This window comes from Procambarus clarkii, chromosome 46 (assembly GCF_040958095.1).
Source record: "Procambarus clarkii isolate CNS0578487 chromosome 46, FALCON_Pclarkii_2.0, whole genome shotgun sequence".
NCBI classification, from domain to species: Eukaryota; Metazoa; Arthropoda; class Malacostraca; order Decapoda; family Cambaridae; genus Procambarus; species Procambarus clarkii.
In genome coordinates, this window is record NC_091195.1 from 1,488,208 (window position 1) to 1,560,296 (window position 72,089).

Genomic DNA, 72,089 nt, shown 5'->3' on the forward strand with positions numbered 1-72,089 from the left:
AAAACATTGTTTTACTTCGAAATATACTAATTTTATAAGAAAATTCGACGTAAATAGGAGGCAGTAGAGCTCCTATTAGCCAGCGCTAAATCTTCAATATGAAGAATGTTGCTGCTCTCTGATTGGCCAAACGAAACACAGTAGTGACCTCTATCGGCACGCAGGTGAACCAACAATTTTCTTCCTAAGTATACCTTATTGAATCGCACCTAAGCATCTTCTTAGGGCGCACTTAGGAACCTTCGTAGCAAACCCACTTACGAAGAAATACACAGAGTTTCCTGAATCTAGGTCCAGGAGCTCCCGCCATCTACAGGGACGTCCGCGCCTTGGCCCCGCCCACCTCTCTCAGGATTGGTGCGCCAGCCAGCCAATCACAGCCGGCCGGCCGCCCAGTAGCCAGACTTACTCTCAGTCAGCTACAAGTTCTCTCGTCGCCAAGTCGCGCCGTTGAGGCCTTGGCAATTGAACTGTGACCCAACCAGCTCTACAGATGCTTACAGCAGAATGATGTCCAAATAAACCCATCCCACCCATCCTCATCCTTCCCCCCCCCCCCAAACTCCACCCCTCATCCTCCTCATTCTCTCCCTGCCTGTACAACAACACTCCACACACACACACACACAATACACAATGCACAACCTACTAGTCATAGAATTAAGATGTGAATAAGGCTGTCTTTCTAAACTGTTTCTACCTCTTGTATTTCGCCATTCCAAACGATCATTCCCGAGCGGTAGCCAAAACTGGGTTCTTGAAATTCTCGCGAAGGTTTGATCGGGCAACTAACAGCCTTGTAGCAGGCTTAGGCTATCGATAGGTTCAATTACCAACTGTTCAAGTAGCTCTAGTTGCCTAACAACCAGAAGTTAGCGGCCTCGGCCGAACTAACACCCACCAGCCACTTAGTCTACCAAGACACAACACAAACATCCACCTTAGTATAGATTAGACTAGGCTTCCTGGCCCCAACAAGGTCATGGCGGCCAAAGTCAGCTTCACTGACGAATCTGGCCAGATTCGTTCTCCAGCCCAACTACTTGAAGTAATTCATGAGATCACCCAGACTACCTACAAAAAATATGTTCAAAATAACAACTGGAGCCATCTTGTTGGTACACAATGCAGACCTTCCAGAACTCCTTTCGACCGACAGTCTGAACAAACTATTAGAGAAGGTGGATCACAGTCTACCCCCCGGCCAACTTCCAAGCCAAACGCACTATCTTTGTACATAGGATCCATGACATCATCATGGATAACTCAGTTGACGAGATATCTGCAGAAATCTTTAGAAAAAACAGTGATATTAAAATAATTCAGGCCCACAGGTTCACAACTCAATCCCACAACAACCAAGTACTGAAGCTAACTCTGCCTTCACCAGAGCAAGCAGCACAAGTCTGCAACCTTGGCTTTTCTGCATTTGGGATCAAGTCTGGCCCCTGACCAAATCACCGTACAGAGGTTTCACAAGCTCAAACAATGCTTCCAGTATGACCACTATTCCAGTGCATGCAACATTGAGATCCCCAAGTGCAGCAGGTGGGCAGGGGAACACAACTATAGGGAATGCATAAGCCGAACACCCAAATGTGCACTATGCAATGGTGCACACATTGCAATCTCTCATTTGTGTCCTCATAGACAGGATCCAATCAAGCAACTACAAGAAACGGTGACAACAGCCCGTCAACAAGCAGCAATCACCATTCCTGCCCTTCCTCCACCAGTAAACGCCTGGGGTAACCCCAACCCACAACAGGCCCAATTCCCAGGGTTGCAGGCCCAGTTGGTCGATCAACGGGGACACCAAAGCAACCAATACCTCAATGACCCCACGGTTATAATACGGCAATTCCAGAACCATCCACAACAGGCCTCAACATCTAACCTTCTCGCACCAAACCCCGATCCTAAGCCCAGCTTAGGAGCTGAACTCTTAACATTTGCCCAAATCACATTTCCAAACAACCCAGTGAAGCTCCTGGATTTCTGGAACTCACTCAGGATGGACAATGGCCTGTCCCCTGTCCACATGTCCGAGGGCTCGCTGGCCTACCTGTCTCCTAACAACACAACAGCCGCCGGCCAGGCCTAAGCGCAACCCGACAACTCCAACCCAAGTACTCTCCGCCCCCAGGCTTCATTTCAACGCTCAAGAGACACCAAACTCCCAGAATCACCCCGGACCCTCCACCCCGACAAACTAGCAAGCACCCAGGTCCACCATTCCTACAGTAGTCCCAGACAGGATTATACTCAAAGCCCCCACAAGCACCCTTGCCATAAGAAACCCTAGACGCAATCAGCGCCTCACACACCGCAGTTCCACACACCATTGTTCTAAGAGGCTCAGGGCCAACACTAGCAGCCGAAGCTCATCCCCTGAGGACAGGGTAAGGGCAAGCAACCCCCCTAATACTCCATCTGTGAGTGACTCTAGCACTACAGACGTGGACATCGAGAACAGTAGCGACAACAAAGACCCCTCAATTGTACAGCAACGTGTGGAAAACCTCATCCAACCTCCTGCCGGAACCAGGAACATGATAGCTGGCCCAAAATACCTATCCTCCACCTACACACACATCAGAAGCCAAACCGAAGTTAACAACATTGACACTCGAGCCAAACACATACGACTCACAACCAATAATGAGGATCACCATTCTTCAAGTGAATATCAGACACTACTTCAACAACAGATACCTCCTCACCCTGGAGGTAGCCAGACTTAACCCAGATATTATCTTACTCAATGAATCAGCGGCTAGACAGGACCAGCACACCTCACTTTGGGGATATTCTACTATGGAGGTCAACAGGGGGATGCACAGCGGGGTGGCAATCCTAATAAAGAGAAGGCTTTCCTACCGCCCAATCCTCATAGAAGATGACCACTTCCTTGCAATAGAATTCACCACCTCACACGGCCCCCCTAATCGTCTGCATCGCATACCTACCCCCAAGACTCGCTTACCTCCCCTCTATCCCACTCAAGAGGCTGCTCGACAGGACACTCCCAACTATAATTGCCGGAGACCTGAATGCCCACCACCACCAGGCCCTATTTAATGCTCCTACCAGAACAGACCTAAAGGGCAGACAGCTCTTCAGTTTAATGCAAAACAGAGACCTCTCCTCCGAATGCCCCCACTTCAAGACATTCTTTACTGGCACTGTGAGGGGGCTCCCCTGACATAGTACTCACCAACAGAGACTGTGACCTGTTCCACAGCAGAGTGACCCCCAGGCAAGAACGTGGGGTCGGATCACATACATGTGGTCACCACCCTCTAAGCTACCCCCCTTCCAGTTTGTGACACCTCCCAGGTGACTATGACACCTTCCTCACTGACGACCCCATCATCGAGTTTGACAACCTACCCACCCAAACAATAGACCAAGCAGTAAATACCATCCACAAAAGCATCCAGCTTGCAACTAAGTGGCCAAGACTTTGGTGTCATAAAAGTTGTTCTAGTGCAATGAAAATTTATTGACGTGCTACATTTAAAGAGGGTTGCAAGTGGTCCAAGTTTCAGCATCGCAGCCTAAATAGAGAGGGAGAAAAAAAAACATTTTTTTATCATTTTTTAACATGTTTTTAAGTTCATATAACAAATACAAATATCAACTGAAATCATTTCTATGATACTCAGCTATCACATTACTATATAATAAAGGTTGTCTAGTGGTATTACTATCCCAAATGTATTTAGTGCAATAATACAAATTTTCAAAGTTCACTCAAAAAATTATGCAACAAAATGAGGTTTATAAATATTTATAAAATCAATAAATGATCTTAGGGGAAATATATCACTCGCGTTTTTAGAGGCATAGACTCTACATATAATGTGCAAGTTTCATGTAAATTGAATAATAAATAAAAAAGTTATTCAATCATGTAGTTGCAAATTACTTACCTGTAGAAAATCAAGGTCAAAGTTCAGCAACCTGTGGCTGAGGTTGATGAACGACCAATTTCAATCAATATTACCACCCTTGTAGATTGGCATTCCTTCAGTAAGGTGTGTAAGTTTCATGAAGATCGCCTGATAAAAAAAAAAAAAAAAATATTAAAAAAATTAAATTATTAAAAAAAAATAAAAAAAAAGGACAGCAGCTTTATATTTACAATTATTTATGATGTAATATCAAGATATAAAAAATAAAACATACTAACCTAATATAATTGGTCTGAAATATGCAACATCTTGCAACATCAAGAGGGAGAACGTCTTGAGTTGCAAGTCTAAGATCTTGAGTGGCAAGTGGTGTGGCAGGTGCCGCAGGTGGTGTGGCAGGTGCAGCAGGAGGTGTGGGTGCCTGGGAGTGTGAGGGAGTGAGGCGAGGTAGTGTGTGTTGTGGGGCGGGAGGCTGCGACACATCTGCAGCGAGCTGCCCTCTCTCTTCACTCAAGAGAACTCTTGTTTTGCCTCAGTGTGGCTTTACGCTCCTTCTTTACTTGGCTAACGCGTAGAGCTCTTGCCTTTAGAGCTTTCTTCTTGTCCGATACTATAACCATTGTGCAGTATATGCAACAAAATACGATCTGTGAGAGCGCGTCAGGCATACGACCACCTGCACAGACACAGAGGGGGTGACTGTGCCAGTAATCGGCTTATCGTCCCTCCCTCTCACACAAGACTGTTGCCAATGAGTGAGTTTATAATTTGTATATGCATAACAAGATATTTTCCACTCTATTACGAAATACTAGACGCTTACAACATATGACGCATCACCCTACGGCGCACCCGAGCCGCGAGGACCAGATTTGGGATAATTGCAGCTGGAAAATTTACTCTAATTACGTTATTTATTATCATAACATTAAACGGTTTGCACCACGGTGTTGCCAGAACGTTGTAGTATTTTTATAAATTTTTCAGAAAAATTCGTGTTTGGCCGAATTTTTTCGGCTATTGCCCCCTAAGGCCATCTGTGAAAGATCCACCACCAATATAAACCGACCCAAGAAATCAGAGGTAAAATGAAGGAGTACCAACGAGCCTGTCAAAGCCACTACCAAACTGGCCAGCCACCAGTGTTGTCCCTACAAACACTCAGAAGGGGAACCATAGACCTAATGCTAACTCATAAGAGCCACATATGGGGAACCCTTGTGAGACAGGCCAACCAGTACAAAAAGGAGCCAGGAGCCTTCTGGTGTAAGATCAGACAGCTCTTGGGATCGGCTAACCCCAGCCTCACCTTCCTCATACACACATTCCTGGATTAAGATGTCGAGGAACAACAGGGAAAAATAGAAGACCCACAAGAACAGGCTGACCTCATCAGTGCAGTATGGAAAAGACACCCACGGCTTCAAACAGCAGAGCTTTCAACAACATTCACTTCATCCGTGTCAACCAATGGACAACAGAAAATGCCGCCTCCCTTCCCAGCACCCCCTTGATTGACCTGACAACCCTCTTTTATTATTTTATTTTTGCCACATATTTCTTATTTGATAGTTGTGATGTGCAATGATATGCCGCATATGCATGGTATTTGCATTTTTCGAAATTAAAGAGCATTTGTCAATCGTCCGATACTTGTGGAGTTCATGTAGATCGCTGTGTAAGGCCTCAATATTATGTTCACTCCCTACTTTACCATAAATCTTAGCGTCATCTTCAATTTTGATGATATGGTTCAATTGGTGGAAATTGTTCATCATATCCAACCAACTATTTTACATCTGTATCTTCACCTCTATATTTCCTGGACCTTCTAGTCAGGTCAGGCTTGATAGAATAATTCTCAAAGGGGAGACTCGTTTTTCGGCTACCTGGGATCCTAACACTACCCTATCACATATCTACCTTATGTGTATGAATGGGTGTGTGTGTGTGTGTGTGGAAGCAAGCTAGTGGAGACATCTGGGACGCCAGAATGTCGGTACCGTCTAAGAATCATCCACCAGTTATGGCTGCAATAAGGAAGGCGGTACTTCAAGGACACAGGGTGGCCGGAAACGCACAAGGGCTGGTTGTGTGGAGGGCCACAGGACATATGTGCCAGATGTGGATTTGGGAGTTGACATTTGGCTGGAGCAAGTGACAGAAGGTCCTGCACGTCAGACTGGGCGGTGATCCAATGGAAGCCGAGGGTACATCAACAGAGTAAGTGAGGACATCAGTTGGTGGACATGTCCCAGTCTGGTTGCCTCCACACCTCAGTGTAGCAGTGTAGACCTCTTTGTGAGGTCTGCATCTTAAGTAGCATATTATGATGCTACTGATGTAAGCATCATACTGATGAGATGTTAGGGGGTGGGTGCTAGAGCTCCTAGTTAGAGTTCCAACTTCCCGGGTGTTAAGGGCGCGACACAAATATTAAGTGGCAGACTAAAGCATAACTAACGAACCTGTGACACAGCAACAAAATATCATCAGAAATCAACCTGCTCTCGCACAAGACAGCACCTATATGACTTATTGCTTATAGTCACTATTTCGCTTATAAATAAATACATGTGATATATTCCAAGCCATATTTTTTCCTTTCAAGGGACTAACTTTATCTCAGTTTTATTGAACAATAGAGATTTTATAAAAAAAAAAAATTGACTATATCCGAGGTTACTTTAAAATTTATTTAAATATTTCAATTTTGTTTTATTATTTTTATAAAACTGTAATATCAATATGGGTATAGGTTCAGTACTAATTGTATATCTTAACATACTAAGAAGGTTAGGTTAGGTTGTGGTTTTATATTCAGCTTTTCAAGGTAAACTCAATTATTCACAATAAATTAGTATGTCACATATGCACTTATTCATAAGCAAGATATTGACTATAAGCAAATGCGAGAACGGGTTGCAGAAGTGATATACGAGTGATAGAAGGAGGCCTACGTTTTGGAATTCAAGTGTGGTGTTAACCATAGCTGGCGGCTATCTTGAGGTTAACTTGAGATGGTTTCGGGGCTTAGCGTCATCACGGCCCGGTCCTCGACCAGGCCTCCTTTATGTTATAATCCCCTAGGAAGCAACCCATAGCAGCTGTCTAACTCTCAGGTACGTATTTACTGCTGGGTAAAGGGCATCAGGGTGTAAGAAACTCTGTCCATTTGTTTCCGCCTCCACCGGGGATCGAACCCCGAACCTTAAGACTACTAATCCGAAGCACTGACCACCCAGCTGTTAGGCCCTATTCAGGGGCATTCAAAGAGTTAAAGGAGGAATAGAAGGCTATACTACAGGCTCAAGGCCTTTCCCAGTATTTATAGCTAAGTGGATTAGTGTGCTGGGCAACATGAATATTATCGTGTACTAATATTATTAATCAACAAACAATAAAGAAAATATATATATAAACAGAGAAGTAAGATATATTCTTTTGGGTGAGTATCCTCCCAGAGCGCCTGCTATGTAGCAGAGATGGCAGGAAGTTATGATAAATGTGACCAGTGTAATTGTGCTGTGGGGCCCAGGTCCAAACATCCAACCACATGCGAGGGTTGCAAGTTTGTATATGACGGCTTGTGTCTCATGATCTCGGTCCCCTTGTGTGAGACATACACCAACGGTGGCCTTGTGTGAGACATACACCAACGGTGGCCTTGTGTGAGACATACACCAACGGTCCCCTTGTGTGAGACATACACCAACGGTCCCCTTGTGTGAGACATACACCAACGGTCACCTTGTGTGAGACATACACCAACGGTGGCCTTGTGTGAGACATACACCAACGGTGGCCTTGTGTGAGACATACACCAACGGTGGCCTTGTGTGAGACATACACCAACGGTCCCCTTGTGTGAGACATACACCAACGGTCCCCTTGTGTGAGACATACACCAACGGTGGCCTTGTGTGAGACATACACCAACGGTGGCCTTGTGTGAGACATACACCAACGGTGGCCTTGTGTGAGACATACGCCAACGGTGGCCTTGTGTGAGACATACACCAACGGTCACCTTGTGTGAGACATACACCAACGGTGGCCTTGTGTGAGACATACACCAACGGTGGCCTTGTGTGAGACATACACCAACGGTCACCTTGTGTGAGACATACACCAACGGTGGCCTTGTGTGAGACATACACCAACGGTGGCCTTCTGTGAGACATACACCAACGATCACCTTGTGTGAGACATACACCAACGATCACCTTGTGTGAGACATACACCAACGGTCCCCTTGTGTGAGACATACACCAACGATCACCTTGTGTGAGACATACACCAACGATCACCTTGTGTGAGACATACACCAACGGTGGCCTTGTGTGAGACATACACCAACGGTCACCTTGTGTGAGACATACACCAACGGTGGCCTTCTGTGAGACATACACCAACGATCACCTTGTGTGAGACATACACCAACGATCACCTTGTGTGAGACATACACCAACGGTCCCCTTGTGTGAGACATACACCAACGATCACCTTGTGTGAGACATACACCAACGATCACCTTGTGTGAGACATACACCAACGGTGGCCTTGTGTGAGACATACACCAACGGTCACCTTGTGTGAGACATACACCAACGGTCACCTTGTGTGAAACATACACCAACGGTCACCTTGTGTGAGACATACACCAACGGTGGCCTTCTGTGAGACATACACCAACGATCACCTTGTGTGAGACATACACCAACGATCACCTTGTGTGAGACATACACCAACGGTCCCCTTGTGTGAGACATACACCAACGATCACCTTGTGTGAGACATACACCAACGGTGGCCTTGTGTGAGACATACACCAACGGTGGCCTTGTGTGAGACATACACCAACGGTCACCTTGTGTGAGACATACACCAACGGTCACCTTGTGTGAAACATACACCAACGGTCACCTTGTGTGAGACATATCCAACGGTCACCTTGTGTGAGACATACACCAACGGTCACCTTGTGTGAGACATACACCAACGGTGGCCTTGTGTGAGACATACACCAACGGTGGCCTTGTGTGAGACATACACCAACGGTCACCTTGTGTGAGACATACACCAACGGTGGCCTTGTGTGACACATACACCAACGGTCACCTTGTGTGAGACATACACCAACGGTCACCTTGTGTGAGACATACATCAACGGTCACCTTGTGTGAGACATACACCAACGGTCACCTTGTGTGAGACATACACCAACGGGAACTGTAGGTAAGCACTGAGAGGTAAGCACTCTCAGGTAAGCACTGTCCGGTAAACACTGACAGGTAAGCACTGACAGGTAAGCACTGACAGGTAAGCACTGACAGGTAAGCACTCTCAGGTATGCATTGACAGTTAAGCACTTACAGGTAAGCACTGACAGGTAAGCACTGACAGGTAAGCACTGTCAGGTAAGCACTGACAGTTAAGCACTGACAGGTAAGCACTGACAGGTAAGCACTGTCAGGAGAGCACTGACAGGTAAACACTGACAGGTAAGCACTGACAGGTAAGCACTGACAGGTAAGCATTGACAGGTAAGCACTCATGTAAGCACTCTCAGGTATGCATTGACAGTTAAGCACTGACAGGTAAGCACTGTCAGGAAAGCACTGACAGGTAAGCACTGTCAGGAAAGCACTGACAGGTAAGCACTGACAGGTAAGCACTCTCAGGTAAGCATTGACAGGTAAGCACTGTCAAGTAAGCACTGACAGGTAAGGACTGACAGGTAAGCACTCTCAGGTAAGCACTGATAAGTAAACACTTACAGGTAAGCACTGACAGGTAAGCACTGACAGGTAAGCACTGACAGGTAAGCACTGACAGGTAAGCACTGACAAGTAAGCACTGACAAGTAAGGACTGACAGGTAAGCACTCTCAGGTAAGCATTGACAGGTAAGCACTGTCAAATAAGCACTGACAGGTAAGGACTGACAGGTAAGCACTCTCAGGTAAGCACTGATAAGTAAGCACTTACAGGTAAACACTGACAGGTAAGCACTGTCAGGAAAGCACTGACAGGTAAGCACTGACAGGTAAGCACTGTCAGGAAAGCACTGATAGGTAAGCACTGACAGGTAAGCACTCTCAGGTAAGCATTGACAGGTAAGCACTGTCAAGTAAGGACTGACAGGTAAGCACTCTCAGGTAAGCACTGATAAGTAAGCACTGACAGGTAAGCACTGACAGGTAAGCACTGACAGGTAAGCACTGTCAAGTAAGCACTGACAGGTAAGGACTGACAGGTAAGCACTCTCAGGTAAGCACTGATAAGTAAGCACTTACAGGTAAGCACTGACAGGTAAGCACTGACAGGTAAACACTGACAGGTAAACACTGACAGGTAAACACTGACAGGTAAGCACCTGTGTGGTCTGTGTCAGGAACTTTATATTATATATATATGTCGTACCTAGTAGCCAGAACTCACTTCTCAGCCTACTATGCAAGGTCGAATTTGCCTAATAAGCCAAGTTTTCATGAATTAATTGTTTTTTGACTACCTAACCTACCTAACCTAACCTAACCTATCTTTTTTGGCTACCTAACCTAACCTAACCTATAAAGATAGGTTAGGTTAGGTTAGGTAGGGTTGGTTAGGTTCGGTCATATATCTACGTTAATTTTAACTTCAATAAAAAAAAATTGACCTCATATATAAAGAAATGGGTAGCTTTATCATTTCATAGGAAAAAAATTAGAGAAAATATATTAATTCAGGAAAACTTGGCTTATTAGGCAAATCGGGCCTTGAATAGTAGGCCAAAAAGTGAGTTCTGGCTACTAGGTACGACATATATATATATATATATATATATATATATATATATATATATATATATATATATATATATATATATATATATATATATATATATATATATATTAGAAAATGTACATTGGGTTTATGAAAGTAAATAGTATTGATGTTTCTTCATTGTTGTAAAGTCACTAACGCGGAGAGCGTTTCGGGCAGATCTTTAATCTTAAAGATTATTAAGTTTGTATTTGTCGCAAAGTTTTAAGAATATTATTATACACATTGTAAAAAACATAACTATGATATAAGTTATGTTCAACCTAACAACTATGATATAAGTTATGTTCAACCTAACAACTATGATATAAGTTATGTTCAACCTAACAACTATGATATAAGTTATGTTCAACCTAACAACAATGATATAAGTTATGTTCAGCCTAACTACTATGAAATAAGTTATGTTCAACCTAACAACTATGATATAAGTTATTAGCAGTGATTACAATGGTGAAGGTGAATGTCTTAAGCATTGGTGGAGGTGGGTAGCACAAGATACAGGGCGAGTTTAAAGCTCTAGGTATGAAACTACGAGGATGAAACTAAGTACTTTTTGCTTTTACTTTTGAATAAGGCACAGGCTGGACAGCTCTTATTTCGTTGGGGAGTGAGTTCCATAGACTAGGTGTTACGGCCTCTTTGGGTCGTAACCGGGTTCTTGATGGATGAACCTAAGTGATAGTATCCGGCCCCAAGTCGGTAGTCGCTTTCATGAAGTAGACTAGGTAATGCAATAAATAAAAAAGGGGGGATTAACACAACTGATTCCTTTATCAATATATTCCCATCACCTTTAATAAAAACATTAAAATAAAATATTACTACACATAGATGTATATACAGGTGTCTCACACTGAGCACTCAACGACGCTAACACAATGCAGCCTTCGTCAATATTCGTGTTTCCACAACACACTGTACCATTCCCAACCTTACTGGCCACAGTACTGGGAAACACTAACGAGTCTACCTTTTGCCGTGGCCCAGCCTACCGGCAGTCTCACGAGCGGCCTCTCTGCCCACAACCACTTTCCAGCTAAGTGCTGGCAGAGAACCTCAGCCAATCGCTGATTGGGGCCTCTACACAGACAAATACAGGGTTATCGCACACATTGCAGAAGCCTCTAGCGACGGGCTAGTAATGCTCCTCGACAGGCACCTCACTGTCGGTCGTCTCTTCCCGGTAGCCAATCCCAGGATACGCTGAATTCTTCCGCTACTACTCCCCTAGCAGAAACTACACTATTCCTGATCGGCGGCGGCTCACTTAGCCTTCAGGCGGGACTAAGTTGGGAGAGTTTAGGCTACCCAGGGCCATCCTCAGTACCACTGCTGCCCCACGTCACCTCTGTGGATACTGACACGTCATCGGTTATAGGGACTGGAGAAACCAGGAAGCAACATACACACTCGGGCATTGACATTGATCTTGTAGCTCCAACAGATGGCACTGGTCATGAATCGCCAAATCACCAGAGGTCACTCACTACTACCTCACTTGTTAACAAAGGCAGGAATCTTGAGCCATTTGCAGGAATCAGACTGTCTCCACTAGAAGGCGTCGTCCATATGACAGCAGATACTGTGGGGTTAGAGAGCTGACTCACAGATGGAGCTGACGTCGCTACTCTATACTCCGACGATGTAGTCGGGTTCATAACACTAGGTCTCTTTATTTGCATAGAGTGTTTACACAGGTTTAGTTATGTTCTATTATTTGTATTAATACTAAGCATTAATACTCTGCGTATATCAATGAGATATTTATTTCTGGTATGGTGATTATGGGTTCTATTACATCTGTCCAGGAAGAGTTTCAGAACAGGGTTTGCATTTAAGAACAAGGTTTTGTACATGTAAATAGGACAAGAGAATGTGTGGATTGAATCCCTAAACATGCTGAACATGTTCAGCATGTTTAGGGATTTAAAAAGAGGGGTTGTGTGTTGTCTGAAAATAGAGTTAGATATTGTTCTGATAGCAGTATTTTTTGCTGGGTGATGATGGGCTTGAGGTAATTTGCAGTAGTTTAACTCCATGCACAGATACCGTATGTAAGATAGGGATAGATTATCGAGTAGTATAATTAAAGGAGAACAGAGTGGGAAACATAATATTTTATTTTGGAGATTAAAGTTTTTGAGCCTTTTTTGGCTATGTGTTGTATGTGGGTGCTGAAGTTGAGTCTCTTATCTATGTATAGGCCAAGGAACTTTCCATAATTTTTATTGCTGATGTTAACTTTGTCTATCTGAAGTTGAATTAGTTTTAATGATTTGCTTCCAAATAAAATGTAGTAAGTATTTTTCAAGTTCAGTGCGAGTTAGTTAACATCCATGAGTGGACTTTTTTCATTCGTTATTTACAACATTATCTAGTGTGTTTGGGTTGTGGTCTGAGTTGAAAAAGATTGTATCGTCAGCAAATAGCATAGGTTTAAGAATGTTAGAGACATTAGGCAAATCATTGGTGTATATAAGAAGTAGGAGAGGCCCTAGAATGCTGCCCTGTGGCACTCCGACAGATAATGATTGAGTGGGGGAGGTTATATCATTGATGGCAACATATTGGTGTCTGTCTCCAAGATAGGAGAATATAGTTCAGGGCAAGACCTCGGATTCCATAATGGAGAAGTTTAAGTAAGAGGTAGTTATAGTTAACAGTACCAAAGGCCTTTCTCAGGTCAATGAAGAACCCAACTGGGAACTCATTTTTGTCAAGGGCTGTGTAGATTATATCAAGCAAATATAATTACTCGTGTAGATTATATCAAGTAGATATAATTCCTCTTGTAGATTATATCAAGCAAATATAATTACAGATATAGAGTTACTCGTGCTTTTTTAGGGATATCAGGTAAAGTATGACATTCTAGAGATTTGTTGAATATCAGAGCTATGGGTGGGGCAAGTGCATGAACGGCACTCGTGTAAACCATAGATGGTATTTCACTAGTGTTCCCAGCTTTGATTTTAGTGAGTAAATGATAGACATAACATCTGCCGAGATGACTGGTAAAAGGAAAAGAGAGTTAGGATAGCTAACGGTAAGATATGTAGTAACATGTGTCTGAGGGATTTTTTTGGCGAGGTGAGCACCAACAGATGGAAAGAAGCTATTAAATTCAGTTGTCATTTCTAAGTCTGTTGCAGGTGTGTAACGATCCTTGGAGAGTTTTATCTGCGTGTTATGTGATTGTTGTTTAGATCCTTGATTGACTTAATATGCTTTTCATGTTTCCTTTTGCTTCTTTGAATCTACGCCCATAATAGGAATGTTTCGTTCTTCCTGTTATACTGGTAAGCATTAATGAGTATCTCTTAATTAATTAATTTTATTAACTATGTATTTTATAACTAGGCCAATACTATGTTTTTTTCATATTCATGTTTCATGATGATTGCTTTGAGTATGCCACTCGTGAGCATGGGGTTGTTTAATCTTTTGGCAGTTATTTGCTTGGTGAGGAGAGGACAATGAATGTTGTAGAGGCTATACAGTTTTGGAAAAGAAGGTGTTGACTAATGAATTTATATCCTGTGTATTATTGAATTCAGATTCCAAGTTTACATTGTGAAGTGCATTTGTGAGATTGACTATTGCTGCTTTGCTGTGTAATCTGAAGGTAAGTTTCTTGGTATCCAATGGTGTTATGTTGTGAGAGAGTGTCTCTCAAGATTCTCCCACAGCTGACTTGAATGGCTCATTGCTGTGCACAGTGCACCGATCTTGTGCACAAGGTCCTATTTCTGTTAACCCTGGATAGTGACCCGGCATGTTGGGTATCTCCAGAATGCCCACTTAACCAGGAACACTTTCATAATATGGAGGCCGCCGTATGTCCAGGCAGGAAGTAGATACAGGGAGTTAAGCATGCTTGCCACCAAAGGGTCAGTGAGTACATGGCTGGTGCCCGCGTGAGAGAGGGGAGACGCTAGCAGCGTCTGACCTCTGGGGTCAACCGGCGCGATGGACAATAACAGCTATGACGTGGTCGTGACGTGTTCATGACGTCACTCCTGCTACTGCTCATCAAACGAGCTAATATGATTGGTTCCCGCTCATTTGCTGCAATGCCATTGGTCAAATTGTAATCCCCTTGTGTATGCCACAAGACGCCCTGAGCTTCAGGCATTCTTGTGAGGGATCTCTAGCAAAGTGGACGTGTTCTGTTCTACCGGTCAATAGACTGAACACCGTCTATTCCTCACCGTCAAGTTAACTCAGCATCTGAAGATTATACGATACACTCGCCCAGAATCACGAGTGTGAATATATCGTTCAAAAGCCTAAAGTGACAAATCTCCAGAGCGAAACAGACTGGTATCAGGTAACCCCTGGTGACAAAGATCGTTGTGAGTGACTTAAGAGTGAACTAAGGCAGTGCCGCCGCCTAGTAACCTGTGTGTGACTTTACCACAAGTGTACCTGCATGGTACCACAGCCGCCACTCGTCCCGAGCGTGCACCTCAGTACCCAGTACCCCAGTACCTCCGTACTTCTGTGCCTCGAGCGCCCGCCGCCGCCCTCACACTACTACGTGACGTCACCACCTTGCTCATCGCCAGTGCCAGTGGGTGCGCGTGTGTCTGTCTGTTAAGCATACAGCCCGCCCTACTGCAAGTACCCTCCGTGTCTACGAGCGAAACCAGCTGTCAGGCCACCTACGAGTGCTTGTATAAATGTGCCTGAGTGAGTGAGTAAGGAAAAGGTACCTATCTGTAAGTACAAGATTTTGTCATTGTTTTATTGTGTCCGTGTTGATCTGAGGGATCAAACACAGTTCTCACCTTCTCATACCTGTCACAGGTCATAGGTGAGTCGACGGTGAATGCGTGTTTATCTGTGTGGTATCACGGCATTTCACTAGTCTGTGAATGTGAGCTTCACATACACCACACATTTAGTTATTGTGTGATAATATTATTTTGCATGTTGTTGCCTGTCCCATTGACAGTGTAGTTGTTGATTTATTGCATATCATCATTACCGAGTATCTGGTTGTAACTTTTGTGATCCCTTTGCATACCGGCAGTTAGGTTGCCGTGTTAATGATTGGCTGTCAACTGTGTTAAGTTAGGTGTTTCTCCACGAGTGGATACGAGTCGTTTAGCCAGACGTCAAGAGTCTCACTAATATAACCATAGCTTTGCTGACGCCAATCTAAAGTAAATCAAGCACCCTGTGTATTAGTGGTTAAGTTAGTAAATAAACTACTGTTAAGCTTTATGCGGTGTTTCCGTTGAACCACTTCTGAATACTGCCAATAGTACACAAGCCTTCAGCTCTAAGTGTCTTCAACACCGAGTTGCCTATAAGTCACAAACTATAAATGTGATGAGGACCCTAGGAGTCCCTTAAAGTGTTAAATCATTGAGGAGATTCCAACGATCAACGTGGAGCAGGACCAGGTGAGACTAGTCTGAGAAGAGACCCTCAAGGACTCTAGCTCGACCTTGCTCCCAGGCCCAGTACGGTTGCTCTCGTATTTTCTATTCTGCTAATTCCGACAGCTTCGTGAAGCGTCTGCCACATGTACATTGGCGACGTACGCATTGCAGTCGTGAAAGCAAAAAAGAAACACCCCACATATGTCCATGTTTACTAAGAAGATGGTTGGATAGTGGTCAGTTGTTCTGTCAGTGATAATAACAGATGCAAGGGGGGTTATGTTATTCCATAAGTGATCCAAGGTTGTTGCGGATGTTTGAGTGATTCGGGTGGGCCTGGTGATTGTGGGGGTTAGCAATCAGGAGTTCATGCTGTTTAGGAAATTGTCAACATGAGGTCTATATCGTTGACACGCGTCAATATTGAAGTCACTTACTAGAATAACGTGATTTTTGTTGAGCTTGTTGTTTATGATTAGATTTCTTAGGTGATCTGAGAATGCAGTTGTATTAGTATTGGGAAATCTATTGATAGCTCCAATTGTTAGGGAGGATTTGAGGGATTAAATCGAGAATTGAGCAAAGGTAGATTCACAATAGTCGTCTCTATCACTAATAACACTAGTGAAAATGAAGGTGTTATAGTAATAGATAGCTGTGCCACCTTTTTTATTTAGTCAACAATTGTGAATGGCTTTATAACTGGGTAAGTTGTAAAGTTGGGTATGGTCCTTACTTAGCCATGTGCAGGCGATGAGTCACAATAACGGGGATAAAGTATGTTGACCAGTCCACACACTAGAAGGTGAAAGGACGACGACGTTTCGGTCCGTCCTGGACCATTCTGAAGTCGATTCGAAACGTCGTCGTCCCTTCACCTTCTAGTGTGTGATCTGGTCAACTTACTTAGCCATGTTTCTGATAAAATAATGAATGATAGTTTAGTAACTAATGCTGAGAGCAGTGCATTTATGTCATCAAAATGTTTATCTAGTGATCTGACATTTTGGTTGAATACTAATAGGTTTGTGTTATTTTGGAGTTTGTTTTTTGCAAGAATCCCTGTGTAGTAGCTGCAGCAGTGATGATCAATATGATGGTTATTGTAGATTTGTGACAGCAGATTTAGTTCAGGGTCAATATCAGCTTGCATGTAGATACACTGGAGTCAAGATACAATCAACTAATCTATTACAGAACAGTAAAGTACTAAATCTGCTTTAAATTTACTTTCTATCATTTTTACAAGATACAGTAAAAATTTAGATTTATAAAAAAGCAATATTAAAAATTCAAATCTATGTTAATAGAATAAAAGTAAGAGCAAAAAACAATACTGTAATTGACAAATGAAGAAATGAACAATATATAACGGTGGGATAAACAAGATAAAAAATATGTAAAATTAATGTGCTTATGATGTACTCACATAGTTGTGCTTGTTGGGGTTGAGCTCTGGCTCTTTGGTCCCGCTTAGATTTACCTACATTTATCTATGATTTTAAAATATTACAACTGTCAAATTCAGAACAAGAAACTATTTCCGTAACGACTTACACAAATGGTTTCAATAATGAATGAACTAAACAGGAGTACATTAGTCTAAATCAGACCTTACATCTTGGCTAATAGTGAGTAACATTTAGCTTACAGTTTGAGAGGTGATATATGTTGGGAAAATAAAGCGTAGTTTACCATTAGAGCAGTGAGAAATATTGCCACATTTTATATTACAAAAGTAGACGATGAGAATACAATCAGATTCTAGGGCTAACCCAGAGCAAAATCTCTCCCAACACTGTAACATAGATCTGACTTCCATAGCACTCAAGATGCCTGTCAGTTGGTCGTCTCTTTACGACGGAAGTTCCTTCAAAATCTCTGTTATCCAGCTGGGGCCTTCCTGTTTTCTCTGCTGACCAGTCAGTTGCTTTATTCTATAATGTATATCTGCTGCACCATTATATACATCACTTATTCTTAAGTTGTGTTTCCTGGCAATGAAGTTTATATTTCTGGAAAAGTTGGAGTGGCCAGTGACAAGTGAGTGCCTGAAAAAAGAATTGATTGAGTTTGCTGGATTAGTGATTCCCTTCACTCAAAGTATATAATTCTTTGTAAACAACTTCTCCATTTGCAGACGATGAATCACAGTAACGGTGCTGAATATATGATGACCAAACCACACATCAGAAGATGGGAAAACGACGACATTTGGGTTCGTCTTGGACCATTATCAAGTCGTGTGTATCAAACACATGACTTGATAATGGTCCAGGACGGACCGAAACGTCGTCGTTTCTTCATCTTCTGATGTGTGGTTTCGTTAACGTAATTTCTTTACGTGTGGGTGTGCACATCATGCCTGATATGAGATTACAATGAGTGCGAGGATGGACACCCAAGATTCGCCTTGAACATTTCCTCCATTCACAATTAAGCATACCAAGATCAGCCTTTTGTTGGTCCTATAGTTCACTTCTATACAGGCTTAAATATTGAGTGCTAAATAACCTTACGTTTGAAAGATATTAAGATGACCGAATTTACTCCTAATGACATTTGTTCTAACTTTAGGTCTCTAATAGCATAACAAAATTTGAAAAGTTGCCCCTTTGAGGATATAATATGCCACAGATATTTGTCAGTATACTTTACAGAAATCTCTGCTTAGTAAATATAATTTGGGATCAATATAAATTGAATCCAGTGAGTTAAAACAAGCTATGGCACACTTGGCAGGATTCAACGTTAGGTTGTATTCTGCACTATATCTTTCACATATTCCTATCAAGGCGTCCATAGCATCTTTGGTGGGTGCGAGTAGAACTAGATCATCAGCATAACAGAAACATTGGCCGTAATACTGCCTGTGTGACAGCCAGCTTATGGCTCTTTGGATCAAGATAGACAACAAATGATATAGGACTAAACACTGCACCTTGTTTGACTCCATTTTTAGGAAGAAATATTCATAGAGGACAATACTCCAATTCACAGCTAATATACATACCTCATAAGAAATATATAAATAATCTAGTAATGACAGGGCATACTTCTCTGTTAAGCAATTCTCTAAAAATTTGATGCATGCAACTTTTTCAAAAGCTTTGGAAGCATCTGGAAATAAAGAGAGAACAGAACTACCTTACGAGTTGTAGAACTGAATCGTTTCCGCCACCATGAAACTACAGAGCGTTGTTGAGTCAACCTGTTCTCGCGAGCGTTCCCAACGTCAAGAACTGTCGTACTGAAGTGCCTTATCCTAACCTACCAGACGACTCACAAACAGAAAAAGGCTTATGATATCAATTGCGTGAGCTGCTACCATTTTCTAATGCGACAATTTTTGGCTTTAGGTAAAGTATACGTTAAAATGCGACGTGCTATTAGGAGGACGCGAGACTGAGCAACCATTTCTGTATGCAAACTGAAGGTCAGAGGCGTCCAGTTGGTCAGCTGGAACGTCAGTAAGTAATCAAATTCTTTGTTTAATTTAGTGTTATTAGTGTTTAGTGGGGGAGTAAAGTGATATCACTTTACTCCCCTGCGGGCACAAAATTGAGACAACTATTTTTCTCTTGAATCTGAGTGAGCGACAAATTTTTATGTCTGATGAACAAATATTTCTATAAAATTCAATTCTTATCCGATCGACTTGTGGATAGTATGAAGATGTTTGCCATGAAATTTACCTTTTCTTTAATAGCCACATAGCCTATTTGAGAGAACGGAATTGTCTTGTATCTTCGTGGTAGAACTATTGTATTGTTGACATGGCGAGAGTAAGCAACGAAGTTTCTTTATATGGTGCCGGTCTAACGCATCCTTATGTGACATTTTATACATATGTTCTTCTAGAACATTCTATTGCGAACACATTGGTACAAAAATGAAATACGTACGTAGAAAATTAAGGTCAGGACAGTGAAAAGAATATTCACTTTTCAATACTGGTTTCACTAATATGTGGTAACAGGTAACACTTCTCCCACTTCCCACACTCTTGCGGGTGGGCCGCTACCATGATTCTACATTTATATGCATATGTCCGTGTAGAGAATTTTATTGTAATCTCAGAGATACCAAATTTAACGCTATAGGACAAGTGTGGAGTTGACAACCCTGAAAAGAATGGAAACATCTCGTCGCTGTTTGGAATTCACGGCTAGTGATCGACGAAGATTCTTTATTTGGTGCCGGTCTAACGCATCCTTGTGTGACATTTTATACATATGTTCTTCTAGAACATTCTATTGCGAACACATTGGTACAAAAATGAAATACGTACGTAGAAAATTAAGGTCAGGACAGTGAAAAGAGTTTACACTTTTCCGGGTTGCCGCTCGATCACCCAAAACACCAAGAGCACTGCACTATTTTTGTTGTTGTTTGCCGGGCGCGCTAAGGTGCGTTCATAGTCCGTTTAGGTCAATAGTTCTGTAGTTGTCAGTGGAGGACACAGAAGCTTGACAGTTCTTAGGTATGGTAACAAGTACAGTGTTTATTACAGGTGGTGCTGTACCTGAAGTGTTTATTACAGGTGGTGCTGTACCTGGAAGTGTTTATTACAGGTGGTGCTGTACCTGAAGTGTTTATTACAGGTGGTGCTGTACCTGGAGTGTTTATTACAGGTGGTGCTGTACCTGAAGTGTTTATTACAGATGGTGCTGTACCTGAAGTGTTTATTACAGATGGTGCTGTACCTGAAGTGTTTATTACAGGTGGTGTTGTACCAGGAAGTGTTTATTACAGGTGGTGCTGTACCTGGAGTGTTTATTACAGGTGTTGCTGTACCTGGAAGTGTTTATTACAAGTGGTGCTGTACCTGGAGTGTTTATTACAGGTGGTGCTGTACCTGAAGTGTTTATTACAGATGGTGCTGTACCTGAAGTGTTTATTACAGATGGTGCTGTACCTGAAGTGTTTATTACAGGTGGTGTTGTACCAGGAAGTGTTTATTACAGGTGGTGCTGTACCTGGAGTGTTTATTACAGGTGTTGCTGTACCTGGAAGTGTTTATTACAGGTGGTGCTGTACCTGGAGTGTTTATTACAGGTGGTGCTGTACCTGGAGTGTTTATTACAGGTGGTGCTGTACCAGGAAGTGTTTATTACAGGTGGTGCTGTACCTGAAGTGTTTATTACAGGTGGTGCTGTACCTGGAGTGTTTATTACAGGTGGTGCTGTACCTGAAGTGTTTATTACAGGTGGTGCTGTACCTGAAGTGTTTATTACAGATGGTGCTGTACCTGGAGTGTTTATTACAGGTGGTGCTGTACCTGGAGTGTTTATTACAGGTGGTGCTGTACCTGGAGTGTTTATTACAGGTGGTGCTGTACCTGGAGTGTTTATTACAGGTGGTGCTGTACCTGGAAGCGTTTATTACAGGTGGTGCTGTACCTGGAAGTGTTTATTACAGGTGGTGCTGTGCCTGAAGTGTTTATTACAGATGGTGCTGTACCTGGAGTGTTTATTACAGGTGGTGCTGTACCTGGAGTGTTTATTACAGGTGGTGCTGTACCTGGAAGTGTTTATTACAGGTGGTGCTGTACCTGAAGTGTTTATTACAGGTGGTGCTGTACCTGAAGTGTTTATTACAGATGGTGCTGTACTTGGAGTGTTTATTACAGGTGGTGCTGTACCTGGAGTGTTTATTACAGGTGGTGCTGTACCTGAAGTGTTTATTACAGGTGGTGCTGTACCTGAAGTGTTTATTACAGATGGTGCTGTACCTGGAGTGTTTATTACAGGTGGTGCTGTACCTGGAGTGTTTATTACAGATGGTGCTGTACCTGGAGTGTTTATTACAGATGGTGCTGTACCTGGAGTGTTTATTACAGGTGGTGCTGTACCTGAAGTGTTTATTACAGATGGTGCTGTACCTGAAGTGTTTATTACAGGTGGTGTTGTACCAGGAAGTGTTTATTACAGGTGGTGCTGTACCTGGAGTGTTTATTACAGGTGTTGCTGTACCTGGAAGTGTTTATTACAGGTGGTGCTGTACCTGGAGTGTTTATTACAGGTGGTGCTGTACCTGAAGTGTTTATTACAGATGGTGCTGTACCTGAAGTGTTTATTACAGATGGTGCTGTACCTGAAGTGTTTATTACAGGTGGTGTTGTACCAGGAAGTGTTTATTACAGGTGGTGCTGTACCTGGAGTGTTTATTACAGGTGTTGCTGTTCCTGGAAGTGTTTATTACAGGTGGTGCTGTACCTGGAGTGTTTATTACAGGTGGTGCTGTACCTGGAGTGTTTATTACAGGTGGTGCTGTACCAGGAAGTGTTTATTACAGGTGGTGCTGTACCTGAAGTGTTTATTACAGGTGGTGCTGTACCTGGAGTGTTTATTACAGGTGGTGCTGTACCTGAAGTGTTTATTACAGGTGGTGCTGTACCTGAAGTGTTTATTACAGATGGTGCTGTACCTGGAGTGTTTATTACAGGTGGTGCTGTACCTGGAGTGTTTATTACAGGTGGTGCTGTACCTGGAGTGTTTATTACAGGTGGTGCTGTACCTGGAGTGTTTATTACAGGTGGTGCTGTACCTGGAAGCGTTTATTACAGGTGGTGCTGTACCTGGAAGTGTTTATTACAGGTGGTGCTGTGCCTGAAGTGTTTATTACAGATGGTGCTGTACCTGGAGTGTTTATTACAGGTGGTGTTGTACCTGGAGTGTTTATTACAGGTGGTGCTGTACCTGGAAGTGTTTATTACAGGTGGTGCTGTACCTGAAGTGTTTATTACAGGTGGTGCTGTACCTGAAGTGTTTATTACAGATGGTGCTGTACCTGGAGTGTTTATTACAGGTGGTGCTGTACCTGGAGTGTTTATTACAGGTGGTGCTGTACCTGGAGTGTTTATTACAGGTGGTGCTGTACCTGAAGTGTTTATTACAGATGGTGCTGTACCTGGAGTGTTTATTACAGGTGGTGCTGTACCTGGAGTGTTTATTACAGATGGTGCTGTACCTGGAGTGTTTATTACAGATGGTGCTGTACCTGGAGTGTTTATTACAGGTGGTGCTGTACCTGAAGTGTTTATTACAGATGGTGCTGTACCTGGAGTGTTTATTACAGGTGGTGCTGTACCTGGAGTGTTTATTACAGGTGGTGCTGTACCTGGAGTGTTTATTACAGGTGGTGCTGTACCTGAAGTGTTTATTACAGGTGGTGCTGTACCTGAAGTGTTTATTACAGGTGGTGCTGTACCTGGAGTGTTTATTACAGGTGGTGCTGTACCTGGAGTGTTTATTACAGGTGGTGCTGTACCTGGAGTGTTTATTACAGGTGGTGCTGTACCTGGAGTGTTTATTACAGGTGGTGCTGTACCTGAAGTGTTTATTACAGATGGTGCTGTACCTGAAGTGTTTATTACAGGTGGTGCTGCTGTACCTGGAGTGTTTATTACAGGTGGTGCTGTACCTGGAAGTGTTTATTACAGGTGGTGCTGTACCTGGAGTGTTTATTACAGATGGTGCTGTACCTGAAGTGTTTATTACAGATGGTGCTGTACCTGAAGTGTTTATTACAGGTGGTGCTGTACCTGGAGTGTTTATTACAGGTGGTGTTGTACCTGGAGTGTTTATTACAGGTGGTGCTGTACCAGGAAGTGTTTATTACAGGTGGTGCTGTACCTGGAGTGTTTATTACAGGTGGTGCTGTACCTGGAAGTGTTTATTACAGGTGGTGCTGTACCTGGAAGTGTTTATTACAGGTGGTGCTGTACCTAGAGTAATTATTACAGATGGTGCTGTACCTGGAGTGTTTATTACAGATGGTGCTGTACCTGGAGTGTTTATTACAGATGGTGCTGTACCTGGAGTGTTTATTACAGGTGGTGCTGTACCTGGAGTGTTTATTACAGCTGGTGCTGTACCTGGAGTGTTTATTACAGATGGTGCTGTACCTGGAGTGTTTATTACAGATGGTGCTGTCCCTGAAGTGTTTATTATAGGTGGTGCTGTACCTGGAGTGTTTATTACAGGTGGTGCTGTACCTGAAGTGTTTATTACAGGTGGTGCTGTACCAGAAGTGTTTATTACAGGTGGTGCTGTACCAGGAAGTGTTTATTACAGGTGGTGCTGTACCTGAAGTGTTTATTACAGGTGGTGCTGTACCTGAAGTGTTTATTACAGATGGTGCTGTACCTGGAGTGTTTATTACAGGTGGTGCTGTACCTGGAGTGTTTATTACAGGTGGTGCTGTACCTGGAGTGTTTATTACAGGTGGTGCTGTACCTGAAGTGTTTATTACAGGTGGTGCTGTACCTGAAGTGTTTATTACAGATGGTGCTGTACCTGGAGTGTTTATTACAGGTGGTGCTGTACCTGGAGTGTTTATTACAGATGGTGCTGTACATGGAGTGTTTATTACAGGTGGTGCTGTACCTGAAGTGTTTATTACAGATGGTGCTGTACCTGAAGTGTTTATTACAGATGGTGCTGTACCTGAAGTGTTTATTACAGGTGGTGTTGTACCAGGAAGTGTTTATTACAGGTGGTGCTGTACCTGGAGTGTTTATTACAGGTGTTGCTGTACCTGGAAGTGTTTATTACAGGTGGTGCTGTACCTGGAGTGTTTATTACAGGTGGTGCTGTACCTGGAGTGTTTATTACAGGTGGTGCTGTACCTGGAGTGTTTATTACAGATGGTGCTGTACCTGGAGTGTTTATTACAGATGGTGCTGTCCCTGAAGTGTTTATTACAGGTGGTGCTGTACCTGGAGTGTTTATTACAGGTGGTGCTGTACCTGGAGTGTTTATTACAGGTGGTGCTGTACCTGGAAGTGTTTATTACAGGTGGTGCTGTACCTGAAGTGTTTATTACAGGTGGTGCTGTACCTGAAGTGTTTATTACAGATGGTGCTGTACCTGGAGTGTTTATTACAGATGGTGCTGTACCTGGAGTGTTTATTACAGGTGGTGCTGTACCTGGAGTGTTTATTACAGGTGGTGCTGTACCTGAAGTGTTTATTACAGGTGGTGCTGTACCTGAAGTGTTTATTACAGATGGTGCTGTACCTGGAGTGTTTATTACAGGTGGTGCTGTACCTGGAGTGTTTATTACAGATGGTGCTGTACCTGGAGTGTTTATTACAGATGGTGCTGTACCTGGAGTGTTTATTACAGGTGGTGCTGTACCTGAAGTGTTTATTACAGATGGAGCTGTACCTGGAGTGTTTATTACAGGTGGTGCTGTATCTGGAGTGTTTATTACAGGTGGTGCTGTACCTGGAGTGTTTATTACAGGTGGTGCTGTACCTGAAGTGTTTATTACAGGTGGTGCTGTACCTGAAGTGTTTATTACAGATGGTGCTGCACCTGGAGTGTTTATTACAGGTGGTGCTGTACCTGAAGTGTTTATTACAGGTGGTGCTGTACCTGGAGTGTTTATTACAGATGGTGCTGTACCTAGAGTGTTTATTACAGATGGTGCTGTACCTGGAGTGTTTATTACAGGTGGTGCTGTACCTGGAAGTGTTTATTACAGATGGTGCTGTACCTGGAAGTGTTTATTACAGGTGGTGCTGTACCTAGAGTAATTATTACAGATGGTGCTGTACCTGGAGTGTTTATTACAGATGGTGCTGTACCTGGAGTGTTTATTACAGATGGTGCTGTACCTGGAGTGTTTATTACAGGTGGTGCTGTACCTGGAGTGTTTATTACAGCTGGTGCTGTACCTGGAGTGTTTATTACAGATGGTGCTGTACCTGGAGTGTTTATTACAGATGGTGCTGTCCCTGAAGTGTTTATTATAGGTGGTGCTGTACCTGGAGTGTTTATTACAGGTGGTGCTGTACCTGAAGTGTTTATTACAGGTGGTGCTGTACCAGAAGTGTTTATTACAGGTGCTGCTGTACCAGGAAGTGTTTATTACAGGTGGTGCTGGACCTGAAGTGTTTATTACAGGTGGTGCTGTACCTGAAGTGTTTATTACAGATGGTGCTGTACCTGGAGTGTTTATTACAGGTGGTGCTGTACCTGGAGTGTTTATTACAGGTGGTGCTGTACCTGGAGTGTTTATTACAGATGGTGCTGTACCTGGAGTGTTTATTACAGATGGTGCTGTACCTGGAGTGTTTATTACAGATGGTGCTGTACCTGGAGTGTTTATTACAGGTGGTGCTGTACCTGGAGTGTTTATTACAGCTGGTGCTGTACCTGGAGTGTTTATTACAGATGGTGCTGTACCTGGAGTGTTTATTACAGATGGTGCTGTCCCTGAAGTGTTTATTATAGGTGGTGCTGTACCTGGAGTGTTTATTACAGGTGGTGCTGTACCTGAAGTGTTTATTACAGGTGGTGCTGTACCAGAAGTGTTTATTACAGGTGGTGCTGTACCAGGAAGTGTTTATTACAGGTGGTGCTGTACCTGAAGTGTTTATTACAGGTGGTGCTGTACCTGAAGTGTTTATTACAGATGGTGCTGTACCTGGAGTGTTTATTACAGGTGGTGCTGTACCTGGAGTGTTTATTACAGGTGGTGCTGTACCTGGAGTGTTTATTACAGGTGGTGCTGTACCTGAAGTGTTTATTACAGGTGGTGCTGTACCTGAAGTGTTTATTACAGATGGTGCTGTACCTGGAGTGTTTATTACAGGTGGTGCTGTACCTGGAGTGTTTATTACAGATGGTGCTGTACATGGAGTGTTTATTACAGGTGGTGCTGTACCTGAAGTGTTTATTACAGATGGTGCTGTACCTGAAGTGTTTATTACAGATGGTGCTGTACCTGAAGTGTTTATTACAGGTGGTGTTGTACCAGGAAGTGTTTATTACAGGTGGTGCTGTACCTGGAGTGTTTATTACAGGTGTTGCTGTACCTGGAAGTGTTTATTACAGGTGGTGCTGTACCTGGAGTGTTTATTACAGGTGGTGCTGTACCTGGAGTGTTTATTACAGGTGGTGCTGTACCTGGAGTGTTTATTACAGATGGTGCTGTACCTGGAGTGTTTATTACAGATGGTGCTGTACCTGAAGTGTTTATTACAGGTGGTGCTGTACCTGGAGTGTTTATTACAGGTGGTGCTGTACCTGGAGTGTTTATTACAGGTGGTGCTGTACCTGGAAGTGTTTATTACAGGTGGTGCTGTACCTGAAGTGTTTATTACAGGTGGTGCTGTACCTGAAGTGTTTATTACAGATGGTGCTGTACCTGGAGTGTTTATTACAGATGGTGCTGTACCTGGAGTGTTTATTACAGGTGGTGCTGTACCTGGAGTGTTTATTACAGGTGGTGCTGTACCTGAAGTGTTTATTACAGGTGGTGCTGTACCTGAAGTGTTTATTACAGATGGTGCTGTACCTGGAGTGTTTATTACAGGTGGTGCTGTACCTGGAGTGTTTATTACAGATGGTGCTGTACCTGGAGTGTTTATTACAGATGGTGCTGTACCTGGAGTGTTTATTACAGGTGGTGCTGTACCTGAAGTGTTTATTACAGATGGAGCTGTACCTGGAGTGTTTATTACAGGTGGTGCTGTATCTGGAGTGTTTATTACAGGTGGTGCTGTACCTGGAGTGTTTATTACAGGTGGTGCTGTACCTGAAGTGTTTATTACAGGTGGTGCTGTACCTGAAGTGTTTATTACAGATGGTGCTGCACCTGGAGTGTTTATTACAGGTGGTGCTGTACCTGAAGTGTTTATTACAGGTGGTGCTGTACCTGGAGTGTTTATTACAGATGGTGCTGTACCTAGAGTGTTTATTACAGATGGTGCTGTACCTGGAGTGTTTATTACAGGTGGTGCTGTACCTGGAAGTGTTTATTACAGATGGTGCTGTACCTGGAAGTGTTTATTACAGGTGGTGCTGTACCTAGAGTAATTATTACAGATGGTGCTGTACCTGGAGTGTTTATTACAGATGGTGCTGTACCTGGAGTGTTTATTACAGATGGTGCTGTACCTGGAGTGTTTATTACAGGTGGTGCTGTACCTGGAGTGTTTATTACAGCTGGTGCTGTACCTGGAGTGTTTATTACAGATGGTGCTGTACCTGGAGTGTTTATTACAGATGGTGCTGTCCCTGAAGTGTTTATTATAGGTGGTGCTGTACCTGGAGTGTTTATTACAGGTGGTGCTGTACCTGAAGTGTTTATTACAGGTGGTGCTGTACCAGAAGTGTTTATTACAGGTGCTGCTGTACCAGGAAGTGTTTATTACAGGTGGTGCTGGACCTGAAGTGTTTATTACAGGTGGTGCTGTACCTGAAGTGTTTATTACAGATGGTGCTGTACCTGGAGTGTTTATTACAGGTGGTGCTGTACCTGGAGTGTTTATTACAGGTGGTGCTGTACCTGGAGTGTTTATTACAGGTGGTGCTGTACCTGAAGTGTTTATTACAGGTGGTGCTGTACCTGAAGTGTTTATTACAGATGGTGCTGTACCTGGAGTGTTTATTACAGGTGGTGCTGTACCTGGAGTGTTTATTACAGATGGTGCTGTACCTGGAGTGTTTATTACAGATGGTGCTGTACCTGGAGTGTTTATTACAGGTGGTGCTGTACCTGAAGTGTTTATTACAGATGGTGCTGTACCTGGAGTGTTTATTACAGGTGGTGCTGTATCTGGAGTGTTTATTACAGGTGGTGCTGTACCTGCAGTGTTTATTACAGGTGGTGCTGTACCTGAAGTGTTTATTACAGGTGGTGCTGTACCTGAAGTGTTTATTACAGATGGTGCTGTACCTGGAGTGTTTATTACAGGTGGTGCTGTACCTGGAGTGTTTATTACAGATGGTGCTGTACCTGGAGTGTTTATTACAGATGGTGCTGTCCCTGAAGTGTTTATTACAGGTGGTGCTGTACCTGGAGTGTTTATTACAGGTGGTGCTGTACCTGGAGTGTTTATTACAGGTGGTGCTGTACCTGGAAGTGTTTATTACAGGTGGTGCTGTACCTGAAGTGTTTATTACAGGTGGTGCTGTACCTGAAGTGTTTATTACAGATGGTGCTGTACCTGGAGTGTTTATTACAGATGGTGCTGTACCTGGAGTGTTTATTACAGGTGGTGCTGTACCTGGAGTGTTTATTACAGGTGGTGCTGTACCTGAAGTGTTTATTACAGGTGGTGCTGTACCTGAAGTGTTTATTACAGATGGTGCTGTACCTGGAGTGTTTATTACAGGTGGTGCTGTACCTGGAGTGTTTATTACAGATGGTGCTGTACCTGGAGTGTTTATTACAGATGGTGCTGTACCTGGAGTGTTTATTACAGGTGGTGCTGTACCTGAAGTGTTTATTACAGATGGAGCTGTATCTGGAGTGTTTATTACAGGTGTTGCTGTATCTGGAGTGTTTATTACAGGTGGTGCTGTACCTGGAGTGTTTATTACAGGTGGTGCTGTACCTGAAGTGTTTATTACAGGTGGTGCTGTACCTGAAGTGTTTATTACAGATAGTGCTGCACCTGGAGTGTTTATTACAGGTGGTGCTGTACCTGAAGTGTTTATTACAGGTGGTGCTGTACCTGAAGTGTTTATTACAGGTGGTGCTGTACCAGAAGTGTTTATTACAGGTGGTGCTGTACCAGGAAGTGTTTATTACAGGTGGTGCTGTACCTGAAGTGTTTATTACAGGTGGTGCTGTACCTGGAGTGTTTATTACAGGTGGTGCTGTACCTGGAAGTGTTTATTACAGGTGGTGCTGTACCTGAAGTGTTTATTACAGGTGGTGCTGTACCTGAAGTTTTTATTACAGATGGTGCTGTACCTGGAGTGTTTATTACAGGTGGTGCTGTACCTGGAGTGTTTATTACAGGTGGTGCTGTACCTGGAGTGTTTATTACAGGTGGTGCTGTACCTGAAGTGTTTATTACAGGTGGTGCTGTACCTGAAGTGTTTATTACAGATGGTGCTGTACCTGTAGTGTTTATTACAGGTGGTGCTGTACCTGGAGTGTTTATTACAGATGGTGCTGTACCTGGAGTGTTTACTACAGATGGTGCTGTACCTGGAGTGTTTATTACAGGTGGTGCTGTACCTGAAGTGTTTATTACAGATGGTGCTGTACCTGGAGTGTTTATTACAGGTGGTGCTGTATCTGGAGTGTTTATTACAGGTGGTGCTGTACCTGGAGTGTTTATTACAGGTGGTGCTGTACCTGAAGTGTTTATTACAGGTGGTGCTGTACCTGAAGTGTTTATTACAGATGGTGCTGTACCTGGAGTGTTTATTACAGGTGGTGCTGTACCTGGAGTGTTTATTACAGATGGTGCTGTACCTGGAGTGTTTATTACAGGTGGTGCTGCACCTGGAGTGTTTATTACAGGTGGTGCTGTACCTGGAGTGTTTATTACAGGTGGTGCTGTACCTGGAGTGTTTATTACAGGTGGTGCTGTACCTGGAGTGTTTATTACAGGTGGTGCTGAACCTGAAGTGTTAATTACAGATGGTGCTGTACCTGAAGTGTTTATTACAGGTGGTGCTGCTGTACCTGGAGTGTTTATTACAGGTGGTGCTGTACCTGGAAGTGTTTATTACAGGTGGTGCTGTACCTGGAGTGTTTATTACAGATGGTGCTGTACCTGAAGTGTTTATTACAGATGGTGCTGTACCTGAAGTGTTTATTACAGGTGGTGCTGTACCTGGAGTGTTTATTACAGGTGGTGTTGTACCTGGAGTGTTTATTACAGGTGGTGCTGTACCAGAAAGTGTTTATTACAGGTGGTGCTGTACCTGGAGTGTTTATTACAGATGGTGCTGTACCTAGAGTGTTTATTACAGATGGTGCTGTACCTGGAGTGTTTATTACAGCTGGTGCTGTACCTGGAGTGTTTATTACAGGTGGTGCTGTACCTGGAAGTATTTATTACAGATGGTGCTGTACCTGGAAGTGTTTATTACAGATGGTTCTGTACCTGGAAGTGTTTATTACAGGTGGTGCTGTACCTAGAGTGTTTATTACAGATGGTGCTGTACCTTGAGTGTTTATTACAGATGGTGCTGTACCTGGAGTGTTTATTACAGATGGTGCTTTACCTGGAGTGTTTATTACAGGTGGTGCTGTACCTGGAGTGTTTATTACAGGTGGTGCTGTACCTGGAGTGTTTATTACAGGTGGTGCTGTACCTGGAGTGTTTATTACAGGTGGTGCTGTACCTGGAGTGTTTATTACAGCTGGTGCTGTACCTGGAGTGTTTATTACAGATGGTGCTGTACCTGGAGTGTTTATTACAGATGGTGCTGTCCCTGAAGTGTTTATTACAGGTGGTGCTGTACCTGGAGTGTTTATTACAGGTGGTGCTGTACCTGAAGTGTTTATTACAGGTGGTGCTGTACCTGAAGTGTTTATTACAGGTGGTGCTGTACCTGGAAGTGTTTATTACAGGTGGTGCTGTACCTGAAGTGTTTATTACAGGTGGTGCTGTACCTGAAGTGTTTATTACAGGTGGTGCTGTACCTGAAGTGTTTATTACAGGTGGTGCTGTACCTGAAGTGTTTATTACAGGTGGTGCTGTACCTGAAGTGTTTATTACAGGTGGTGCTGTACCTGGAAGTGTTTATTACAGGTGGTGCTGTACCTGGAGTGTTTATTACAGGTGGTGCTGTACCTGGAAGTGTTTATTACAGGTGGTGCTGTACCTGGAGGGTTTATTACAGGTGGTGCTGTACCTGGAAGTGTTTATTACAGGTGGTGCTGTACCTGAAGTGTTTATTACAGGTGGTGCTGTACCTGGAGTGTTTATTACAGGTGGTGCTGTACCTGAAGTGTTTATTACAGGTGGTGCTGTACCTGGAAGTGTTTATTACAGGTGGTGCTGTACCTGGAGTGTTTATTACAGGTGGTGCTGTACCTGGAAGTGTTTATTACAGGTGGTGCTGTACCTGGAGGGTTTATTACAGGTGGTGCTGTACCTGGAAGTGTTTATTACAGGTGGTGCTGTACCTGAAGTGTTTATTACAGGTGGTGCTGTACCTGGAGTGTTTATTACAGGTGGTGCTGTACCTGGAGTGTTTATTACAGGTGGTGCTGTACCTGGAGTGTTTATTACAGGTGGTGCTGTACCTGGAGTGTTTATTACAGGTGGTGCTGTACCTGGAAGACAAAAGACTGTAAGACACACAGACAGACAAACAGTTCCAACATTCCATGTTAATGGTTGTCACAGCACATGTTAAAGGGACTATCATAACTCTCAATGTTTAGCTTTCATAACCATTACAGGTGTTAGAGTGTGCAGGTGTTTAACATTAGGGGCAGGACGCATACAGGTCTCGCATAAAGCTGCAGTTAGGTCACTTTCACTCTCATCTCTCCTATCTCTCCCACTCTAGTACAACCTTAAATATTTCTCTTTGGAAACATGAGATGTATTATTGTACCAGAGACTTCGTCACTATTATTGTACCAGAGACTTCGTCACTATTATTGTACCAGAGGCCTCGTCACCATTATTGTACCAGAGGCCTCGTCACTATTATTGTACCAGAGGCCTCGTCACTATTATTGTACCAGAGGCTTCGTCACCATTATTGTACCAGAGGCCTCGTCACTATTATTGTACCAGAGGCCTCGTCACTATTATTGTACCAGAGGCTTCGTCACCATTATTGTACCAGAGGCCTCGTCACTATTATTGTACCAGAGGCCTCGTCACCATTATTGTACCAGAGGCCTCGTCCATGACTTGTCACCATTATTGTACCAGAGGCCTCGTCCCTGACTTGTCACCATTATTGTACCAGAGGCCTCGTCCATGACTTGTCACCATTATTGTACCAGAGGCCTCGTCCGTGACTTGTCACCATTATTGTACCAGAGGCCTCGTCCATGACTTGTCACCATTATTGTACCAGAGGCCTCGTCCGTGACTTGTCACCATTATTGTACCATAGGCCTCGTCCGTGACTTGTCACCATTTGCGTCAACAGAATGATCCTACCCTTCCTCACCCTGTGGCAGGATGATGACGGGTAGGACCTGTGCCCTGAGGCAGGGTGAGAAAAGGTAGGACCTTTGCCCTGAGGCAGGGTGAGGACGGGTAGGACCTGTGCCCTGTGGCAGGGTGAGAAAAGGTAGGACCTTTGCCCTGAGGCAGGGTGAGGAAGAGTATAGGACGTTTGATAAACAAAAAATCAAAAGTATGTTTGTAATGTAGGAAAAAATGTGTCATCAGTAAATAAGAGAATTGTATAAACTTTGGTGACGTTCTCACTCTGAAACTGCCAGAGACTCTTTTATGTATGTTATTTGTTATTATTATTATTATTATTATTATTATTATTATTATTATTATTATTACTATTATTACTACTGTATATGCTCATTAAAAGTATCTTTGTTTACTTTGCACAATGGGGATGGATTCGGGCATGGAGGGCATTTTTAGTCAGTGTCCTCCGTTATCATTTACAGAATTCCTGTAAATCATAAAGGAGAGCATATATTGAAAATTAATTGGTCTGGTGACTGAGATTAGAAGTGCTGTCAGCATCGTGAGACATGACAACAAGTGGCAACAGTGAGTACATTGCCTGTTGTCGTGTGGTTGTTTGGTCATATCCTCCAGCGGCATGAGTAATCTCCTGTGTAGTAGTACACTGGCTCCTGCAGTTTATTATACTTTGTAATGCTGTCTTATTTTTGTATTGTAATGACCCATGTACTCATAGTCTTGTGGCTAAAGCTCTCTCTCTCTCTCTCTCTCTCTCTCTCTCTCTCTCTCTCTCTCTCTCTCTCTCTCTCTCTCTCTCTCTCTCTCTCTCTCTCTCTCTCTCTCTCTCTCTCGTTCTCTCTCTCTCTCTCTCTCTCTCTCGTTCTCTCTCACAAGAACATACAGGTACGGTGGATACAGTCACAACACACAAGAACATACAGGTACGGTGGTTACAGTCACAACACACAAGAACATACAGGTACGGTGGATACAGTCACAACACACAAGAACATACAGGTACGGTGGGTACAGTCACAACACACAAGATCATACAGGTACGGTGGTTACAGTCACAACACACAAGAACATACAGGTACGGTGGATACAGTCACAACACACAAGAACATACAGGTACGGTGGGTACAGTCACAACACACAAGAACATACAGGTACGGTGGATACAGTCACAACACACAAGAACATACAGGTACGGTGGACACAGTCACAACACACAAGAACATACAGGTACGGTGGGTACAGTCACAACACACAAGAACATACAGGTACGGTGGACACAGTCACAACACACAAGAACATACAGGTACGGTGGATACAGTCACAACACACAAGAACATACAGGTACGGTGGGTACAGTCACAACACACAAGAACATACAGGTACGGTGGGTACAGTCACAACACACAAGAACATACAGGTACGGTGGGTACAGTCACAACACACAAGAACATACAGGTACGGTGGATACAGTCACAACACACAAGAACATACAGGTACGGTGGATACAGTCACAACACACAAGAACATACAGGTACGGTGGATACAGTCACAACACACAAGAACATACAGGTACGGTGGATACAGTCACAACACACAAGAACATACAGGTACGGTGGGTACAGTCACAACACACAAGAACATACAGGTACGGTGGATACAGTCACAACACACAAGAACATACAGGTACGGTGGACACAGTCACAACACACAAGAACATACAGGTACGGTGGATACAGTCACAACACACAAGAACATACAGGTACGGTGGGTACAGTCACAACACACAAGAACATACAGGTACGGGATACAGTCACAACACACAAGAACATACAGGTACGGTGGATGTTCTTGTACGGAAGGTACGGAACATACAGATAATACCACCAATGGCGGTAAACTCCGCCAGCTGACCTCGATAGCAGCCCAGGCAGAACTACCGGAAGAGGACCAGTAACACCGACTACGACGACCAACACCTCCAACAGCCCAGCAGACAACAACAGCCCCAACAGCCGGGCAGACAACAACAGCCCCAACAGCCGGGCAGACAACAACAGCCCCAACAGCCGAGCAGACAACAACAGCCTCAACAGCCGAGCAGACAACAACAGCCTCAACAGTCGAGCAGACAACAACAGCCTCAACAGCCGAGCAGACAACAACAGCCTCAACAGCCCAGCAGACAACAACAGCCCCAACAGCCCAGCAGACAACAACAGCCTCAACAGCCGAGCAGACAACAACAGCCTCAACAGCCGAGCAGACAACAACAGCCTCAACAGCCGAGCAGACAACAACAGCCTCAACAGCCGAGCAGACAACAACAGCCCCAACAGCCGAGCAGACAACAACAGCCTCAACAGCCGAGCAGACAACAACAGCCTCAACAGCCGAGCAGACAACAACAGCCTCAACAGCCGAGCAGACAACAACAGCCTCAACAGCCGAGCAGACAACAACAGCCTCAACAGCCGAGCAGACAACAACAGCCCCAACAGCCGAGCAGACAACAACAGCCTCAACAGCCGAGCAGACAACAACAGCCCCAACAGCCGAGCAGACAACAACAGCCTCAACAGCCGAGCAGACAACAACAGCCTCAACAGCCGAGCAGACAACAACAGCCTCAACAGCCCAGCAGACAACAACAGCCTCAACAGCCGAGCAGACAACAACAGCCTCAACAGCCGAGCAGACAACAACAGCCCCAACTGCCGAGCAGACAACAACAGCCTCAACAGCCGAGCAGACAACAACAGCCTCAACAGACCAGCAGACAACAACAACCTCAACAGCCCAGCAGACAACAACAGCCTCAACAGACCAGCAGACAACAACAGCCTCAACAGACCAGCAGACAACAACAGCCTCAACAGACCAGCAGACAACAACAGCCTCAACAGCCGAGCAGACAACAACAGCCTCAACAGACCAGCAGACAACAACAGCCTCAACAGACCAGCAGACAACAACAGCCTCAACAGACCAGCAGACAACAACAGCCCCAACTGCCGAGCAGACAACAACAGCCCCAACTGCCGAGCAGACAACAACAGCCTCAACAGACCAGCAGACAACAACAGCCTCAACAGACCAGCAGACAACAACAGCCTCAACAGACCAGCAGACAACAACAGCCTCAACAGCCCAGCAGACAACAACAGCCTCAACAGACCAGCAGACAACAACAGCCTCAACAGACCAGCAGACAACAACAGCCTCAACAGACCAGCAGACAACAACAGCCTCAACAGCCGAGCAGACAACAACAGCCTCAACAGTCGACAGACTGAGAGAGACCCCTGGAGAACCAGGGGGAGGAATAGTGACAACGACAGACAGAGAGAAACCCCTGGAGAACCAGGGGAAGGAATAGTGACAACAACAGACTGAGAGAGACCCCTGGAGAACCAGGGGGAGGAATAGTGACAACGACAGACTGAGAGAGACCCCTGGAGAACCAGGGGAAGGAATAGTGACAACGACAGACAGAGAGAAACCCCTGGAGAACCAGGGGAAGGAATAGTGACAACAACAGACTGAGAGAGACCCCTGGAGAACCAGGGGGAGGAATAGTGACAACGACAGACAGAGAGAAACCCCTGGAGAACCAGGGGAAGGAATAGTGACAACAACAGACTGAGAGAGACCCCTGGAGAACCAGGGGGAGGAATAGTGACAACGACAGACTGAGAGAGACCCCTGGAGAACCAGGGGAAGGAATAGTGACAACAACAGACTGAGAGAGAGACCCCTGGAGAACCAGGGGGAGGAATAGTGACAACAACAGACTGAGAGAGACCCCTGGAGAACCAGGGGAAGGAATAGTGACAACAACAGACTGAGAGAGACCCCTGGAGAACCAGGGGAGGAATAGTGACAACAACAGACTGAGAGAGACCCCTGGAGAACCAGGGGAAGGAATAGTGACAACAACAGACTGAGAGAGAGACCCCTGGAGAACCAGGGGGAGGAATAGTGACAACAACAGACTGAGAGAGACCCCTGGAGACCCAGGGGGAAGGAATAGTGACAACAACAGACTGAGAGAGACCCCTGGAGAACCAGGGGAAGGAATAGTGACAACAACAGACTGAGAGAGAGACCCCTGGAGAACCAGGGGGAGGAATAGTGACAACAACAGACTGAGAGAGACCCCTGGAGACCCAGGGGGAAGGAATAGTGACAACAACAGACTGAGAGAGAGACCCCTGGAGAACCAGGGGGAGGAATAGTGACAACAACAGACAGAGAGAGACCCCTGGAGAACCAGGGGAAGGAATAGTGACAACGACAGACTGAGAGAGACCTCCAGGGGGAGGAATAGTGACAACGACAGACTGAGAGAGACCCCTGGAGAACCAGGGGGAGGAATAGTGACAACAACAGACTGAGAGAGACCCCTGGAGAACCAGGGGGAAGGAATAGTGACAACAACAGACTGAGAGAGAGACCCCTGGAGAACCAGGGGGAGGAATAGTGACAACAACAGACAGAGAGAGACCCCTGGAGAACCAGGGGAAGGAATAGTGACAACGACAGACTGAGAGAGACCTCCAGGGGGAGGAATAGTGACAACGACAGACTGAGAGAGACCCCTGGAGAACCAGGGGGAGGAATAGTGACAACGACAGACAGAGAGAAACCCCTGGAGAACCAGGGGAAGGAATAGTGACAACGACAGACTGAGAGAGACCTCCAGGGGGAGGAATAGTGACAACGACAGACGGAGAGAGACCCCTGGAGAACCAGGGGGAGGAATAGTGACCACGACAGACTGAGAGAAACCCCTGGAGAACCAGGGGAAGGAATAGTGACAACGACAGACTGAGAGAGACCTCCAGGGGGAGGAATAGTGACAACGACAGACTGAGAGAGACCTCCAGGGGGAGGAATAGTGACAACGACAGACTGAGAGAGACCCCTGGAGAACCAGGGGGAGGAATAGTGACAACAACAGACAGAGAGAGACCCCTGGAGAACCAGGGGAAGGAATAGTGACAACGACAGACTGAGAGAGACCTCCAGGGGGAGGAATAGTGACAACGACAGACTGAGAGAGACCCCTGGAGAACCAGGGGGAGGAATAGTGACAACAACAGAGAGAGACCCCTGGAGAACCAGGGGAAGGAATAGTGACAACGACAGACTGAGAGAGACCTCCAGGGGGAGGAATAGTGACAACGACAGACTGAGAGAGACCCCTGGAGAACCAGGGGGAGGAATAGTGACAACGACAGACTGAGAGAAACCCCTGGAGAACCAGGGGGAGGAATAGTGACAACGACAGACTGAGAGAGACCCCTGGAGAACCAGGGGAAGGAATAGTGACAACGACAGACTGAGAGAGACCCCTGGAGAACCAGGGGGAGGAATAGTGACAACGACAGACTGAGAGAGACCCCTGGAGAACCAGGGGAAGGAATAGTGACAACGACAGACTGAGAGAGACCCCTGGAGAACCAGGGGGAGGAATAGTGACAACAACAGACCGAGAGAGACCCCTGGAGAACCAGGGGAAGGAATAGTGACAACAACAGACTGAGAGAGACCCCTGGAGAACCAGGGGAAGGAATAGTGAAAACGACAGACTAAGAGAGACCCCTGGAGAACCAGGGGAAGGAATAGTGACAACAACAGACTAAGAGAGACCCCCTGGAGAACCAGGGGAAGGAATAGTGACAACAACAGACTGAGACCCCTGGAGAACCAGGGGAAGGAATAGTGACAACAACAGACTAAGAGAGACCCCTGGAGAACCAGGGGGAGGAATAGTGACAACAACAGACTAAGAGAGACCCCTGGAAAACCAGGGGGAGGAATAGTGACAACGACAGACTGAGAGAGACCCCTGGAGAACCAGGGGAAGGAATAGCGACAACAACAGACTGAGAGAGACCCCTGGAGAACCAGGGGAGGAATAGCGCCAACCAAGGAGAAGGTAACAGGTACCAACATCGTAAACCTTTTTTTATCAGATCCAAAAACAGAGATTGTAGTAGGAACAGAAACTTAGACGATCCAGAGGACCACTGGCGTCCAGACGACGACGACGACGCTAGAGGAGGACGGAGTACCAACCCCAGAGATAGTAACCAGCTACCCAGAGGAGACGACCCGACGGGAGGACGACCTGCCGAGACGGCGACGGACAAAACAGGAACTAGCCCATGCAGTTGTCTCAGAAGTTGACCTGACGCCCCAAGAAAGATTAATGCTCAGAAAAGGACTCACCTTTGTCGCAGAACACCAACACGATGAGCACGAGAAACAGCAATAAACGACTCTCTCAACGATTTAGAAGCCAAAGTTAATGTCTCCTGGTTGAAAGTGACGAGAGAGCTTAAGACAAACCTGCTAGGTTTACCAAAACACAATACTAACATGCTCTCTCACTTTCCTTTTTGGATGAACATGTATGTGCACGCAAAAAACCCACCTGCACATCTAGAATGTGTGCAGGTGTGTGCTTGGCCTACACCCAAAGATAGAGGAAGTGAGGACCAACCTGCTCTCAGCTGTCCAAGAGAGACACAAGCCAAATATGACAGTAGAGGAAAAAGCCGCCATAAAGAACCTGCAAAACAGGGCTGACATAGTCATCAAACCAGCGGACAAAGGAGCAATGGTTGTAATATGAAAAACAGAGAATTACAGGAAGGAAATGATACGGCAACTGTTGGACAGGGGCACATACCAGCCAGTCCAGAACCAGTCCTTGGCCCTTAAGAATACACAGATCAGGAGTAAGACCCTTGGTCGTAAAGTCCTACAGAAATGAAGACTCACGGACGGGACGCCAGGGAGGTCTACTCTGAGCGGAGATAAGAGATATTTTTCTTAACTTCCCATCGAAAGTCTCGGCTCTATACATCCTCGTGAATATCTTTAAAGAAAGGTTAGAAGCAACGCGCTCATGGCCAGGCCGGCCAGTAGTGAGTGGCTGCCAAGTACCAACAAAACCTGTTGTCCTCAGGTGTTCAGCTCTACTCACACCACTATTGAAACTTCTCCCGGAACGACTGAAGGATACTACGGACTTCCTCATACGCCTGCGGAACTATAATGACCTTCTGCCACATGTCTATTTTCGCTTGATGTAGTATCCTTGTACCCAAGTAACCCACAACGAGAGTAGCGACTTTTTTGACATAAACAAACCCAAGATCCAGCACGAGCTTAAGGAGGCAGGTGTCTGAAGACCCCCGACCAAAGAGCTCCTACAAGAGGCAATACTACAGGTCATGAGGGACACCATCATGACTTCCGACGGGAAAACCTACAGACAGATTAAAGGAACGGCGATTGGAAATATGGAAAAATAATAATATGGAAAATATTGACTTGGTAAAAACTTTATCTTAATTATGATGAGTTTGGAAAACTTTTTGATAAAAGTAAAAATACTAACTTAGTTAATAATAACGGGGATGAGTTGTCTACTTTACTTATACTGATCTATATTGCGCTACCAGAGCATAGTGTAAGGGAGCTGAAAGTCTAATGTTGGATCTAAGAAATTGTTTGTAAAGTACAGATAGGCAAGTTCACCTAGATGAGTGGCACACACGCTCTCCCACACTTCTCTCACGCTCACTCAGAAATAGTTAGCAAATATTTGAACTACTCCAACTAACGTAAAATCCACACTTAACATGGAGTACAAACAGTCAATCTTTAAAGCTTAAATAACAATGATGGAAGATACAGAACAATAGAAAGAAGAAGGTATCTCGCTGATACTTCACGTTGGTGTAGTTTATTCTCTGTGTACAGATCAATAAACTTGGTAACATTATAAGACATAAACACAAAGATGCCTATAAGTATTTAGTGTTCGCGTGATGCGTAAAGACCAGCGGTAGTTGTTATGATACGAAACAGTTGTAGGATGAAGTAGACTAGAGAAAGATGTCTTCAGTTCTTTGATACTATGTAAAACAGCAAAGTTTTTATTTTATTTTTTATTTATTTTATATTAAAAGTTATTTATTTTATTTAAAGCGCACACACACACACACACACACACTTTTTTGGACTGTCGGAAAGCCTTTGACACAGTACCCCATAACAGGTTGATGCATAAGCTGGAGAAACAGGCAGGAGTAACTGGTAGGGCGCTCCAGTGGATAAAAGAGTACCTAAGCAATAGGAAGCAGAGAGTTATAGTGAGGGGTGAGACCTCAAAATGGCGTGAAATCACCAGTGGAGTCCCACAGGGCTCTGTGCTTGGACCTATCTTGTTTCTGATATACGTACATGATCTCCCAGAGGGTATAGACTCATTCCTCTCTATGTTTGCTGACGACGCCAAAATTATGAGAAGGATTAAGACAGAGGAGGACAGCTTGAGGCTTTAAGAAGACCTGGACAAGCTGCGGGAATGGTCGAACAAATGGTTGTTAGAGTTTAACCCAAGCAAATGTAATGTAATGAAGATAGGGGTAGGAAGCAGGAGACCAGATACAAGGTATCACTAGGGAGATGAAATACTTCAAGAGTCAGAGAGAGAGAAAGACCTGGGGGTTGATATCACGCCAGACCTGTCCCCTGAAGCTCATATCAAGAGGATAGCATCAGCAGCATATGCCAGGTTGGCTAACATAAGAACGGCCTTTAGAAACTTGTGTAAGGAATCTTTCAGAACATTATATACCACATATGTCAGACCAATCCTGGAATATGCGGCTCCAGCATGGAGTCCATATCTAGTCAAACATAAGACTAAACTGGAAAAGGTTCAAAGGTTTGCCACCAGACTAGTACCCGAGCTGAGAGGTATGAGCTACGAGGAGAGACTACGGGAATTGAACCTCACTTCGTTGGAAGACAGAAGAGTTAGGGGGGACATGATCACCACATTCAATATTCTCAAGGGAATCGACAGGGTTGATAAAGACAGGCTATTGAACACAAGGGGCACATGCACTAGGGGACACAGGTGGAAACTGAGTGTCCGAATGAGCCTCAGAGATATTAGAAAGAACTTTAGTGTCAGAGTGGTTGACAAATGGAATGCATTAGGAAGTAATGTGGTGGAGGCTGACTCCATACACAGTTTCAAGTGTAGATATGATAGAGCCCAATAAGCTCAGGAACCTGTACACCTGTTAATTGATGGTTGAGAGGCGGGACCAAAGAGCCAGAGCTCAACCCTCGCAAGCACAACTAGGTGAGTACAACTAGGTGAGTACACACACACTCGAAGAAGGGTACTGAAAACAAATGGCTGGCATTCCGTAAGGGTAACTATGAGGAGATAAGAAGACTCCTAACAGATATAACATGGGATACAGAGCTCAGGGGAAAGACGGCCCAAGACATGATGGACTACGTCACGCAGAAATGCAAGGAGGCAGCAAACAAGTATGTCCCAGTCCAAAAGGAAGACAACGAAATGAAGATGATAAACCCGTGGTTTAATCAGAGATGTAGGCTAGCTAAGCAGCAAAGTAAAAGGGCTTGGAGAAACTATAGGAATAACAGGACACTTGAGAGCAGAGAAAGTTACCAGGGGATCAGGAATGAATATGTCAGGATGAGAAAAGAGGCAGAAAGACAATATGAAAATGACATCGCGAGCAAGGCAAAGTCTCAACCTAAATTGCTGCACAGCCACATCAGGAGATATACAACAGTAAAGGAACAGGGTATGAAATTAAGGATAGGGGGCAGAAGGATTCACTACAAACGATAAGAGGTGTGTGAGGAACTGAATATGAAATTCCAGGACTTCTTCACCTTAGAGCAAGGAGAAAATCCAGAGATAAGAGAGGGAATAGTTAACCAGGAACCACTGGAAGAGTTTGAGATTACCAGTGAGGAAGTAAGGAAGTTGTTACTAGAGTTGGACGTGACAAAAGGCTATAGGCCCAGATAGAATCTCCCCTTGGATACTAAAGGAAAGAGCAGAAGCAGTGTGCTTACCACTCTCCATAGTGTATAACAAATCACTGGCAACAGGGGAACTGCCAGAAATTTGGAAAGCAGCTAATGTAGTCCCGATATATAAGAAAGGAGGTACTGAACTACAGGCCAGTGTCCCTAACCTGCATACCATGCAAGCTGATGGAGAAGATTGTGTGAAGCTAGTGGAACATCTGGAGCAAAGGAACTTTGTAACACAGCATCAACATGGGTTCAGGGATGGTAAGTCCTGCCTCACACGCTTAATTGAATTCTATGACCAGGCAACAAAAATCAGGCAAGAAAGAGAAGGATCGGCAGACTGCATATTTTTGGATTGCCAGAAAGCCTTTGATACAGTGCCACACAAGAGGCTAGTGATAAAGATGGAGATGAAGGCTGGAGTGAAAGGGAAAATACTCCATTGGGTAAGGGAATGCCTAAGCAACAGAAGACAACTAGTCACTGTGAAAGGTGAGGTCTCAGATTGGCGAGACCTCACAAGTGGAATCCCGCAGGGGTCAGTCCTTGGACCAATACTGTTTCTGATATGTAAATGATCTCCTGGAGGGTATAGACTCGTTTCTCTCAATGTTTTCTGGAGACGCAAAAATTATGAGGAGGATTGAAACAGAGGAGGATAGTAGGAGGCTACAAGATGACCTGGACAGATTGAATGAATGGTCCAACAAATGGCTGCTCAAGTTCAACCCAAGTAAATGCAAAGTAATGAAACTAGGTGGCGAAAACAGAAGGCCAGACACAGGATACAGAATGGGAGATGAGGCACTTCATGAAACAGAGAGAAAGATCTAGGGGTTGATATCACACCAAACCTGTCTCCTGAAGCCCACATAAAATAAATTACGTCTGCGGCATATGCGAGACTGGCTAACATCAGAACAGCGTTCAGGAAACTAAAGAATCATTTAGAATCTTGAATCTTGTACGGGCTCCATGCTGGGGCATGGAACCCGTGCCTTGTCAAGCACAAGACGAAGCTAGAAAAAGTTCAGAGGTATGCCACTAGACTAGTCCAAGAGGCATGAGTTATGAGGAAAGGCTGCGAGAGATGCACCTTACGACACTGGAAGACAGGAGTAAGGGGAGACATGATCACAACCTACAAAATCCTCAGGGGTAATGACAGGGTAGACAAGGATAAACTATTCAACACTGGTGGTACACGAACAAGGGGACACAGGTGGAAACTGAGTACACAAATGAGTCACAGGGACGTTACAAAGGACTTTTTCAGTCTGTAGTTAATAGATGGAATGCATTAAGCCGCGATGTGGTGGAGGCTGACGACATATACAGGTTTGGTTTTCGATCGGGAAGATCCGGTGTATTGAATTTACTCAGTTTCTTTGATCGAACCACAGATTTTTACAGGAAAGGGATGCTTGGGTTGAAGGCATCTATCTGGACCTAAAATAAGGCCTTGAACAGAGTTCCACATAAGAGGTTGTTCTGGAAACTGGAACACATTGGAGGGGCGACAGGTAAACTGCTAACATGGATGAAAATTTTTCTGACTGGTAGAAAAATGAGGGCAGTAATAAGAGGAAGTGTATCGGACTGGAGAAATGTCACAAACGGAGTACCACAGGGTTCAGTTCTTGCACCGGTAATGTTCATTGTCTAATAACAAGTAAACGGAACACCACTTGGCAAATGGAATATAATGTAAATAAATGACATGTGATGGAATGTGGAATAGAACATAGACCCCACACAACCAATAAATTATGTGGAAAATCTTTAAAGACTTCTGATAAAGAAATCTAGGGGTGGTTCTAGATAGAAGACTATCACCTGAGGACCACATAAAGAACATTGTGCGAGGAGCCTATGCCACGCTTTCTAACTTCAGAATTGCTTTTAATCACATGGATAGGAAAATACTAAAGAAATAGTTCAGGACTTTTGTTGGCCAAAGCTAGAATATGCAGCGGTTGTATTGTGCCCAATATCTTAAGAAGCACATCAACAAACTAGAAAAGGTGCAAAGACATGCTTATAAGTGGGTCCTAGAACTGAAAGGCAAAAGCTACGAGGAGAGGTTAGAGGCATTAAATGTGCCAAAACTAGAAGATAGAAGAAAAAGAGGAGATATGATCACTACATACAAAATAGTAACAAATTGATAGGGAAGATTTCCCGAGACCTGGAACTTCAAGAACAAGAGGTCATATATTTAAACTAACTAAACAAAGATACCGAAGATATATAAGAAAAATTCACTTTTGCAAACAAAGTAGTAGACGATTGGAACAAATTAGGTGAGGTGGTGGAGGCCAAAACCATCAGTAGTTTCATAGCGTTACATGACAAAGAGTGCTGGGAAGACGGGACACCACGAGCGTAGCTCTCATCCTGTAACTACACTTAGGTAATTACACACACACACACACGTGTACACCCGTGTCCCACTAGGGGACACAGGTGGAAATTGAGTGCCCAAATGAGCCACAGAGATATATTGAAAGAACTTTTTCAGTGTCAGAGTGGTTGACAAATGGAATGTATTACGAAGTGATGTGATTGAGGTTGACTCCATACACAGTTTCAAGTGTAGATATGATCGAGCCCAATAGGCTCCGGAACCTGTACACCTGTTGATTGACGGTTGAGAGGCGGGGCCAAACAACCAGAGTTCAACCACCACAAGCACAATTAGGTCAGTACACAAACACACACACACACACACAGAAGCAGAGAGACAGTATGAAAATGACATCGCATGTAAAGCCAAGAACCAACCAAACTGCTCCACAGCCACATCAGGAGGAAAACACCAGTAAAGGAACAAGTGATGAAACAGAAAAGGGGAGAACAGATATACAGAGAATGACAAGGAGGAGTGTGAAAAAACTCAGATTCCAGGAGGTCTTTACAATTGAACAAGGAGAAGTCCCTGCACTAAATGAGGAGGCAAACCAAGCAACCTTGGAGAAATTTGGTCTCACTAGTGATGAGATCAAAAGGAATCTGTTGGAGTTGAATGTGACAAAGGCTGTTGGGCCCTACAGAATCTCACCGTGGATATGAAAAGAAGGTGCAGAGGCACTAAGTGTGCTAGTCTCTATGATGTATAACAGGTCACGCACAACAGGAGACCTACCGGAAAGCTGGAAGACAGCTAATGTAGTCCCAATATACAAAAAGGGTAACAGGCAAAAGGCGCTGAACTACAGGCTAGTTTCCCTAACTTGTATACCATGCAAGGTGATGGAGAATATCCTGAGAGAAAGGCTCGTAGAGCATCTGCAGGGAAATAGCTTTGTAACACACCACCAGCATGGGTTCAGATATGGTAAATCATACCTCACAAGTTTAATAGTGTTACAGTCACTATGGACCAGTAACCGGGTTCTTGATGGATGAACCTTATTCGTTGTATCCGACCGCAAGTCGGTAGTTGCTTTCAAGGAATTAGCTAGATAATGCAATGGATTAATAAGGGAGAGATGAACAAAACAATATTCCCTTCACCAATATATTTACCATCACCATATATAGATATATAAAAATTGAATATTACTATACTTATGTACAAGTGTCGCTTTCACACACGACACTCAAAACGCACACAAGGCAGAATTCGCCAATCCCAGTGTTCCACTGCACTCGGTACCTTTTCCAACCATACTGGGAAACACTGGCAAGTTCACCTTTCCTGTGGGCCAGCGCACTGACGGTATCACGAGGTTCCAATACCCCATGACCACTCTCCAGCCACTTGCTGGCAGAGAACCTCAGCCACACGCTGATTGGGGCCACAACACAATTGATACAGGGGTAGCGAACTTCTGGCAGAAGCCTCTAGCTACCGGCTAGCAGCACTTCCCAACAGGCACTCCACTGACGCCCGTTTCTCCCCTAAGCCAGTCCTGGGATACGCCGATCTCTTCCAATACTACTTCAACAGCGGTCAACACACTGCTTCAGATCAGCGGCGGCTTACTTAGTCGTCTTGCAGGACTAAGTCGGGAGAACGTAGGCTGCCCAAGGTAAACTGCCATCCTCAGTGCGATTATTGCTTCACGTCATCTCTGTGGACACAAACACGTCATCAGTTATATGGATGATCCTGGTGAAACCAAGAAGTAACACTTCCTCACTAGGGACTTGACATTGTGCTCTGTAGCACAACAGATGGCGCTGATCTTGAGGCGCCACCTCACCAGAGGTCATCGACAACGACCTCTCTTGCTAGCCAGAGCAGGAAACCAGAGCCGTTTGCCACTATCATGCCACCACCAATGGATGGCATTGTCTATGTAGCGTCTAATTCTAGAGGAGTTTGAGTACAGACCCATAGATGGCACTGGAATTATCAGGCCATACTCAGACGGTGCTGACGAGTCCGTAACAAATAGAATTATATGACCAAGCAAAACAAATTAGGCAAGAAAGAGAAGGGTGGGAAGATTGCATTTTCTTGGACTGTCAGAAAGCCTTTGACACAGTACCTCACAAAAAGCTGTTACAAATGTTGGAGCAACAGGCAGGAGTAAAAGGTAAGGTGCGCCAGTGGATAAGGGAGTATCTAAGCAACAGGAAACAGCGAGTAACTGTGAGGGAGGGGGGGGGGGAGACATCAGAGTGGCGAGATGTCACCAGCGGGGTTCCACGGGTCTCTGTACTTAGACCCGTCCGGTTTCTAATATATGTAAACGACATTCCAGAGGGTATAGACTCATTCCTCTCAATATTTGCTGATGGTGCAAAAATTATGAGAAGAATCAAGACAGATGAAGGTAGACAGAGTACAGGACGACCTGGACAAACTGGCCGAATGGTCTATAAAATGGCTACTAAAGTTCAACACAGGAAAGTGTAAAGTAATGAAATTAGGCGAAGAGAGCAGAAGGCTGGACACAATGTACCATCTGGGAGGTGAAATCCTGCAAGAGTAAAAGTGAGAGAAAGATATAGGGGTTGATATCACACCGAACCTGTCCCCAAAGGCCCACATCAAAAGGATATCATCATCGGCATATGCTAGACTGGCCAACATAAGAACTTCCTTTAGAAACTTATGCAAGGAATCGTTCAGGATCTTGTATACCACTTATGTAAGACCAATCATGGAGTTTGCAGCTCCAGCCTGGAGTCCATACCTAGTTAAACACAAGACAAAGTTAGATAAGATGCAGAGGAATGCCATCAGACTGGTCCCAGAACTGAGGGGTATGAGCTACGAGGAAAGGCTAAGGGAGCTAAACCTCACGTCCCTGGAAAACAGAAGAGTAAGAGGAGACCTGACAACCACCTACAAAATTCTCAGGGGAATTGACAGGGTGGACAAAGACAAACTCTTTAGCATGGGTGGAACATGAACAAGGGGACACAAGTGGTAACCTAGTACCCAAATGAGAAAAAAAAGAGACATTAGAAAGAATTTTTTCAGTGTCAGAGTAGTTAACAAATGGAATGCATTAAGTACTGATGTGGTGGAAGCTGACTCCATACACAGTTTCAAATGTAGATATGATAGAGCCCAGTAGGCTCAGGAATCTGTATGCCAGTTGATTGACAGTTGAGAGGCGAGACCAAAGAACCACAGCTCAACCCCCGCAAGCACAACTAGGTAAGTACACACACACTACTCTCACACTTGTTCACACTCATCACTTTCATCACACTTTCACCACATTCTGAAGTTACGTTAGTAAGAAATAATAAGGAAATGCAATATTTGAAAATACAATAACCTTTATTACGTCCAAAATATAATGATTTAAATTAAAATTGCTATGACAGAAAGCCATTTTACTACACCCAAAATATGATGATTTAAATTAAAATTCTACGACAGAAAGCTTTACTACGGCCAAAAATACAAGTAATCCATTAAATGTAAGTTACCCAGTACAACCAGCCCAATACATCTAAGTAGGGTCATCCACTCCAGAGACTGGACCTTATTGGTCATTAATCCCTGTTAGTGATACCCATGGTGCTATGACTAGGCGATGAAACATCTACTTGATACCTGCTAGACGGGGTCCTGGGAGTTCTTCTACTTCCCTAGCTATGGTTGTTCCGGCACAATACGGGCTCACTATAGCCCGTGCTACTTGGAACTATTTGTTCCAGGTAGCGAATCTTTAACAACAAACAACTGTTCCGGCAATATTTCTTATACTCGCTGTGAGGATGCTGAACAACCGTGGACCTCTGATGTTCATACAGTGTTCTCTGATTATGCCTATGGCACCCATGATCTTCACTGATTCTAATGTGTATTTTCTTCCATATCGTTCACTCCAGTATGTGTTATTTTAATGTGTAGATTTGGGACTTGGCCCTCCAGTATCTTCCAGGTGTATATTATTTTATATCTCTTTCGTATGCTCTCTAGCAAGTACATTTGGAGAACTTTGAGACGATCACAATAATTTACGTGCTTTATCGCGTCTAAGACAGAAAGCTTTACTACGACCAAAAATAGATGGTTAGATGGTTTCATCAAAGGTTTCCCAAAACCAAAATTCCCCAAATCATCTAAGGTTCTCCAAAACATCTATGAATAAGTACACTAGAATAAATGGGACTTTACTACGAGCAAAATATGATTGTTTAAAACTAGTAAGACTGGGGCTCAAGAGCTAGAGTCTAAAAAAATAGATGAGCTCCACACGACGACTCCCCCAAGCTGAGACTCACGCACTTGGCCCCAGCTCGCGCACACTTCTTCACGTTAAGCTCACGCTCATCCGTCTGTCATCCATCTCAGCCGATGGCGGGAGCCCCTCGTAGTCTCCTTTTTCCCTACTACTTCCCCACGCTCAGCTCCCACCCAGGACCAGCTAGGGGTGGTGCCTCCCACATGCTCAATTTCTAGTGGTAGTAGAAAATGAAGCATAAAACGTGTACCCTCGTCATGGACGCAATGCAGCGTCCGTAGATTAGCGTTCAGAAATTACAGCAATGTGTTTTTTTTTTTTTTTTTTTTTATTAACATATTAGGTACATCTGCATTAGTGCAGCTACCCTAGACTATATGAAGTGGAGTACAGTGTGTCAAAAAAAACTAACTAGGTGATGCTATAAAATCCCCATCACACAGGATGGTTAGTCATACAGAGGCATGTGATTAGCGGTCTGCACTGGCAGACTCCGGATGCATTTTGAGGATATCAACAACACAAGATTGAATAAGGTAGCAGTGGTAATACAAGTCCCCATCTCGCAGGATGGTTAGTCATACAGAGTCATGTGTTTAATAGCCTGCACTGGCAAATTTTGGGTATACTGTGAGGATATCTTCAAGAATACGAGAGTGAATAAAGTAATTGCAAAGCTCCAGGTACCTCATGCCAACTGGTCTGAAAGGTCTAATAATTGGGCATTCAGTGATGTAGTGCGGGAGATCATGCCGTAGTTCCTGCTCACAGAGTTTGCAACTGGAGTGCTCAGGATTGGGAGACCCGTCACCTGCAGCCACCTGCCACAGGTAACGGTAACCCAACCTGATCCTTGCAACCACTGTGTCGCACAGTCTAGTGGACGTTTTGTGCTGTCCATAGATGTAGGTTTCAGATCTGAACAAATCATAGCTTTTTATACTAGTACTTTCAGGTCGTTGGGAGTCAGTAAGTTCTTTCCTATCAGATCTGAATGTTTGGACCAATACAGTTTTGACAGCAGAGATAGGGATACCTAGATCTAATTCAACTTCAAACTTGTTACACGCTAATTTGGCTGCAATGTCTGTCTCATTATGATGGGTTATATTTATGTGTGAAGGTATCCATACAAAGGAAATTCGAGACCCTTTACTCTGTGCATCAATTAGGTCATTTATAATTGGGAGTATGAGGTTCTTGCTGTCGATCTTCCAAGAGAAGTTTTCGATTGCTTGAAGAGCAGACTTTGAATCGCAGAATATTATTCCTCCTCCAATATTTTTTAATGTGCTGGTTGCTAAATGTAATGCTGCTAGTTCTGCTTGTGTGGAGGTCAGCCAGTTGTTTAGCCTGACACTGACAGACTTTGTGCAAATATTATTTCTATAGAACCTACATGCCGCTGCAGTCCGTCCAGTAGAAGACTGGACTGAGCCGTCGGTGTAGACACAGTGCTCGTGAGATCTTAGACTCTCGATGGAGGAGGCAATTGTTTCAAGAGTGACAGCTTTGAGTAGAGCAAGATTCTCATTATCTTTCTTGGTGACAGGTGTGTATGATACTTGAATGGTGGGGTACAGATAAAGAGGAATATCAGAGACTGGTAGATTGCACTTAAAAGGAATGTTAAGTTTAATGAGATTGTAAGCATTGTTTCTCAGCCAATTATCATAAAAGGAGTGAGTTGGTATGTCGGCACCAGTCAAAAGGGTGTTAACAGCACTAAATAATTTGTCTCTGAGCAATGTAGGAGATGTAGGATCTCTCATGACTTTAAGACAGAAGGTAGTGTTAACTTGCATTATTCTCTCTAGTATGGTTGGAAACTTCAGTTCTTCCCTCATGTTGATGATTCTTGTGCATCTTGGGGCACCAAGAATTATCCTCATGGCCTCGTTCTGTATTACTTCAAGTTTGTCCAACACAGAGGAGGGGAAATTAATTAAGTGCAGAGCATTATAATCAACGAGAGATCTAACAAACATCATATAGAATAGTCTAGCATATTTAATATTGATACCAATATTCTTACCAGTAAGTGTTCTCAATGGTTTTAGTCTTTCTTTTAACCTACGGTGTAGATCATTTACAATGTCACTGTTAATACCAACTCCAAGGTATTTGTGCTGCCCACACGTTTCAATGTTCTGGTTGTTGACCTTGAAAGCTATAGGGACATGAGTTTTCTCTTTGGGATGGAGAACTCTGGATTTAGTTATAGAGATAACAAGACCACATTCAATGCTTTTAGCAGCGAATGAATCAAGTAGAGCTTGCAGTCTAGTTTGGGAATTTGCAACAATGCATATATCATCGGCATAACAAATGACGGCTTCGTCAGGTAGTGTGGGAATATCAATTGTTAATTTGTGCATCAGAACATTGAACAGTGTGGGACTTAGCACTCCACCCTGGGGTGTACCCAACTCAAAGGGTGCACAGAGTTTACTTTTGACCCCCTTGAAAAGGACTGAGGCGGTTCTGTTACTCAGGTACCCCCTGAGCCATGTCAACAGTCTTCCCTTAACTCCAAAAGAGGCTAGCTGTTCTAGGATTATTTCTTTGTTTGCTGTATCAAAAGCAGTTTGGAGATCAATAAATGCCGCCTGAGAGTTTGGTCCCCCTCTGATAAAATACTCAGCAAAGCAAGTTTGTGTGCTTCTTCCAGGAAGGAAACCATACAGGTTAGGGACAAGGTGGGGCTTGATTTGAAACATTAGTCTGTCGAGAATAATTCTCTCAAGAACTTTGCACATGCACGACGTCAGAGAAATGGGTCTAAATTTTTGTGAATTAGGCTTGGGTATGGGTATTATGAGTCCCTGTGTCCAGCGGTCAGGTAAAACACCCTGCCTTAGACTTTGATTAAACAATTCTAGCAAAGGGCTATTTGGCAGCTCAGCAAGTACTCTCATGGTGTTGTATGTGATGCCATCCTCTCCAGGAGAGGTAGCCTTACCTTTCTTGAGTGCATTTTTAATTTCAAAGGGGGTTATGCCATAGTTATCATCAGGCCCTATTTCACTACAGGCAATTTCAATATTGAAGTTACGATTTATTTTAGTACTAGCCAGATAGTTTTGCACATCTAGGGGCAGGCTGCTTATACTAGCAGTGCTTGCATATTGCTGAAGCAGCATGTCGGCATAGTCTACAGGTGAATGGTGATCAAGCTGACGACTGCTAGGACGAGAAATCTTTTTAATTTTATTCCACATTTGGGATGAGGATGTTGCATGATTGATGCCTTGCAGAAACTGTTCCCAGTGCTGGTTATACACCTGTTCCTTTAGCTCTCTAAACTCTCGGCTGGCTTTAAGAAATATGTTGAGGGTGTCAGCTGTTTTATGTGTTTTATACTGCTCAGCTAGGAATAGAACTCTGTCATGCAGGGGCATAAGGCGTGAGTCAGTGAACCACCTCTGTCCCTTCCTCATTGGTTTGGGTCTTGCGGATTTTACAACATTGTCATAAAAAGCGGTTACTTCAGTGACCAGGTCCTCATATAATGCATTGACGGTAGTAAAGCAGTAAGTGTTATACCATTCAGAAATGCGGAATTTGAAGAGCATGTGTAAATTTTCAGGGATATTAATTATTTTTTTTCCAAAGCTTAGGGGTTTGACATTATTGATAGTGTATGAACTGAATATGGCAAAATGATCACTAACTAATTCATGAACAATTGATCCTCCGACAGCATTATCAATGAGGCCGTGACCAATGACATAATCAAGCCTGCCACCCCTGAGGTGTGTGACGTTAGAGGAGTCAAAGTTGAATACGGACATGTTATTATCTCTTAAGTATTTTACAAAGACTCTGCCATTCCCGTTTGTTTTGGTGTCACCCAGGCTAGTGTGTCTAGCATTAAAATCACCCATTACAATGGTTTGAGAGCTGCTGGTAATTTTTGGGAGAGAAGCTTCCACCATTTGATCACACCTTACATATACATTAACTAAGTTAAGAAACCCGGTCGCTGTAGCAATCTGAAACTGCTGATAATATGAGTCGTCACTTTTGTGGTTTTTAACATGTTTACACACTAGGTTACTTTTAACATACGTCAAGATACCGACATCATGGGAACCAACATTTGAGAAAGCTACATAACCTGAGAGTTTGGGTGGCGTTTTATTTTTTGTGTTTGCAGTGTATGGTTCCTGCAGGCACAATACATCAATGTTGTTGGCACCAGCGTACATCATTAGATCAAACAGCCTCCTTCGCACGCTTCTCACATTCCACGTGAGAAATTTAAGAGTGAGTTGGTCGTGGGTAATGGTGTTCATAAACCTGACGAAGAGAAGTGTTTATAAGATTCACAAGTTGTAGACTATTGCTTACAAATGCCAATTGTTCATCGTCATTAATGGCAAAGAGTTCTTTCACCTGTTTCAAGCTCAGCTGGCTGCCTGTATTTTTCCTATCATTTACAATCATTTCATGTTCGTCAGGAATCGTAGACACACAAGCGGTATTGTTTTTAATGAGTTCTTGAGTGAATTTGTTAAATACATCTAAGATACACGGGTTTTCATATGTTTCACTCGACACAACGGTACTTACAGCACTGGAGGAGGCGTCAAGACTTGCTCGAGACGTGTCAAAACTTACAGCACTGGAGAGGGGGTCAATACTTGCTGGAGACGGGTCAACACTTATAGCACTGGAAGGCATTTCACTAGAGACTCGGACGTTCGCTTCACTCCTCGGGCTGGCGAGATGATCGCTTGAACACTGACTCGGGTTGTCCATGGTGATCTTAGCATAAATGCTGTTGAGACCATTTTCAATCTTCGTGAGTGTTTCTTGGAGCTTATTGACGGTAATTTCTATTTTGTTCATGCGAGCTGGAAGTTCTAACACCTCTCTCTGCAGGCTGGCGTCAGGCTTCCCAGGTAGGCCAGGGAAGGTTGTCAGGCTGTTGGTGTCAGGAACGGTGGTGGGGTCATTCCGGGTGTGGGGGCGGGTAGGTGTAGTGGTGGGGCCACCCCGGGTGGGGGGGCTGACTGGGGTGGTGGAGGGTTGCCCCACTGCGCTGTACGGGGGAGGCCGCCTGTCACAGTCCTTGTGCCAGGCGGTCACGCCCTCCCGCAGCAATGTGTAATATGTATTACAGCTTGAAACTCCAGGGGGTGAAAAATCCAGTTTTAGTGTCTCGTGGTACAATTGGGAGCTGTGGTCAGGAGGGCCCGGCCCAGGCCAACGGTTTGTGTAACCAGAGATCTAGCCGGATGACGTCATGGCTTAGCACCTCCCCTGAACCATGGTTGTGATTGGTTCAGCCAGCATGGCTTGCCACGGAATTGGCTAGTTTCAAAGAACATAGAAGTACTGAGGGAGCAGCCTGGAAGCCAGCGGCCCACGTTGTCCCCAGCATTCTGAAGTTGTCGCTCGTCCGTGTAGGACGTGAAAGATTTGTACTACCGACCATATAGTCAACGCGACGTTAATCCATATCTCGTTATTGCCAGTTTCATCTCGCGCGGCCGCCGACAGAATCCGGTGTCGTGAAGGTTGAAATTAACAATATACGAGTGATAAGACTTAAGTCTTATCTTAAAACTGCCTAGTCAAGAGGAAATAGCTTTGGTAAAGTGACACTGTGCCAGGTTATCTGTAAGTTATTGTAATAGAGTGACACTGTGCCAGGTTATCTGTAAGTTATTGTAATAGAGTGACACTGTGCCAGGTTATCTGTAAGTTATTGTAATAGAGTGACACTGTGCCGGGTTATCTGTAAGTTATTGTAATAGAGTGACACTGTGCCAGGTTATCTGTAAGTTATTGTAATAGAGTGACACTGTGCCAGGTTATCTGTAAGTTATTGTAATAGAGTGACACTGTGCCAGGTTATCTGTAAGTTATTGTAATAGAGTGACACTGTGCCAGGTTATCTGTAAGTTATTGTAATAGAGTGACACTGTGCCAGGTTATATGTAAGTTATTGTAATAGAGGGACACTGTGCCAGGTTATCTGTAAGTTATTGTAATAGAGTGACACTGTGCCAGGTTATTTGTAAGTTATTGTAATAGAGTGACACTGTGCCAGGTTATATGTAAGTTATTGTAATAGAGTGACACTGTGCCAGGTTATCTGTAAGTTATTGTAATAGAGTGACACTGTGCCAGGTTATCTGTAAGTTATTGTAATAGAGTGACACTGTGCCAGGTTATTTGTAAGTTATTGTAATAGTGACACTGTGCCAGGTTATCTGTAAGTTATTGTAATAGTGTGACACTGTGTCAGGTTATCTGTAAGTTATTGTAATAGAGTGACACTGTGCCAGGTCATGATGAAATATCAGTTGTAAAGTGGCACTGTGGCAGAACATCTAGAAATACCTGGGGTAAAGTGGCACTATGCCAAGTCACAATGAAACATTTATGGTAAAGTGGCACTGTGTCAGGACATTAGCAAATAGCTGTGGTAGAGTGGCACTGTGCCAGAATATCAGGAAATAACTGTTGTCAAATAGTACTGTGCCAGGGCATCAAAAACAGACTATAATAAAGTAGCACTGTGCAAGGTCACCAGGTAGTAACTATTGTAAAGTGGCACTGTGCCTGAACTTCAGAAAATAGCTGTGATAAAGTGGCACTGTGCCAGTACATCAGAAAATAGATATTGTAAAGTGGCACTGTGCCAGGTCACCAGGAAGTAGCTGTACTCACCTAGTTGTGCTGACGGGGTTTGAACTCTGGCTTTTTGGTCCCGCCTCTCATCAGTCAATCATCTGGTGTACAGATTCCTGAGCCTACTGGGCTCTGTCATATCCACATTTGAAACTGTGTATGGAGTCAGCTTCCACCACATCACTGCCTAATGCATTCCACCTGTTAACTACTCTGACACTGACAAAGTTTTTTCTAACATCCCTGTGGCTTATTTGGGTATTCAGTTTCCACCTGTGTCCCCTTGTTCGCGTACCACCCGTGTTAAACAGTTTATCCTTATCTACCCCGTCAATTCCACTGAGAATTTTGTAGGTAGTGATCATATCGTCGTGAGGTGCATTTTATGTAGCCTTTCCTCGTAACTCATGCCTCTTAGTTCTTGGGACTAGCCTAGAACATTTTCCAGCTTCAAATTGTGCTTGACAGGATACGGGCTCCATGCTGGAGCCGCATACTCCAGAATTGGTCTGACATATGTGGTATACAAGGTTCTGAATGATTCCTTACATAGGTTCCTGAAGACAGTTCTGATGTTAGCCAGCCTCGCATACGCCACAGATGTTCTTTTTATGTGGGCTTCAGGAGAGAGGTTTGGTGTGATATCAACTCCTAGATCTTTCTCTCTGTCCTTTTCATGAAGGACTTCATCACCCATTCGGTATCCTGTGTCAGGCCTCCTGGTTTCCACCGCCTAGTTTCATCACCTTACATGTACTCGGGTTGAACTTTAGTAGCCATTTGTTGGATCATTCATTCAGTTTGTGTAGGTCATCATGATTCCTTATACTATCTTCCTCCGTCTTAATCATCCTTATACTTTTTGCATCATCAGCAAACAATGAGAGGAACGGTTCTATATTCTTTGAGAGATCATTTCCATATATCAGAAACAGTATAGGTCGAAGGACTGATCCCTGTGGGACTACACTGTTGACGCCGCGCCAGTCTGAGACCTCACCCCGCACAGTGACTCGCTGTCTCCTGCTGCTTAGGTACTCCCTTATCCAGTGGAGTACCGTCCCTTTCACTCCTGCCTGCATCTCCAGCTTGTGCACTAATCTCTTGTGTGTTACTGTGTCAAAAATCTTCTGGCAATCCAAAAATATGCAGTTAGCTCTCCCCTCTCTTTTTTGCCTGAATTTTGTAGCCTGGTCATAAAATTCAACTAATCCTGTGAGGCATGACTTGCCATCCCTGAACCTATGCTGATGTTGTGTTACTAAGTTTCTTCGCTCCAGAGGTTCCACTATCTTTTTTTGCACAATCTTCTCCATCAACTTGCATGGTATGCATGTGGGAACCGACCTGTGAGATTTATATTTATTAAATTTATATGAATTTATATTTACGTTAATTTATATACTTCAATAGCAATTTGTATAATGATAAGTGGACTGTATTTCTGCAATAATCTCATAATCTCACAAATCGATCCTCTACACATTAGGGGGGGGGTTATTAAATTAATATATATATGCAGCCAATCAAACTACAGAAATAACTACATACATTAAAGAGGTTCCTTATCTTATAGTACAGCAGGTTAGTCCACCAGGTATAACTAGGGTGTAGACACCAAATTATCCTCTTTGAGGTAGCTTCCATATCACCCAGTAACTGGTGCACAAATCTTGCATCCTCGTCTTGACCTGTCAAAAGTGCGCTAGCTGTGAAGCCAGATACCTATATATGACAAGTATATCAGAGAAAACAGTACATGGAACATGAAGACCTGGCTTAATTACCTTTAGTTTGAGGCTTCCATGTGATCTAACCGGGTCACCCTATATAATGACATTAATGGCCACTAATGATAAATAATGGGTTTCGGAAAGAACACTTAACTTGATTTGTTGACAGCGTGTTGACAGATGGTACACCTTTGGTATCCATAACACTACGTCCAAGTAAAATTAACAGGAGCCGAATTTGCTCCCGTGTGAGCCTCTGGTCTCGTATAACAACAATGGCTGCCCTCCTTCCTCCACTCTGACGCCTGGCTTACATTGTCCAGATTTCAGAACGTGATAGAAGGGTCACATTTACTCTACTTTAATATTGATAATTAAGTTAATTTATATAAGATGTTTTTATGATGGTAAAGTCCAAAGACTTATGTATTTAAGAATAATTCCCAGCAGAATAGCTGGTGAATTATAATAGTATGTGGTGATGATATCCCGTTTTCTATAGACGGTAATTCCACTACAAGTTACGTTTTCTATGGGTAACTTGTTGGTAATACAGTTATTATCTGTCTGTATGATATTATTATTAAATGGTGTCGGATTTTCTGACATAATTCCCCAGGGGGCTGCTCACGGGTCGAAGTCCTGTTAGAACAGACGAACACCGATACTCCTCCTTCGAATTATTAGATTAATTTGATGTTAGTAGTTAGTAATCACACATTTGTGCGTCTGTTCGTACAGGACGGATGTCCCGTACTAGAGTTGCAGGGGTTAGAAGTCTAATGCGATTTCATTTCCCTGTCAACTCTTGAAAGGCTAATATTCAAGCCTTATTACATATTATTTAACCCAGAAGACTGAATGTGATCAAGTACTACAGTCAAGTATGATTCAGGGACTGCAGTGAGATCAGTGACATTAGATATAACTTGAAGTTTCTTCAGGTAACTGGTCACTGATATATAAACACTGAGGCCCATGGAATACATCTTGATTAAATAATAAATGTATCAAATCAGTCATCAGATTTATTGGGGTTTAATTTAGTTAATTGATTCAGAAGATTGAATAGCTCATCATTAAAGTAAAGTATGGTTCTGAGACTGCAGTGGGTTCAGTGACATTGGTCGCAGTGACTTGTAGCTGTTTTAGGCTACTGTTCACTGATTTGCCACTGAGGCCTCATGAACTCATCTTCAGCTTTAAATGATGATACTAACATCAACCTCTGTTGGTATAGTCAGCTGTAATCTCCTTAGTATAATGCTACTGGAGAAATATAATCAGCTGACAAATTTAGATTTCTACTGGTATTGTTTATCTGCAGGCATAGGTCTCCTCAGGCTTGATACTGGGCCTGAGAGTAATTTACCTCCTGCAGAGTTTAACATGGTTATACCCTGATATTTAGTAGGGCTACCGATGAATCGATGACAATAGTCTGTCCCAACAAGGAGACCGAAGTCAGTGAGGTGATCAGACTTAATATTATCTGCCAATTTTATTCCTCTATTTCTCAGGAATTTGGCTGTTGCTCTCAGACCTTGAACTTGTAGGTCTACTGGTATTTTGTCCACCACAATGGCTTGTACTCGACAGACGTACCTGCCTAAGCGTACTGATGGTTGTACCACCTGGTAGACTTGAGGTCCTGCATCTGTTACAAACCCTGAGATGTTGAATGACGTCTGGGCTACAGGCCTTAATTGTAGTTCATCTGCCAACTTTTTAGTGACAAATGTTCTCTGGGATCCTTGGTCAAACAACCCACGGGTATGGACCTTGGCCCTCTTATTCAGGATGGTAATTTGGGCAGTAGGCAAAGTCGTATTACCTTTAGACTTTGCCGTATGGACACTCTTTGTTTGTTGCACCTTGCAGTACTGTACTGAGGTGGGAATGCTATCTTCCACCTTGGGGTTTGGAGACGTTGTTTTGGTGTCTCTGCACAATGCTGCATGGTGCTGACCTTTGTTACACCTATTACAGGTGTGTAATTGGGTATCACAGTCGTTGATGTTATGTTTCCTGAGGCACCTCGTGCAATGTTGCAAATCTTTGAGTCGCTCAACACGGGCGTCACTATCAGGAAAATTAGGGCAGTGGTACATTGAATGTTTCTCATTGCAGAACAAACATGTTCCATAGCTTCCAGTACCCTTTGGTGTCACGTTCTTGGATGACACAGTAACTATAGGCTTGGAGGGTCCCACTGCATATACGCCCACACTGCCACTGTTCCACTTTGGTGTTGAATTATATTGTCTAGATTGATTTGGAGTACCTTTGGTACTCTGTGGTTTACTATTATTGGTTTCTGAGGGTTTACTTGGTGGTTTTAATTTGTCATGTGTTCGTAATTGATGAACTACTGACTTTAAACCTTCAGATATTTCATTCATGGATAAGATGCTTTTATTGTAATGAGCACTTATTTGTCTCAATATGTCCCTAGGTATTTTCTCCTGGACAATTATTTTCAAGACCCACTCAGCCCCGTTTGTATCTGCTGTCAGGCTGAGGGCATTGATCAATGATTCTACCTCCAGCTTGAAGACTTGGAGTGAATCAGCTGAAGCCTCCGGTGGGGGAAAATGCAACAGCTCATGAACTAAATGTGATGTTCTTACTTCTGGATCAGCATAATTATCCTTGAGGAGTTTTACTGCCAGATCATAGCCGTCATTAGTTAATCTCAGATGGGATACTACTGTTTTAGCCTCACCTGATAATTGGCCTTGCAAATAAGAGAATTTACTACTCTTTGGTAAAGATTGTTTTGAGTCTACAAGGTCAACGAATTTGTTCCAAAATTCGTCCCAATCTTCCTCATCTTTTCCTGAGAAAGTGGGTAAATTAATTGGAGGGAGTCGAGCTTCTGCTTGACTCGTATTAGATGCAACTGTTGTTGTTGTTGCTGTTGCCTTGTTCTGGGCAATTAATTTGACATAAGGCTGTAACGTGGCCTGAGTGTGATCTTCATAATTCGCAAGATCAACCATAATGTCGTCTATTTCTGTTTCTGATAAATTGGTGTTGGCAAGTTCAGCCACATATGTTGCTATTTGACATTTGATTTGCTCAAATTTACCTGCAGCCGCTTGATAATAGCTTTCCAGGTCAGCATAATCAACTGTTGATTGTTGTGACAAATCTTCACATTTCTTGATCTGTCTTGTTAAGTGGCCTTTAAGACCTGCAAGGGTTCTTTTCATTCTCCCTGCATTATCCATACTGGCTCGTTGGTGAAGCCTTGTGGGACTTGTACTTGGGCTGCTCATAATACTGAACAAACACTGATGGTAGCCTAGGGTCAATTCTGCACTCACTAGGCAATAATCCTACCTCTACTAGAGGTTAGCACTTAAAATTAATACACATTATATATATATACAATCATCCACACTAATGATTTGAGTGATAAACCAGTGTCACTGGAAGTACCTTTAGGTTAGCTCTTCTATATCACCCTAGGATGGTAGAGACACTAATTAATCACTCAAAGGTGTAATGATCATAAGTAAATTATTATATATACACAACTCAACTCGAGTTGATAAAAATTACACCCAAAATAGGGTCTGGACCATTCATTAATGGTGTTAGGTTGTTCAATATAGTACAACTGACTATGGTAATAATGGGACTAGGATGAGCAATAATAGTTCAACTAGTCATATCCTACCCTGTTGTGGGTTGGCAATTAGTAAATATTATACTGTGATCACTAGTGCAATTTATATTAAATAATTCTCTATTTGGAGAAATAATATACACAATTATTGATAATAACCTCTTAATTAGCCTCTATGAAACTTCTAATATTATCAAGAAGTATTAAATATTATTAGTGACCTCGCGAAATAAAGTCCACAAAATTCGTGGATAATCTCTCGCGAAATGTAACACCACGAAATCCGTGAACAATATCGCGAAGACACAGTCACTAATTAGGCTGGCTTCTATATTAGCGCTGTCATTTCACGAAATAACACGCCACCAAATATCTGTGGGTGTGCATGAAACCGCTGACGAAGCTGAACTGGGCTGAGGGAGGCTCCTGTGCTCCCTCGAGGCTACGCTTCCGTCTTTGACTGGCTGGCCTTTGTTTAAATAACACTGCACTAGTATATTTAATGAATCCACTGGTTAACTGGTTCATCCGGTACTAAGATGACCAAATGTGGGTTCAAAGGATCAAATAATCCGTCATCCGGTTCGAAGATGACCAAGTAATGTGGGAACCGACCTGTGAGATTTATATTTATTTAATTTATATGAATTTATATTTACGTTAATTTATATACTTCGATAGCAATTTGTATAATGATAAGTGGACTGTATTTCTGCAATAATCTCATAATCTCACAAATCGATCCTCTACACATTAGGGGGGGGGTTATTAAATTAATATATATATGCAGCCAATCAAACTACAGAAATAACTACATACATTAAAGAGGTTCCTTATCTTATAGTACAGCAGGTTAGTCCACCAGGTATAACTAGGGTGTAGACACCAAATTATCCTCTTTGAGGTAGCTTCCATATCACCCAGTAACTGGTGCACAAATCTTGCATCCTCGTCTTGACCTGTCAAAAGTGCGCTAGCTGTGAAGCCAGATACCTATATATGACAAGTATATCAGAGAAAACAGTACATGGAACATGAAGACCTGGCTTAATTACCTTTAGTTTGAGGCTTCCATGTGATCTAACCGGGTCACCCTATATAATGACATTAATGGCCACTAATGATAAATAATGGGTTTCGGAAAGAACACTTAACTTGATTTGTTGACAGCGTGTTGACAGATGGTACACCTTTGGTATCCATAACACTACGTCCAAGTAAAATTAACAGGAGCCGAATTTGCTCCCGTGTGAGCCTCTGGTCTCGTATAACAACAATGGCTGCCCTCCTTCCTCCACTCTGACGCCTGGCTTACATTGTCCAGATTTCAGAACGTGATAGAAGGGTCACATTTACTCTACTTTAATATTGATAATTAAGTTAATTTATATAAGATGTTTTTATGATGGTAAAGTCCAAAGACTTATGTATTTAAGAATAATTCCCAGCAGAATAGCTGGTGAATTATAATAGTATGTGGTGATGATATCCCGTTTTCTATAGACGGTAATTCCACTACAAGTTACGTTTTCTATGGGTAACTTGTTGGTAATACAGTTATTATCTGTCTGTATGATATTATTATTAAATGGTGTCGGATTTTCTGACAATGCAAGTTAGGGACACTGGCTTGTAGTTCAGGGTAGCCTATCTATCCCCCTTCTTGCATATAGGGACTACATTTGCCATATTCCAAATTTTTGGCAGTTCAACTGTTACCAGTGATTTGTTATACACCATGGAGAGTGGCTGGCACAGTGCTTCTGCTCCTTCCTTTAGTATCCATGGTGATATTCCATCTGGGCCAGTCACCTTTGTCACATCCATATCTAACAAAAGCTTTCTTACATCCACACTAGCAATCCCAAACTCCTGTAGTGGTGCCTGGTTAACTATTCCTTCTCTTATCACTGGAACTTTTCCTTGCTCTAATGTGAAGACCTCCTGGAATTAAATATTGAGTTGCTTGCAGACTTCCTTGTCATTTGTAGAGAATCTGTTTGTTCCAATCCTCGGTTTGTGGTAAGGTGACACTGCCACGACATCAGGAAATAGCTATGGTAAAGTAGCACAGTGCCATGTCACCAGGAAGTATCTGTGGTAAAATGGCACAGTGCCAAAGTAACAGGAAATAACGATAGTAAAGTGGCACTGTGACAGGTCATCAAGAAAGAACTGTGGTAAAATAGCATGTAAAGTAGTAAAGTAGCACCCCATACCATCCCTGTACCCCCCTTCCCCTTCTGTCTGCCCTCCCCTCTCTGTCCTACCTCCTCTATAACCCCATACTCTCCCTGTCCCCCCAATCACCCCATACCTTCCTTCACTCCCCCTCCCCCATCATCCTCCCTGCCCGCCCTCCCCCTCACCCCATACCCTCCCTGTCCCCCGTTCCCTTGACCCCCCACCCCACCCCTTGCCCCAGAATACTCTGAGACCCTTTTAACCAACTCACAAATCCCGTCACCTATGGAATGATTTCCTCAATCAGTGCAAGATCTTGTTTTCTTATAATAGTGTCTGTTCTGTGTTGATCTGAGTGGTGAACCAGTGGCGAACCAGTGGTGAACCAGTGGTGAACCAGTGGTGAACCAGTGGTGAACCTGTGGTGAACCTGTGGTGAACCAGTGGTGAACCAGTGATGAACCAGTGGCGAACCTGTGGTGAACCTGTGGTGAACCTGTGGTGAACCAGTGGTGAACCAGTGGTGAACCAGTGGCGAACCTGTGGTAAACCTGTGGTGAACCAGTGGTGAACCTGTGGTGAACCTGTGGTGAACCAGTGGTGAACCAGTGGTGAACCTGTGGTGAACCAGTGGTGAACCAGTGGTGAACCTGTGGTGAACCAGTGGTGAACCTGTGGTGAACCAGTGGTGAACCTGTGGTGAACCAGTGGTGAACCTGTGGTGAACCAGTGGTGAACCAGTGGTGAACCTGTGGTGAACCAGTAGTGAACCAGTGGTGAACCTGTGGTGAACCAGTAGTGAACCAGTGGTGAACCTGTGGTGAACCAGTAGTGAACCAGTTGTCAACAGGTGGTGAACCAGTGGTGAACCTGTGGTGAACCAGTAGTGAACCAGTTGTCAACAGGTGGTGAACCAGTAGTGAACCAGTTGTCAACAGGTGGTGAACCAGTGGTGAACCTGTGGCGAACCAGTGGCCAACCTGTGGTCAACCAGTTGTCAACCAGTGGTCAGTCAGTGGTCAACCAGTGGTCAGTCAGTGGTGAAACAGTGGTCAACAGGTGGCGAACCAGTGGTCAACCAGTGGTCAACCAGTGGTCAACCAGTGGTGAAACAGTGATCAACCAGTGGTGAACCAGTGGTCAGTCAGTGGTCAACCAGTGGTCAGTCAGTGGTGAAACAGTGGTCAACCAGTAGTCAGTCAGTGGTGAAACAGTGGTCAACCAGTAGTCAGTCAGTGGTGAAACAGTGGTCAACCAGTGGTCAGTCAGTGGTGAACCACTGGTCAACCAGTGGTCAGTCAGTGGGGAACCAGTGGTGAAACAGTAGTCAGTCAGTGGTGAAACAGTGGTCAACCAGTAGTCAGTCAGTGGTGAAACAGTGGTCAGTCAGTGGTCAACCAGTGGTCAGTCAGTGGTGAAACAGTGGTGAAACAGTGGTCAGTCAGTGGGGAACCAGTGGTCAGTCAGTGGTAAAACAGTGGTCAAACAGTGGTCAGTCAGTGGTGAACCAGTGGTCAGTCAGTGGTGAAACAGTGGTCAACCAGTGGTCAGTCAGTGGTCAACCAGTGGTCAGTCAGTGGTGAAACAGTGGTCAAACAGTGGTCAACCAGTGGTCAGTCAGTGGTGAAACAGTGGTCAACCAGTGGTCAGTCAGTGGTCAACCAGTGGTGAAACAGTGGTCAACCAGTGGTCAGTCAGTGGTGAAACAGTGGTCAACCAGTGGTCAGTCAGTGGTGAAACAGTAGTCAGTCAGTGGTGAAACAGTTGTCAACCAGTGGTCAGTCAGTGGTGAACCACTGGTCAACCAGTAGTCAACTCACCCTCTAAACACCTGACACAGGTATATGTGTCAGACAAGACACCCGACGTTGTATGCATGTATATCTGTGTGGTGTCACGACATAACACTCGTCAGTGAATGTGACCTTCACATACACCACACATTTAGTTGTTGATTTATTGTGCATGATTATTGCCCGAGTATTCTGTTTGGGACTCCTGTGACCCTTTGCACACCGGCATGTTAGGTACGCCGTGTTAGTTATTGGCTGTCAATCATGTTAAGTTAGGTTTGGTCCACTCACTGGTGGACCAAATCGAAATCGATTAATTTAAAGTAAATCAAGCACCATTTTATTAGTGGTTAAGTATAAATAAACTAATGTTAAGCATAATGCAGTGTTTCCGTTGAACCACTTCCAAATACTGCTAAATACTTTACTCTTACTTAAACTTTCAGACCCAGGTGTTTTCAACACCGAGTTGCCTATTAGTCACAAATTATAATGTGATGAGGACCCCAGGAGTCCCTTAAATTGATGTAATTACATTGAGGAGATTCCCACGACCAGTGTGGATCAGGACCCGGTGAAGGCAGTCTGAGAGGAGACCAACAAGGACTCTTACTCGACCGTGCTCCCAGACCTTGTACGCTCGCCCTCGTATCTGATGGGTTTCGACAGCTTCGTGAAGCGTCTGCCATTTAAACATGTGTGACCTTGCACGCAATTGTAGTCATGAAAAGTAAAACCCCACAGTGGTACTGGAGGTGGTGATGGTTGGGATGAGAGTGGTACTGGAGGTGGTGATGGTTGGGGTGAGAGTGGTACTGGAGGTGGTGATGGTTGGGGTGAGAGTGGTACTGGAGGTGGTGATGGTTGGGATGAGAGTGGTACTGGAGGTGGTGTTAGCTGGGATGAGAGTGGTACTGGAGGTGGTGTTAGCTGGGATGAGAGTGGTACTGGAGGTGGTGATGGTTGGGATGAGAGTGGTACTGGAGGTGGTGATGGTTGGGATGAGAGTGGTACTGGAGGTGGTGATGGGTGGGATGAGGGTGGTACTGGAGGTGGTGATGGTTGGGATGAGAGTGGTACTGGAGGTGGTGTTAGCTGGGATGAGAGTGGTACTGGAGGTGGTGATGGTTGGGATGAGAGTGGTACTGGTGGTGGTGATGGTTGGGATGAGAGTGGTAATGGAGGTGGTGTTAGCTGGGGTGAGAGTGGTACTGGAGGTGGTGGTAGCTGGGATGAGAGTGGTACTGGAGGTGGTGATGGTTGGGATGAGAGTGGTACTGGAGGTGGTGATGGTTGGGATGAGAGTGGTACTGGAGGTGGTGGTAGCTGGGATGAGAGTGGTACTGGAGGTGGTGTTAGCTGGGATGAGAGTGGTACTGGAGGTGGTGATGGTTGGGATGAGAGTGGTACTGGAGGTGGTGATGGTTGGGGTGAGAGTGGTACTGGAGGTGGTGATGGTTGGGATGAGAGTGGTACTGGAGGTGGTGATGGTTGGGGTGAGAGTGGTACTGGAGGTGGTGATGGTTGGGATGAGAGTGGTACTGGAGGTGGTGGTAGCTGGGATGAGAGTGGTACTGGAGGTGGTGTTAGCTGGGATGAGAGTGGTACTGGAGGTGGTGATGGTTGGGATGAGAGTGGTACTGGAGGTAGTGTTAGCTGGGATGAGAGTGGTACTGGAGGTGGTGTTAGCTGGGATGAGAGTGGTACTGGAGGTGGTGGTAGCTGGGATGAGAGTGGTACTGGAGGTGGTGATGGTTGGGATGAGAGTGGTACTGGAGGTGGTGACGGTTGGGATGAGAGTGGTACTGGAGGTGGTGATGGTTGGGATGAGAGTGGTACTGGAGGTGGTGTTAGCTGGGATGAGAGTGGTACTGGAGGTGGTGATGGTTGGGATGAGAGTGGTACTGGAGGTGGTGATGGTTGGGGTGAGAGTGGTACTGGAGGTGGTGTTAGCTGGGATGAGAGTGGTACTGGAGGTGGTGTTAGCTGGGATGAGAGTGGTACTGGAGGTGGTGTTAGCTGGGATGAGAGTGGTACTGGAGGTGGTGTTAGCTGGGATGAGAGTGGTACTGGAGGTGGTGTTAGCTGGGATGAGAGTGGTACTGGAGGTGGTGATGGTTGGGATGAAAGTGGTACTGGAGGTGGTGATGGTTGGGATGAGAGTGGTACTGGAGGTGGTGATGGTTGGGGTGAGAGTGGTACTGGAGGTGGTGTTAGCTGGGATGAGAGTGGTACTGGAGGTGGTGTTAGCTGGGATGAGAGTGGTACTGGAGGTGGTGATGGTTGGGATGAGAGTGGTACTGCAGGTGGTGTTAGCTGGGATGAGAGTGGTACTGGAGGTGGTGTTAGCTGGGATGAGAGTGGTACTGGAGGTGGTGTTAGCTGGGATGAGAGTGGTACTGGAGGTGGTGATGGTTGGGATGAAAGTGGTACTGGAGGTGGTGATGGTTGGGATGAAAGTGGTACTGGAGGTGGTGATGGTTGGGATGAGAGTGGTACTGGTGGTGGTGTTAGCTGGGATGAGAGTGGTACTGGAGGTGGTGATGGTTGGGGTGAGAGTGGTACTGGAGGTGGTGATGGTTGGGATGAGAGTGGCACTGGAGGTGGTGTTAGCTGGGATGAGAGTGGTACTGGAGGTGGTGTTAGCTGGGATGAGAGTGGTACTGGAGGTGGTGTTGGCTGGGATGAGAGTGGTACTGGAGGTGGTGATGGTTGGGATGAAAGTGGTACTGGAGGTGGTGATGGTTGGGATGAGAGTGGTACTGGAGGTGGTGATGGTTGGGATGAGAGGGGTACTGGAGGTGGTGATGGTTGGGATGAGAGTGGTACTGGAGGTGATGATGGTTGGGATGAGAGTGGTACTAGAGGGGGTGTTAGCTGGGATGAGAGTGGTACTGGAGGTGGTGTTTGCTTGGATGAGAGTGGTACTGGAGTGGTGTTAGCTGGGATGAGAGTGGTACTGGAGGTGGTGATGGATGGGATGAGAGTGGTACTGGAGGTGGTGATGGTTGGGATGAGAGTGGTACTGGAGGTGGTGTTAGCTGGGATGAGAGTGGTACTGGAGGTGGTGATGGTTGGGATGAGAGTGGTACTGGAGGTGGTGTTAGCTGGGATGAGAGTGGTACTGGAGGTGGTGTTAGCTGGGATGAGAGTGGTACTGGAGGTGGTGTTAGCTGGGATGAGAGTGGTACTGGAGTGGTGTTAGCTGGGATGAGAGTGGTACTGGAGGTGGTGAGGGATGGGATGAGAGTGGTACTGGAGGTGGTGATGGTTGGGGTGAGAGTGGTACTGGAGGTGGTGTTAGCTGGGATGAGAGTGGTACTGGAGGTGGTGATAGTTGGGGTGAGTGGTACTGGAGGTGGTGATGGTTGGGGTGGGAGTGGTACTGGAGGTGGTGATGGTTGGGATGAGAGTGGTACTGGAGGTGGTGATGGTTGGAATGAGAGTGGTACTGGAGGTGGTGATGGTTGGGGTGAGAGTAGTACTGGAGGTGGTGATGGTTGGGATGAGAGTGGTACTCGAGGTGGTGATGGTTGGGATGAGAGTGGTACTGGAGGTGGTGATGGTTGGGATGAGAGTGGTACTGGAGGTGGTGTTAGCTGGGATGAGAGTGGTACTGGAGGTGGTGATGGTTGGGGTGAGAGTGGTACTGGAGGTGGTGATGGTTGGGATAAGAGTGGTACTGGGGGTGGTGATGGTTGGGATGAGAGTGGTACTGGAGGTGGTGTTAGCTGGGATGAGAGTGGTACTGGAGGTGGTGATGGTTGGGATGAGAGTGGTACTGGAGGTGGTGTTAGCTGGGATGAGAGTGGTACTGGAGGTGGTGTTAGCTGGGATGAGAGTGGTACTGGAGGTGGTGTTAGCTGGGATGAGAGTGGTACTGGAGTGGTGTTAGCTGGGATGAGAGTGGTACTGGAGGTGGTGATGGATGGGATGAGAGTGGTACTGGAGGTGGTGATGGTTGGGGTGAGAGTGGTACTGGAGGTGGTGTTAGCTGGGATGAGAGTGGTACTGGAGGTGGTGATAGTTGGGGTGAGTGGTACTGGAGGTGGTGATGGTTGGGGTGGGAGTGGTACTGGAGGTGGTGATGGTTGGGATGAGAGTGGTACTGGAGGTGGTGATGGTTGGAATGAGAGTGGTACTGGAGGTGGTGATGGTTGGGGTGAGAGTAGTACTGGAGGTGGTGATGGTTGGGATGAGAGTGGTACTCGAGGTGGTGATGGTTGGGATGAGAGTGGTACTGGAGGTGGTGATGGATGGGATGAGAATGGTATTGGAGGTGGTGTTAGCTGGGATGAGAGTGGTACTGGAGGTGGTGTTAGCTGGGACGAGAGTGGTACTGGAGGTGGTGATGATTGGGATGAGAATGGTACTGGAGGTGGTGTTAGCTGGGATGAGAGTGGTACTGGAGATGGTGTTAGCTGGGGTGAGAGTGGTACTGGAAGTGGTGATGGGTGGGATGAGAGTGGTACTGGAGGTGGTGTTAGCTGGGGTGAGAGTGGTACTGGAGGTGGTGGTAGCTGGGATGAGAGTGGTACTGGAGGTGGTGATGGTTGGGATGAGAGTGGTACTGGAGGTGGTGATGGTTGGGATGAGAGTGGTACTGGAGGTGGTGGTAGCTGGGATGAGAGTGGTACTGGAGGTGGTGTTAGCTGGGATGAGAGTGGTACTGGAGGTGGTGATGGTTGGGATGAGAGTGGTACTGGAGGTGGTGATGGTTGGGGTGAGAGTGGTACTGGAGGTGGTGATGGTTGGGATGAGAGTGGTACTGGAGGTGGTGATGGTTGGGGTGAGAGTGGTACTGGAGGTGGTGATGGTTGGGATGAGAGTGGTACTGGAGGTGGTGGTAGCTGGGATGAGAGTGGTACTGGAGGTGGTGTTAGGTGGGATGAGAGTGGTACTGGAGGTGGTGATGGTTGGGATGAGAGTGGTACTGGAGGTGGTGTTTGCTGGGATGAGAGTGGTACTGGAGGTGGTGTTAGCTGGGATGAGAGTGGTACTGGAGGTGGTGGTAGCTGGGATGAGAGTGGTACTGGAGGTGGTGATGGTTGGGATGAGAGTGGTACTGGAGGTGGTGACGGTTGGGATGAGAGTGGTACTGGAGGTGGTGATGGTTGGGATGAGAGTGGTACTGGAGGTGGTGTTAGCTGGGATGAGAGTGGTACTGGAGGTGGTGATGGTTGGGATGAGAGTGGTACTGGAGGTGGTGATGGTTGGGGTGAGAGTGGTACTGGAGGTGGTGTTAGCTGGGATGAGAGTGGTACTGGAGGTGGTGTTAGCTGGGATGAGAGTGGTACTGGAGGTGGTGTTAGCTGGGATGAGAGTGGTACTGGAGGTGGTGTTAGCTGGGATGAGAGTGGTACTGGAGGTGGTGTTAGCTGGGATGAGAGTGGTACTGGAGGTGGTGATGGTTGGGATGAAAGTGGTACTGGAGGTGGTGATGGTTGGGATGAGAGTGGTACTGGAGGTGGTGATGGTTGGGGTGAGAGTGGTACTGGAGGTGGTGTTAGCTGGGATGAGAGTGGTACTGGAGGTGGTGTTAGCTGGGAAGAGAGTGGTACTGGAGGTGGTGATGGTTGGGATGAGAGTGGTACTGCAGGTGGTGTTAGCTGGGATGAGAGTGGTACTGGAGGTGGTGTTAGCTGGGATGAGAGTGGTACTGGAGGTGGTGTTAGCTGGATGAGAGTGGTACTGGAGGTGGTGATGGTTGGGATGAAAGTGGTACTGGAGGTGGTGATGGTTGGGATGAAAGTGGTACTGGAGGTGGTGATGGTTGGGATGAGAGTGGTACTGGTGGTGGTGTTAGCTGGGATGAGAGTGGTACTGGAGGTGGTGATGGTTGGGGTGAGAGTGGTACTGGAGGTGGTGATGGTTGGGATGAGAGTGGCACTGGAGGTGGTGTTAGCTGGGATGAGAGTGGTACTGGAGGTGGTGTTAGCTGGATGAGAGTGGTACTGGAGGTGGTGTTGGCTGGGATGAGAGTGGTACTGGAGGTGGTGATGGTTGGGATGAAAGTGGTACTGGAGGTGGTGATGGTTGGGATGAGAGTGGTACTGGAGGTGGTGATGGTTGGGATGAGAGGGGTACTGGAGGTGGTGATGGTTGGGATGAGAGTGGTACTGGAGGTGATGATGGTTGGGATGAGAGTGGTACTAGAGGGGGTGTTAGCTGGGATGAGAGTGGTACTGGAGGTGGTGTTTGCTTGGATGAGAGTGGTACTGGAGTGGTGTTAGCTGGGATGAGAGTGGTACTGGAGGTGGTGATGGATGGGATGAGAGTGGTACTGGAGGTGGTGATGGTTGGGATGAGAGTGGTACTGGAGGTGGTGTTAGCTGGGATGAGAGTGGTACTGGAGGTGGTGATGGTTGGGATGAGAGTGGTACTGGAGGTGGTGTTAGCTGGGATGAGAGTGGTACTGGAGGTGGTGTTAGCTGGGATGAGAGTGGTACTGGAGGTGGTGTTAGCTGGGATGAGAGTGGTACTGGAGTGGTGTTAGCTGGGATGAGAGTGGTACTG